Source organism: Nannobrachium achirus, assembly GCF_963921795.1.
Source record: "Nannobrachium achirus genome assembly, chromosome: 14".
Taxonomy (NCBI): Eukaryota; Metazoa; Chordata; class Actinopteri; order Myctophiformes; family Myctophidae; genus Nannobrachium; species Nannobrachium achirus.
The window spans coordinates 14,825,940-14,898,028 of record NC_137821.1 but is presented as its reverse complement, the minus strand read 5'-3'; the positions used below and the strand labels follow the sequence as shown (position 1 = coordinate 14,898,028).

General features: G+C 43.5%; 1 protein-coding gene across 2 annotated transcripts; it reads right to left on the bottom strand.

Annotated features, from left to right (window-relative positions):
• Positions 1-19,545: 19,545 nt before the first annotated feature.
• Positions 19,546-64,296, bottom strand: tmem102 (transmembrane protein 102). Of its 2 annotated transcripts, none has more exons than XM_080741947.1 (6): positions 64,176-64,296; positions 61,012-61,230; positions 32,323-32,670; positions 25,671-25,867; positions 23,570-23,782; positions 19,546-22,284 (listed from the first exon to the last, which is right to left on the bottom strand). In XM_080741947.1, exons 2-6 carry the CDS (start codon positions 61,211-61,213, stop codon positions 21,679-21,681), a joined length of 1,566 nt encoding a protein of 521 aa, XP_080598073.1. In that variant the 5' UTR covers positions 61,214-61,230; positions 64,176-64,296; the 3' UTR covers positions 19,546-21,678. The 2 variants fall into 2 exon arrangements, with proteins under 2 accessions (XP_080598073.1, XP_080598074.1); XM_080741948.1 differs by having other exon boundaries at positions 63,985-64,247.
• Between the last annotated feature and the right edge of the window lie 7,793 nt (positions 64,297-72,089).

Sequence of the window (72,089 nt, the reverse complement as noted above, 5' to 3'; positions counted from 1 at the left end):
GGCGTCGATCCCCAGGGGCCACAGCCCACCCATCCCCACACTGACACCCCACCCTCCACTGTTTCTTTTTCTCCTAGGATGTGGATTGCGTGGAAGCAGTGGAGGCAGGGTTTGGAAAAAAGCAGGAAACTCTGAATTTCTTACTTAATAAAGCAATAAGCCACAAGAGGCGAGTGGTTACCGGGCGCCTCGTGTTTCCCAACGCCTCTCAGCCGGTGTATACTACCCCGGTAACCACAAGCCTCGCTTGGCTTATTGCTTTTCTAAAACGGTCACAATATTGCAACATGAAAATCATAGACATGTACCAATTAAAACTGTTCTATTTCACTAATAATACACAATAAGGTCTGCTCTGCAAGAAAGTAGTTCCCGGCCAGGCTGCAGATACAACACAGGTGCAGATAATTGGTGCACTGTGAAACACTGTGGAAAGAAATAACGCACCTGGGTTTGATATAAACTGATTCAAGGTGTGGGTTATAGTCTCATATACCACAGCAACCAGCCAATCAGAATCAAGGAATGGAACTAGCCGTTTTAGAATGTAAGTTATAATCTAAATGTACAAAGTAACTTGTATCTAAAGCTGTCCAATTATAGTAGTGGAGTAAAAAGCACAACATTTGCCTCTGAGGTGAAGTGGAGTAGAAGTATTGACATTTTTACATACTGTACTGTACTCCAGAAGTAAAAGTACCTCAAAAAGTGCAGTGCTTGAGTAAATGTACTTAGTTACTTTCCTCCAACGGAAAGAAGAAAAGAAAACATGAGGCAGAAAGACAAGCGCTCAGCGCTGCATCAGCACCAGGCCTCCCCCTCCTGAGGATAATAGAACAGCGGGAGACTCCACCGTGCAGCAACCAGCGGCTAATGGAAGCTACCAGAGACAAGGGCTTGAGAGAGAGGGAGGGCCGAGACATTGCAGGTGGTCTGTCATTACGGGGAGAGACCTCCATGGTTTTCAACATTACCTATTGTTGGGGATTTTATATTTCAGAAAGATACAGTGAACCAGGGACTTGCAGAGAATGTTAGAGAGGCATGGGATGACATTTCTAAAAGGGTATTTTGGTGGAAAATATCGAAGAGACCTCCAAGCTCACAATGCGTCACAGCGCGACACGTTGTGAGCGTTGGGAGGTCGGCTATTTTCGGTACTTGATTTACTACACAGAGAGGGCAATTCTTTCAACATAAGATGCTGCATTCAAGTTCAGGTGAGTTTGGACATGGCAATTCCCTTTTATGCCGCCTTCAGGTATGGCATGGAAAGAGGGAATTTGCATTTCTTTCACCATAGTAAAAACTGCATTTATGAACTAGAAAGGGCACTATTTACAGACGGATGATAGGGCAGGGGCTCAAGCCCCCTTTGATGTCTATGTGTGCACGTGCCTGAAGTGAACAGAGAGACAGGAAAGGCAGGAGAGAGGGGGGGCGAGGGTAAAATGCAGTATAATGTGCCTTAGGTGGGATTCAAACCAGGGTCAGCTGCGAAGGACTATTGCCTTGCCTCCATGAGTGGGGTGACACATGCAGATTTAGGACAGTCCACTCCCAAAATACAAACACAAGTAGTTAACCAGAAACCACGAATCCTGTCCCTGTCATGACATACTTTAAAGCAGTGGTTCTCAAACTTTCTAATGTCAAGGTCGGACCCCCACTCTGAGCATGTAGAAACGGGTCTCTAGTCTATACACTCTCAGAGTGGAAACCCCTCAAGGAACCCTGTGGATCCCTAGACCCCAATTCGAGAACCATTCCTCTAGCACAGGGTTCTCCAATAGGCGGCCCGCAGGCCATTTGCGGCCCGCGGGGGGGCTACTGTCAGGCCCCCACCAACCCCAGTAATAATGGTGGTATAAGAGCAGCTAGTATATCGTCATTGTTGGGTGGAAAACCTGTATCTCAAAATGTATACGTTCTTTCGCAAAGTAAAGCTCTGCTTCATCATACAAGGCCGTCGCACAAAAGTAGTGAAAACAGCAGATCTACAAGCACACAACGCCTCGCACCGCGAGGCGTTGTGTGCTTGTAGATTGTTTGTAGATCGCTTGTAGATCGTGCTTGTAGATCGGCTGTTTTCACTAGTTTAAATAATTTTTAAAATGATAAATGCAAAACGAACGGTTTTGGTCATAAAAGATTTTCACCCGACAACGACGATATCTGAACTGTCGTCGGCTTGGTACCCTTAGACATAATTTGGCCCTTGGGGAAAACTAATTGGGGAACCCTGCTCTTAGTGCTCTAGCACATTGGGCTGGTGCCAACTTCTTCAAGACAAGAAAAAATCCCCTGCAATTGATGAAAGGAAAAAAAAAAACATTATAATAATAATTCTCAGAGACATCAGAGGTAGTTTGTCTTAGAACCCCAGCCTCGCCTTTAGCTAAAGCCAACATGATATATCAACTAATTACGGTGAGAAATAAAAGCTGTCATGCTGGATACACAATGATGATGAATCCTTACATCCATAAATAACCTGCACCTTTTTCAACAAAATTAGCTTTGTGTCAGCACCATTTCCTGCAGTGTCATGCATCTCTCAACAGGTGCACCTCTCTCTCTCTCACACACACACACACACACACACACACACACACACACACACACACACACACACACACACACACACACACACACACACACACACACACACACACACACACACACACACACACACACACACACACACACACACACACACACACACACACACACACAAACACACACCAAGGTGGAGGATGGTCCCTTGAGCACAGCCAATCAAATCATGACTTTGAGCACAACCATCACAAGCCATCAAGAATTCAAACATTCAGAAGACCATCTTGTACAGAAATCCAATCACCAGGTTGGCGGCTCAGCCAGTCAGTCCAATCTTATATTCCATTTGTTAGACACGACATGTGGACCCAAGTGTCATACTTATAGCGATTATTCTATCAATTAACAATTACTTTTTTAAATGAATCGAATAATCCAGAAGCATTTTTTTTAATCATACTGTATATCTACGAATCCATCCATCCATGATTCATCCATCCGAATCGCCCTCCCAAAATATTTGAATATAATTATTGTTCTTTTTTTTTTCTTGTTGTACAACAGTGTCATGCGAAAGTTGCAAAAATCAATTTAAGTGTTGCACCCCTAGCCTCAACGTTTCTGAACAATGCAGACCAGGTCGACAAAAAAAAAAAACTAATGTTTTGAGAACAAGGGAGGAATGCCACAGACACACAAACAGAATAAGCCAGATAATGATGCTTACACAACATAATAAAAGAACATGACTTGACAATGATTCATATCTCGCTAGTCTATACTGTATCTCTCTCTCATAAAAAGATATAGGCTACTGAATGAGTGCACAATACATGCACGTATGGTATAGCGCAGGGGTCTTCAACAGGGGGTCCGCGACCCCTAGGGGGTCCGCGGAGGTACTGCAGGGGGTCCGCGAAATTATTGGTAAAAAAAAAAAAAAAAAGTTTTCAAAAAATGTTTTTTTTTTCTTCTTTTTTTTGCCTTTTTACACATTTATGTTAAAAAAAAATCATGATTCTATCCATTTTGAATAGCTTGAATACATGATTACTATGCAATTGACAGATTGTTGATATTATTGACATTTGTTCTCAGTTAATAAGTAGTATGTTTAGAAATGGTAGTGGTACGGCCCACCCTGCTCGCTGTAACTTGTACTTGTTTAAAATAAAAAATATGTCGTAGCCCCGACCCCCCCACCCTACGAGGTGGTAGGGGGTCCCTGCTCCATCTCCCCATCAGTTTGGGGGTCCCCGGCCTGAAAACGTTGAAGACCCCTGGTATAGCACACTCACCACACACATCAACATGCAGATGTGCCATTTCAAAACTTCACTTGTCCTGCCATTGGCAAGACAGTAGAGCTATTTTTGCTATTCTTATGACTTTGTCTGACTTCGAACTTTAAATCTACCTGGATTCTGCTTTTCAATGGGAATGGATTGGTTTCTTGACATTTGCAGGTCTGAAAAAATACGCTCCATTCACCATAAAAAATTGAAAGTCAAAACAGGAAAAGAAAGGTGGAAGAAATGCATTTACAGGAAATTATCAGGAAAAAGAGAGAAAAAGAGAGAAAAAGCTTGAAGACTTGAAGCGCCACATCTGTACTGTATAGATCTCCATTGCCCTTCCTCCTACACAACATAACACACGCAGTTTCATCTACAAGCTCAAAACGCGTCGCAGGGCGACGCGTTTTGAGCTTGTAGATCTGCTATTTTTGAATTGGAATCCCGAAAAGTAACTTTATTTTGTCTTTTTTTGTTTTAAAATTTCAAATGCATTTATATTTTCTTATGTTAACTTTATGAACTTAAATACAAAAACAATAGACATAAAAATATACATTTTAATACTAGTCATTTAGCTACTAATACAGACTGAAGTAATTAAAGCTGGTAATTTTTTCCATGTTTGGAATTGTAATCAATAATATATCAGTATTCCAGTATTAACCTGCGGGCCGCATTAAGTGAAGGTGGAGGCCGCATGTGGCCCCCGGGCCGCCAGTTGCCCATGTATGTACTAAATCATTGGGTGTCAAACAAAATAGATAGCGACAATAGATGATCTGCAAGCTCACAACGAGTCCAAAGAAACTGTTCTGGCCATGCAAGGTTTCCACCTGACAGCGACAATAATGCAGTGAACCAGTAGAGCAAGCAACCTCACAGCGGATTCTCAGCGAATGTGATGACAGGTCTAATAAACTAATCACACCAACAACCACCACAACAGAAAAAGTGCTAGTGTCAAGAGGAGCAAGCAGCACAGGGAACCTCTGACCAGCGGGGAAAGACATTGTTTGCAGGACACTCCAGGGGTGTTTCCCTAGAGTTCACAGAATAGCACTGGGCCATGCCCCAAAGTCAAAGAAACCAAAAGCTACTTTACTGCTATGTTTGAAAAATAAAAGTCCAGATCCAGTGTTTTTGTTGTGTATTTATACAGGCTTACTATAGTAGTACAAAATATGTTGCGGTGGTGTCTGAGTGCAAGTGGTCCCCCGAATAATGATGTAAATAAAAATTACCAGATTTTTCCCCCTTTAAAATCTCAAAAAATAACAGAAAAATGGGAACTTAAAGTAGCTAGTATACTAATATGTTCACTAAAGTAAATCAAACAAACTTGCTCTGAAAATGAACGTGTCCTCCTCCAACCCATCTGAGCACTTCAACCAGAAAAGGTTGGGAACCGCTAGGCCTACTCTACGTCACCGGGATGCCCCGTGTCACAAGAATTTTGCTACGGTTTGCTTAAAGTAAACAACAAAATGTGCACAGAATTGCGTTTGGGTTTGTTTTGTTTTTTGTGACGGAGGTACAGAACACCCTGTTATTTGTGGATTCTCGGGTAAAAGGTTACAGTATGGCGGTTTCTGCCTGACTGGGCAGTAGCAGTCAAAACACAGAGGAAACAGTACAAGGGTAAAGTGTGTGTGTGTGTGTGTGTGTGTGTGTGTGTGTGTGTGTGTGTGTGTGTGTGTGTGTGTGTGTGTGTGTGTGTGTGTGTGTGTGTGTGTGTGTGTGTGTGTGTGTGCATATACTGTATTTTTCTATCTGGCCCACTTCTCTTACAATCCCTCGTTCTCTCTCTGCCCATTCTCTTACTATCCCTATCCTTTCTCCTCCTCTCTCTGTCTCTCTCATCCTCTATCTAGTATCTATCTCTCCCTCCCTCCTCTTTCCCCATTCCCTCTCCTGTCCTGTCCCAGAAACTGCTAAATGCAAATGTGATGCAGCAATGGAGATACACAGGCATGTGTGACCAAGTTATCACTAAAAGAGACAGAGGGAGAAAGTAACTATAACAGTGTTTGTTTGTACAGTTTGTATGTGAGTGCAGGACCAAAGTCCAGTAGCCTACTGTATATAAAAAGTAGGAATTGAACAAAATCCCTAAATGGTAGCATCCAAAAAATAAAAAAGCTTTTATACAGTGTACACTTTGTCCCCTGAAGTGCCCCAACCTGTACTCAACGGCGGTTTCGGTCAAAGTATGGAACGGCCTTTAGGCTAAATCAAAACAACACACAGCTGACACAGACACAAACGAGTACAACACAGACACAAGTTCACACAACAGACATGTAGCCTGCAGCGCCACAGTGTGTTCAGCTAAAACATAGCATGTTGCCAATTTTAGCCCCACAGGAGCCCCTTTTTTATTATTTTGTCACACCTATTCAAACTTTTACATTCTGTGCGTGGCAGCACAAAAGTAGCATAAGTACTACGTAGCCTAGACTAGAACAGTGGTTCTTTGCAAAGTGTTCCATGAGGGGGTTACAAATGGACCCTGTGAACTACAGAGTGTAGATTGATTGATTGGTTGAAGACTTTATTAGAAGTTTGCATAGGAAAAGGTACAGTTTCATGACGGTACAGTTCACTGGTACAAGGTCTACTAAAAGGAGATCCATGAAAAGACTAAGCTTATTTCCACAGGAAACCATTTATCTCATATAACATTGAATGACAGACTAGCCTGCAGGACCATTTAGAGTAGACACTGAGAGTTATGGGGTAGTAGTAGTTGAAATCAGAGTCGTCTAAATTAAAAAAGTGATACTAACCACTGTGTGAACTGTACAGTACCCAGTGGTTCTAAAACTGTCTTGAGGACCACCAAATTGACACTTACTAGCCTGCAGACCCTCATTTGAAAAGATATGCCGCCAGGGACCCGCCCCCATGAGAGAAGATTATGGCTCTAGCAGTGATTCTCAACCATTTTAATTTCAAGGACCCCCAGTTTGTACAAAATATTATCAATTCAAAACCAGCAAAGAAAGGCAAAAGTTAAATCATGTCTTACCTTTGCTTGGTGTGTCTTCCAAATACGTCAGAGAGCAGCTGCTGTTTCGTCGTGTCTGAACTCTGAAGCCCAATGTAGTGTAGCCTCGGCTCAACCATACAATAATTAGACGTTGCTGCTCGCCGAAAATAACCAACAAATCCCCCCCATCCATGACCATGATATCCAACATCCATGTTGAAGTGAAAACAAACTGCGTCACACGTTTCTTCTACATCAAACAACAACATGTCTGGACTGAAGCCAAGTCGTCGCGAGCTGAAATCAGCAGATCTACAAGCCCACAGGAATCTACAGGATACACGCGCTGTAGGCTTGTAGGTCTGATGTTTTCGGCGCACATCCTTTGAACGTGACCCGCCACAAACGGCCAGCTGCAGTACACTACAATCTGATTGGACAAACCACACGTGACGCCTCAGGTTATAATGTAGAGCAGAGTCGTCTAATCAGAGAGTCCTGCCACTGATTAGACGACAAGACGAGGGTAGAAGGCTCTGATGTAGAGTAGACACAATAAAAAAAAGAAGCCTAAATAATAAATTGCTGACGAAGTTTTTGTAGTATAAGTGCTCAAACGTTTCTGATAATAATAATTTATCAATTAAGCCTACAATTAAGCCCACATTCATTATTAAAACATAATAATTAAGCAGCAGTAGTAGTGGGCAATAAAGAGTAGGCCTAGGGCTAGGCTACATTTTGAGTAGCCAACTGCAGACCTACATTTTGGGTATCTCTACTTTAAAGGCTATTTGTTTTGGATACAAAATCGGCTACTCAAATACTGAACGAATAACTTCTGAACAATGTTGCCTATAGGCAACCACATCACTGATAAATTGTGGGAAATTATTATAAGTTACTTTTATTTGCAAGTAGGCCTATTTTGATGCCAATACTTTTGTAAGTAAAAAAACATATAGCACTTGGCTATTTGAAAATAGATTATCTACAACCTCACATCGCTGCAACGCGTTGTAGGCCTACTTTTACTTTTGGTACTTTCATCAAGTACATTTTGATTTCCGGGCTTTTACTTGTAACAGAGTAGGCCTATGTCTAAATTGCAGTATTGATACAGTTTTTACTTAGAGAGTTGGAATGACTCTTTTCAGAGTGTTTGGAGAAAGACCACGTGACCTACTGTAGCATAAAGTAATATTTCGGGGCGTAACATAACCCCTTTAAATAAAATATGTGACTACTTTTTCCACCACCGAATGTGAATGTGAATGAGGCCAGGCTGTAACTCCATAGCCTTCGGCTGGCTGTCAATGAGAAAAGGGGGCTGAATGGGGACATGCCATGTGTTCACCTGGCCTGCTATGCACACACACACACACACACACACACACACACACGCACACGCACACACACACACACACACACACACACACACACACACACACACGAAAATACATGCACGCAGACATCCTTCCTGAGGGTTGAGGTTACAGTGGCCCATTTACATGGTAGATTAGGTCACAATTATTGGCAGGGGATGGTGGTGAGGAGAGGTCGAGTCGAGCGCATGCACCTTCCTTGCTTCCCTGAATCACTGGTACACAGAGAGAACACATGTTCGTGTGTCTGCTTTGGAACTCTACTTCACTGCTTCTCCCATTTCATTATGGACTATAAGGACTATAAGGCTATGTGTCCAGTGTCCACCAATCAAACAAAGTGCTGTTGAGGGCACAAAGTACTGAGGGCACACACCGATATTGGTAGATCTGCTATTTGCACAATGGAACCATGTTATACAAAATGTAATGCCTCAACTCTTAGTGCTCTTCAGGGTGGGGGGTCCCCAGTTCAAATATGATTATTTTGGGGGTCACAGCCTGAAAAGGATGAGAACCACTGCTCTACACCAGCGGTTCCCAACCTTTTGAAAACCTTGAAAGAGTTCATGGCCATGAACCCATCTGACCTTTTAAAACAGCAACCAGCCAGGTCAGATTGGTGGGCCGCGTGCATTTTCAGAGCATGTCGATTGTGACCTTATAAGGAAGTACTGTATATGAAGGAGAAGAAAAGGCTGCACACTCGTAGCCACAATGCAATATTTATGAGAAGAAACCCAATGTTTTGACCCATGGCAAGGTCCTCTTCAGGGGAAGAAGACCCTGAAGAAGACCACTGACCATGAAGACTGTCCACAAAGGATTTTCTTCCCAACCGAAAACGCAAGGCACTGTTTAAAAAAGCTGTTTAAAAAGTGTCGCAGGTTCAAAATGTATGTTGCAATATAGGCTACTGTACATAGCAACAACTAACCTACTCCAAAAGGGGTTTCCGGATTGAGAGGTAAAAACTCCAAAAGAGGTTCCCGTCCTTGTGTCTCAATATTATGGATTCCATTCCTTTATGTTCATCACATGCAGCAATCTTATAACCAATTTGTTGTTTTAGTTTTAGTTTTTACCTCTGAAGGCAAGCTTAACTTATTTCAATGACTGAATAACAGGCAATCAGGCTTGGCTTCGCCACCTTTATGCAAATCCATGCATGCTCAAGGGCCAGCCCCCTAGGAGAGCACCTATTCAACTGAACAGCAATCCTGCTGACAGATTTTCATAGCAAATTGAAAATGTGTCTTGAGAGATTACATAGTGTGGTCACAATGGACCCACATTTCAGCATCGGTTCATTCATTAACTGGGTTAACAGATCCTCTCTAATGCACAGCTGTAATACAGTCCACATGGTTGTTGTCAAAATCAAGTAGTAATCCCACATCTATGAATTCATTGAATAGACTATTGTTAGGGCTGCCCACAGAAATAGCTGGACCCTGAAAAGGCCCAGTGAAAGGGCCCTCTCCACCAGCTATACTGTAATAATAAAAATGGTGTCTCCTTTAGTTGCTGTTGGGGTGTTTGCCAAGTACATTTGCACATAGCTGGCATGAGCTCTGCATTACCCATCCTAACTCACTAACTCAGCCATCTTCCTTGTCTTCCTAGATGCAAACTTGCAGTTTTTCTTTCTTTTCCTTCCTTTACTGAAGGAGCTCTTCTCTTGTCAGGAAACAAGGTCAATTTCTCAGCACAAATAAAATGATCAGGCCCGGGCCACCGGCGTGGTGTTCCGGGCACCATAGGCTGCAATGCCAGCTAGACAGCATGTTGCACTGCAGGTTCGAATCCCGTTCCCAACAACCTTTGCTGTGTGCCACTCCCCATTTCCTGTCTACTGTCCTGTCAATAAAGGCATTAAAAGTTCTAAAATAAATCTTTGGTGGACCGCATCGAACACCCTCAAGGACCCCTGGTGGTCCTCGGACCCCAATTTGATAACCACTGGTTTAGATATCACTCTTTTCAGGTCATGTGGCTCAAGTGCTGTGTTACACCATGGTTGTTAACCCACCAGATTGTGTAACCTGCCCTCACCGGCCTCCTGTGGCACACTTTTGACATTGCATAAAAGATTCACAGGAACAATAAATAAAACATTTATTTTGTTCTAAAGGAGCTGTAAGTGAGAGGAAGCTAGATAGAGAATAGGCGGTGTGTGTGTGTGTGTGTGTGTGTGTGTGTGTGTGTGTGTGTGTGTGAGTGAGTGTGTGTGTGTGTGTGTGTGTGTGTGTGTGTGTGTGTGTGTGTGTGTGTGTGTGTGTGTGTGTGTGTGTGTGTGTGTGTGTGTGTGCGCGTGCGCGCGCGTGTGTGTGTATGTGTGTGTGCGTGCGTGGCTGCGTGCGTGTTGTGTGTGAGAGAGGGAGAGAGACAGAGCATTACATTAACCATAACTTTTGAAAATAATTGTTTTTATATAATGACATCAAAACAAATGAAAAATGCAAAAACATAATGACCTTGGAGAGAACCTTGTAGATTCACAGAGATACCAGCCTCTCCCATGGATGCTGCACTGCTGCCCATGCAGCGTTGAAGGATGATGCTGACCTTGACAGCCTCATCACCAACTCCTTCACCCAGGAGGCCAGTGACAGTGACTACTGTAGGGCCTTCCTCTCCATGACAGATGCACTAATGCAGAAAGTGCACGCAGTCCATATCCCTTTCTTGATCTTTTCTTCTTCTTTTTATACTGCAACTGGGACAAGTATACAGTGTTGTAAGGTGACTACTCAAGTACTGTACTTTATTATTTTACTTTACTGGAATGTTTCCAATTTGTAGTACTTTTGCTTCTACTCTACTACTGTCCATGTCAGAGGCAAATTACTTTTACTCCACTACGATTATTTGCAAAATGTATCTACAAGTTACTTTGTAGATTTAGATTATTATTAGAAAACATACACTTCAGCCCTATACATTGCGGCCATTTGAAAATAGCCGATCTACAAGCTCATAATGTGCACTGTGAGCTTGTGGATCTGCTATTTTCAAAAGATATCTATACATTTGAAAACTTGAAATTGGGAGAACTTTTACTTTTGGTACTTTAAGTACATTTTGATGCGTTTGTACTTTTATTCAAGCACATTTTGAATACCAGACTTTTACTTGTATGTCTACATTGCAGTATTGATACTTTTACTTAAGTAACACATGTGAATACTTCTTCCACCACTGCAAGTAGGCTATAATATTTTGTCAGGTCTCTGCCATGCTGCCATGTAGGGGCGTCACAAGGGATAGGAAAGTGGCACTGAGTTACTAGGGCCCAAGGTGGTGGAGGTGCCTTAATTATTTTATACTTTAGCTATTGAAAAATAGCAGATATACAAGCTCAAGCTTGTAGATCTGCTATTTTTGAAAAGTCGTGTGCAAATCTTTGAATATATGTATTTGTTAAGTGAACATTTGTAACAAAAATTTTGCTTCTGGGGGGTCCCTGGAACTCAATATTTTGAGATGGGGTTCCGTGGCCAAATACATACCATTTTGGGGGTCCTTCACATGAAAAGGTTTGAGCTCCACTGACATAGAAACATAGGTTTTTCAAAAAACCTCAGAAGGATTTGAAATATTCAAAGATTTTCATGATTTTTCAAAGATAGCAGATCTACAAGCTCACAGCGCGGCACTCGGTGCCGCGCTGTGAGCTTGTATATCTGCTATTTTTCAATAGTTAAAGCCCAGTGGCCCCGCAGTGAATCCTTGTACCCAGGGCCCAGAATTTGGTGTGACGCCCCTGCTGCCATGGATGGTAGCGTACGTACTGTACGTACTGTACGTACTGTACGTACTGTACGACCACAGCGGTATTGGGAGGTGGCTGCCTGACTTCTGGGCAACAACATGACACGTTATGATGAATAGGTGGCCTTGATGTGGAAAAGGTCGAGAGCACTAACAGTATGCATTCACAGCACATTCCATGCAGCACAACTAACAGTACAATAATTAATCTGAGTTTCCAGAAGTTCTCGCATTAAAATGGGAGGGAGGGCAATAGGCATAGTTCATACAGGAATAATAATTGACAGAAATAACCTTTTTGCTAAAATAATGTCAATTTCAACAATACGCAACGGCACAATCAGTCAGTCTCAACATTCAACAGGCCTAACAGCACAGCAGCCGTGTCATTTTTCACAGTAATATCTGGAGTGTTAATTTAACTCTCATACAGCATGTGTCCATTTTCCCCACACATAATTAAATGAACACTCTAGAATAGAATTAGCTGTGTAAGTGAACAAGAAGCCATGTCACCATTTTGATCGTTTTACACATCCATACACGTACAATATACTGTCAAATGTCAATGTCTAACACCGCACAGCAGCAAATTAATTACACTCCATCCATTTTCTTTGTGTTTGTTTTTGGATCTAAGCGTGTAGTTCAACAACACACAGTCACACGGATACACACACGGACGGACAGACGGACGGACGGACGGACGGACAGACGGACAGGGTGCAAAACAGTCTCGGCCATGCCTTTCGGCCTGGCGGAGACAAAAGGTTAGAATATGGAGATAGGAGGTTTCTGCCCGACCGCAACGATGTGCATCATCTGTAATGAAGTTTTCCAATCTCCCACCACTGGGCACAGAGGCATCAGGTGCCATTAAACTACGCCTCATAGATTTTGTACTTCTTCTCCCAACAGCCCGGTGAGCTCTAAATGACCTATAGATCTGAAAACTAATACTTTTCAGTTGACGTCACGATGAGTATAAGCTTATAACATATTGATGATGTATCTATAGTGGTCAAATGTGAAATAGAACAGAATGTGTGCCTGTATGTAACAGGGCAACAGCCACACATAACTCGGGCATCTCTGATTGTGATTGAGTATTGTAACTTGAGAACATTTTCAGTAAATAAGTAGCTTTTGGGAAACAACATAGTGTACAGCATATCAGAAGCCCATCTCTCTATCTTTGGTTTCCAGGGTGAGGCATGTGCAAGTAGACATGATGCTGTCACAGGGACTTATAGGCCTAGTACCCCCAAACCAACCATGGATGCTGAGTGCTAAGCTATTGGGAACCATTTTTTTATAGTCATTGGTATGGGAGGAAGATTGAACTCCTTTTCAGGGTGGACGCTCTAATTCACAAGGCCACTGAGCTAGTAAGCAAACACTGTAGGAGTGTTTGCTCGATATGTATACAGGCTACATCAGGTCAACTTCTGTATATGCTGATGCCAAGAATTTCCATGTGAAGTGCATTATAAAGTTCAAAAGCCCACTGTGATCGGCTGATCACGTGAACGGAGCACTGATTTTTATTCACGTGATAAACTTTTCTCTACACCAGTGGTTCCCACCATTTACTGAATGAGAGGCCATTTGAAAATCACTCATCTGACCATTTAACACAGCAGCCACGTGCTCAGATGGGTGGGCCCTGTGCATTTTCAGAGCTTGTTGATTTTGCTCCCGGCTTCGATCAATAAATGCAACATATAAGTTAATTTGTTTCTATATCAATACGAAAAAGAATGAAGGATATTTTCAACATTCTTTTTTAAATATTATCATTAGTGTTTGCCAATTATTTGGGGGCCCACTTGTAGTATCCTCATGACCCAGCACCCTGACCTATGTAAACAAGACCGTAAAAGGACTTATGCTCCTTTTAGGCATGGTTTTTAACTGTACTTGTACTGTACTATATATATATATATATATATATTTTTTTTTATTGTATTGACTATACGTGTACTGTTCTCCATTTTTGTCTAATAAAATATTCAATCAATTCAATTCACCATGACTTGCACATGAGGCCATGGGCTGCCTGGCAGCTGGCTCATGGCGCCAGTGACTCTGCCTTGGTTTTGAATCTCAAGTGATTTTAAAGTGACGTGCATTTGTTGCGATATCTTGTATATTATGCAGGAGGGGTTGTATGATCCAAAACAAGTGCTACCCCTCAAAAAATGTGGCTTCAGCATTGGTATTGGTATACGTCACACACTTTGAAAAGGTATTCAGTCAATGCAGTGCTCTTTACAACGTTGGACAGCAGTGTTGGAAAAAGTGCTCACGTTTTACTTATACTGTAATGTAGAAGTACTCTGTTAGGGTGCCCTCACACCAAAATACCTATGAGAGTGGAATCCGCGTTCTGCCAATGCATTTCAATGAGTGGAGCGGTTTTTGCAGAAATCCTCTGCTGGCATGAAACCGCTCCATTCTCATTGAAATGCATTGGCAGAACGTGGATTCCACTCTCATAGGTATTTTGGTGTGTGGGCACCCTTACAAGTAAAGTCTGTATTTAAAAATGTACTTGAGTAAAACAACAAATGTATCGGTATCAAGTAAAAGTATTATATGTGCCTCCGAGATGTAGTAGAGTAGAAGTAAAAGTACAGAAATACTTGGAAATACTCCAGTAAAGTACAAATACCTCAAAATATACATAGTTACTTTACACCACTGGATAGTGCAAATTACTCATTACCATCCTAATCATGATTGCAACTGACTTTTCATAAAATGTACTCATATTGCACTGTTAAAATAGATATTCTACAAGCTCACAAGGCAACCGCTGTGAGCTTGTAGAGCAGCTGTTTTCACTGACTTGGAAAAAGTGTGAAAATGAAAGTGGGTATTAAAGTGTCTGTCTGTGAGTTTTATAAATATTTAACCAAAGAAAACTATTAACAAGAGCTTGTGAATAAATAATAAAAGCACCGGATCCATTGGAAAAACACAGGTTGAGGTTTTCTTTCCTGAAATTTCCTGAAAAGAATTAGTATCGGACATAAAAGGTTTCCACCCGACAGCAACGATGAATAATGCAGAGTTGGAGCATCTGATCTGCAAGAGAAACGCACTTTATCCTGGTCTAGACTAGGCCTGTGGAACCCTACGCAAACAAAGCCTGTGTTGGAGCACCCTCTGTTGGCCACAGCCGGTATTGCGAGTCAACCCAACCTTGTCGGGAGGCCATTATAAAACCATAAACATGATTTACTGAGGGGGAGAAAGCTTTGGCATATTTCCTTTTAATGATTCAATTTGCTAATATTTCATGGTACTGTACAAAAACAAACAATCTATTGAAAATTATGTTTTCACAATGATACAGAATACAGGCCATTTGGATTTGAAATGTAGTGATTTATTTCATGCTACTGCAGTACCTTTTTGAGATCAATATCAACTTAGCAAATAATGATAAATACAGCAAAATCAACAATGAAATAATAATTATAATAATAATGCACTTGTCGAAAAAAGTAAGAACTCAAGTTAGAAAAGAGATATTAAAAGACAGTGTTCCATATTAGAGCAGAACGACTAATAGGTCGTTAGCAACCTCAGCACTTGGATAAGACTAAGTCATTCTGTCGAGATAGTGTGACGTTGATTCAGCTGTGTTTCAACCGGGTCAAATGGCCTGGAGGAGGCAAAACCAGACTTACATTCATTGTATTTGTTTGGTTGTGGTTGTGATGATGGGTAACAGGAAAAGCCGACCTAAAACAAAGTCGACCCAAACTTGTTTCCCAACGGATCTGTGGCCTTAAGCTAGATGCAGAATAGACAAAAAAAATCTAATCTTTGCTTCTGGGGGTCCCTGGAACAAAATATTTTGCGATGGGGGTCCGTGGCCAAATACGTATCATTATATCATTATGGGGGTCCTTGACATGACAAAGTTTGAGAAACAATGATCGCAACATAAGTTTTTTCAGGAAAACTGTTAGGATTTAGAAGACATTTTTTAGAATGTGCCTATCAGTGGTTAAGGACCCCCAAAATCTGTTTTTGGCCGCAGACCCCGCATCTCAAAATATTTTGTTCCACGGATGGACCCCTATCGCAAAATATTTTGTTCCAGGGACCCCCAAAAGCAAAGATTAGATTTCGGTCTATTCTGCATCTAGCTTAAGGCCACAGACCCGTTGGGAAACGAGTTTGGGTCGACTTTGTTTTAGGTCGACCTTTCATGTATTCGTGGCGATGATATATGATATGATATGTTCTTTAGGTAGTACAGCAGGACCATCATCAGTAGTTTTAAGCACAAACATGTATAAAGATATCATTAGCAGTAGGCGTGGATCAATTTTGACCGTCCCTTGACATGAAACAATAGCATTAATGACGTTGGTACTCCATGCAACCCCCTGGGCAGCATGTTCTTGATTCCCCCTCCCACCTTTTCACAACATAAACAAATTATTATAACCATATATTGACTATAGTATAAATATGACAATACTGTAAATTCCATAGGATTTTCCATAGTTATTCTTTTGTTGTTGTTGATTGCATACATGTCTAAAATTCAGTCACCGTGATATACAAGACTAGATAATCTTTCACTAAAGATCTGGTGTGTACGTTTTGATTTTTCCCCCAGACAAACTGATTGTTCTGGGTTGTTTGGTTATTAATCTCCAACAAGGCCCGTTAAGGTACAAAGTGAACACGCACGTCGTCCCGAGACATTTAAGGTCTTTGCACACTGCTGCGTTATTCGTTGCGAAATGCATTTTTCAGGGCAAGGAGAGAGAGAGAGATAGTCAGAGAGAGCAAGGGACCGAGTGGTGCGCGAAACGGGCGGCAGTGTGCAAACGTGACTGACATAACGTGAGGTTGATTTTTTTATTTGCGCGCTCCGAAATTCACCCCGATATTCGTCCGGAAAAACGCAGCAGTGTGCAAAGACCTTCAGGACTTCATATGAGTCTCTGTTGAAAAGGGGCAGTGGTCCAGAAAATTCGCATTTAGGTCAAATAGCCTCACCTTAAAAAAAAAACAAAAGAAAAAAACACTTAAACCCTGTATCGTCGCTGTCGGGTGTAAACCTCCTAATATCCACCTCCTAATATCCAAAACGTACCGTTCAGGATTCAAATTAACAGTAAAAAAAAAGAAAGTAGCAGATCTACAAGCTCAAAACATGTCACATTTAGAGCTTGTGGATCTGCTACTTTCGGCTTTTTTGTGTGACGCTGTAGTATGATCAAGAATGGCGTTAATTTACCAAAAAAGAAAACTGAAAAAGTTCAGAATATGGAGATAGGAGGTTTCTGCAACGACAGCAACGATATACCAGGTTGGCCAGGGGTCTATACCAGTGGTTCTCAGCCTTTTCAGGCCGCGACCCCCAAAATAATCATCTTTTAACAGGGGACCCCCCCACCCTGACAAGCACTTGGAATTGTAGGAGTTGGCATTGCATTTAGTTTGACTCGATCTGTTCCATTGTTCCAATTTCTTCCTCTAATATTTGACAGTTTGACCAATGTGTGACCAGAGGTACTAAAAAGGTCTTTAATGTCCTTAAATTGTCACTTTAGAAATGTGCAGATACCCTGTATACGCTTACAATATACTGTATGTTGGTCTGTTTACTGTTGAGTGAATAATGTTAACATTTAGCTAAATATCTGAGGACAAAATAATTATAATATAATAATCCCGACCCACAGGTTGAGAACCACTGGTCAATACGACACCAAATCTCTTGACCGAAAACAGCCCATCCACAAGCTAGCTCACGACGCGATCACGCGATGTGAGCTCGTAGATTGGCTATTTTCGCCAAATGCTCGCCTGTTATAATGACAAGCCCAGTTCGAGTGGTTACAACATGCTGGAAAAAAGGAAAAGAAAAGACTGAGACTTGAACAGATACCTAAACTTCCCTCCTGAAGAGGCTTTATCATTCTGCACCGACTTTGCACATCATGCTTTGGTTTTTCAAAAATTTTAACTTTGAACACACACACACACACACACACACACACACACACACACACACACACACACACACACACACACACACACACACACACACACACACACACACACACACACACACACACACACACACACACACACACACACACACACACACAGATTCTGAATTCGGTAGTAAGCACCCTTAGCTTTTTAGAACCATAATCAAAGTGCCAGTAGTGACCTACATACAGCCACCCCATTGGCTAAGCTGCATTCATACACGTAGGGATAATAAATTCTATACACAGTAAACCTGTGGCCCTGTTACCAGGCAGCCGTACACAGACAACTTCAGTCGGCGGTCATGGTGCAATCCATCCATTTTCCACTGGTAATGCTTCAGTTTAACATGGGACATTTAGAGTGTGATGCTACCAGCTGTTCCGGGGGCTGGCCCTGGTGGTCTTTCTAATCAAGGACCCAAAGTGTGGACAAGCATTTGATGATAGGGGTCCTCTTGTGGGTTCAAGTGGGAGGACGAGAGAGAGGACGAGAGAGAGGACGAGAGAGAGAGAGCGAGAGAGAGAGAGAGAGAGAGAGAGAGAGAGAGAGAGAGAGTAGGGATGGGACGATAAAGTATGAAAATTTCATTTCAAGAAATCGCGATATAATCAAAATCCATTATCCTGGGGTGGAACATTTGCCAAAAAATAGCAGATCTACAAGCTCACCACGTGTCGCGAGCATGTAGATCTGCTAATTTTGGGCAAAGACATTTGATAGAGTGAAAAAAAAAGACTATCAAGTACGTTTATTATACCTATCAAGTACCTTTTACCAATTATACTGTAGAGGGTTTAAGTGTTACCGCATATGCAGCTCGGCAAATAGAAGGTGAATTGATCCCAGTGCATGACGGAGGACGATATCACGATAAATTAAATCTCCACGATGCGATCATCGTGAGTGTTTTTTAATCACGATAAACGATAATATCGCTTATCGTCCCATCCCAAAGAGAGAGAGAGAAGAGAACATGGAGCCAGGAATCACGGATGGGAAGACAAGTAGGAGAGAAAGACAAGGAGAGATAAAAACAGAGATCAACAGAGACAGATCAACGGAGCGAGAGAGAGAGATCAACAGCGAGGAGAGAGGCAGATGTCCAATGCCACAGGAGGCCCATCTTCTTCTCCTTACTGAAAATCACTTCAAAGAGGCTGGCCTGTCTCCCCATCTATCTGATGTGTACATTCTGATTCTCCATCCATCCGTCTCTCTCTCCATATGCCGTATATCCATCCATGTACCCATCCCTCACTCCATATACATCGATCCATCCATCGTACATCTCTCCATACAGTATATCGTCGTTGTCGGGTGGAAACCTCGTATCTCCAAGTTTCAAATTTGTATGTTCTTTCACAAAGTAAAGCCCTGCTTCATTGTACAAGGCCATCGCACAAAAGTAGTGAAAACAGCAGATCTACAAGCACACAACGCCTCGCACCGCGAGGCGTTGTGTGCTTGTAGATCTGCTGTTTTCACTAGTTTAAATAATTTTTAAAATGAAAAATGCGAAATGAACGGTTTGGGACATACAAGGTTTTCACCCGACAACGACGATATATATATATCCATCCACCCATCTACCTTTCTCCATAAATATCAATCCATCCATCTATCTATCACTATCCATCTATCCACCCCCCTCACAGTACCAATCCATACACCCCATCCCTTTCACTCCTTCCATCCGTCCATCCCTCCGTCCCCCTGTGAATACCTCACATCTGGCGAGACCAGATAGGGCCCAGCAACAGCCTGACACGCACCACGGGCATGATTCACCGGGCAGTCTGCATCCTGCACACGTACTGCACACATGTCCACAAGCACAGAAGCACACACGTCACACACACACACACACACACAGATGCTCATTAAAACGGACCAACCAAGCACAGGAGAGGGTGGACAATTATCGGAAGCCAGTCGAGTCTCTCGCAAATCCAATTTGGGTGATGCGAATGAGCCTTTCAACACAAACACAGTTAAGCGTTTCGATTTTCCACACACTAGCCTGTGCAGTGTGCACGTCACCTCCACAGTCAAGTACAGTACCATGGCATCAAAAACGCACCCTCGACAGTTGCTAAACGACGATGCCATTGAGCAACGGCCCCACCGCTTGAGCCAATTAACCACTTAAGCCCCATAAAAGCAAGCTGATCTACAAGCATCACGATGTGTCATGATGCAACACGTGAACTTGTAGATCTATGTTGAGAATCTATAACCTATAACATGTCCAAAATGTGGACACCGGGGTGGAGTGGTTAAAAAGCTTATAGAGTTCTACTCTCTCTGCTATTCCAACACACACATTGTCTATTTGACATCTCCTAAAAAAGATGTACAGTAAGCTGTTGCATAACAGCTTTGTTTCTCCACATAGTCAAAAAGAAAAGAAAATCTGGTCTTCAGATTGTTTGTACAGTAGGTGAATGTATTTCTGAATGGCTTTCGAGGGCTGCCTAATGTCAAGATCTCTCTAGATGCAAAGGAGCTGACTTTTAGTTCAAGTACCCCCAAAAACGGCAGAAACAAAATGTAAAAGACAAAAAACAATAATAATTCATGACAGCAGTTCCAACTCTTTCAGTAGAACATTTTTTCTGCTTAAATGACTGGTTTAAATTAGGACATTGACACACCTTACAAATGGTCTTCAAGATTTTGAAGGGATAAAAAACTGAAAATCAATTATGCTGACCACCCATCGGTTCGATGATCGAGAGAGATTAAGACTGGAACTTTAGGGTTGCGACACCGATTCCAAATGCGGGGGGGCTCTTTCTTTCAAACCCTCGCGCGTAGCTCTTTGGTACATTTCGCCAACGCGACGAAATGCTGAAATGCAGGACCGATCGGGGCGGCGCCATCGAGATACGGGGAACGCCTCAACCCTTAGCAAAAATATGAAGTCATTTACATAGAAAAGAAACGACATTACAAATACCTGAGAAAGAGAATGAAAGAAAAGGAGGACGTACAGTCAGGAGGACAGGGCCAAAATATAAAAAGGGAGGAACTCTGCATTCCAGTTGTTTTTCTTTAAATGGTTATGTTTAAAGACCCTTAGGGATGAGTCTACACCAAAACATCAACCCACACTCCTTACCATGTCCTCTGAGGGCCTTGTGTCTAACATTTCCATGTTCTTGTTTTTGCAGTGCCTGCTGAAAAGTCTGGTTTAAAAAACAACTTTGTCCTCACGGCAACAGCTCACCGGCTTGCATTTTCTGAGGTACAACGATTGGTGGGTGGTTGTTATGTCGTGCCATACGTGATTGTTGTTCCTTCCTTTGCGGGCAGATAGTCACCCTGTCATTAGTAGGATAACATGTGTAGTTCTTTTGTGTTTTGGTTTGAAGAGTCTGTGCAGCAGCATAGCTCCGTAGAATTAACATTGTTAGCGTTTAGTCCTCTAGAAGGAAAGATCAAGGAAGAGTGTCAGTGCTTGGCCTGCAGTGTTCAGCGAACACGTACCTGTTAAGTCTTTAAGCCTCCGTCTCTCTGTCGTGGTCTCTCAAGTACAGTGTTTTAGAAGGCATATTAAGTATATAAAACGATCACACACACACACACACACACACAAGCAAGCAAGCACACAAACGCACACTTCAAAGTATGCGGCACATCAGTAGAACTTGTCGTCGATGCGGAAGTGAGGCCTGGTCACGTCGTCGGGGTTGAGGAAGACGGAGATGGACTTCCCCGGGTTCTCCGTGACCAGCTGCTGCAGCCGCTGCGCCAGCTTGTCCTCGGACGGCGAGATGATGCCGTTGGCCGGGTGGTGGCCGGGCGAGCCGTGGCCGTTGGTGCTCGCGCCCGCCGCCGCCTCCTTCTTCAGCTGGCCGGCCTGCCGCGCCTGGTCCACGGCGGCGCGCAGGTGCTCGGCCGGGTCGGAGCGCACGTGCGCCAGCTTCCGGGCGACCAGCAGCGCCTGGCTGTCCGTCAGGTGCTCCAGCATGTTGCACTGGGGCAGGAAGTAGTTGGGGCAGTTCTTGCCCAGGATGCAGTGGGCCAGGTCGTCCAGGAGGCCCAGGAGAAGGCGGCCCGGGGTGTCCGAGTCGGGCGACGACAGGTAGGCGGAGGGCAGGCGGTCGCAGGCCCAGAAGAGCAGCGTGCGGAGGTGGTAGGGGCTCAGGCCGGTCCGCGGACGCGCCAGGATCCGGGACAGCACGGCCTTGGCAGCCTGGAAGGCCTGGGCCATGGGGTAGGGGATGCACTTCTTCAGCTGGACCTGAGGTTGGACAAGAGAAAGATGAACACCCTCACTGTTGGATTACAAGAGGAACAACTGAGGGAAGACGGGAGGTGCACAGAAAGGGGGCAAAGGACGGGAAAATGGATTCAATAATTCAATTAAGAGAATTAACAGTCAGATACACCTGGGGGTGCAAACCCTGCTCGCACCAATATGTCTCGTCTCATTCTCTTGATGGTGAGAAGAGATAGTGAAAAACTGAGGCACAAAGAAGAAGACCAATGGAACAGAGAAAAGTAGTTTTGTTTAAATAGTTTTAGTTTATTTGGTTTATGAAGGACAGTGTGCCAATGTGTATCTGTTAGTAATAAAAAGATGGGTGCAACATGTTAAGCTGTAAGGTGATTTCCATCTCTAGTCCTCGAGTGGTTCTCAACCTTTTCAGAACGCGACCCCACAAATAAATCATATTTGAACTGAGGACCCCCCAACCTGACGAGCACTATGAGTTGAGGCAGTACATTTTGTATAACACACTTCTATTGTGAAAATAGCACATCTACATGCTCACATTGCGAGGCGTTGTGAGCATGTAGATCGGCTATTTTCACAATTTCTGCCTCTAACATTTGTGTTTAATTTGTCATTTTAGAGGTATTAAATAGTCCTTAAATTGTCACTTTAGAAATGTCTAGATACCCTCCATACCAGGGGTCTTCAACAGGGGGTCCGGGACCCTTAGGGGGTCCTCAGATTTACTACAGGGGGTCCTCCAAATCTTCCAATACTTTTTATATTAACAACTTGAACCCTAGTGTCCATATTCTGAGAACTGTAGCCAAAAATAGCAGATCTACAAGCTACAACGCCTCGTGCTGCGAGGCGTTGTGAGCTTGTAGATCGGCTATTTTCGGCAAAGAGGTTTGGTGTAGAGGGGAAAAGAGCCGACTAAGTACAGAGTAAAAGGTCAAGTTTATTAGGTAGTGACGGCTCAAGTGGTTACATATTTAAAAACACAAATGGACATGAATCCAAAATACACTGATGATTGTGCTGTCAAACGATGAAACTATATGGAATGAAAAGGCTGTGGGGGTCCCTGCTTCATCTCTCTCTCAGCTAAGGGGTCCTGGGCCTGAAAACGTTGAAGACCCCTGCTCTATACACTTAAATGTTATGTTGGTTTGTTTACTGTTGAGTGAGAAAACAACATTGCACATTAAGCTAATCATCTGGGGACCCCCCTCTTGGGGGTCCCGACCCACAGGTTGAGAACCACTGCACTAAAAGACCAAGAAGTAGTACAACACTGTGGCCTTACCTCGCTGCGTGAGAAGGCCAGCCTCCACTCCCTGTCGGGGCGTCCTCCCAGCGGGGAGCAGCAGGGCAGCAGGTAGAAGCCAGAGATGGCCTCCTCCTCTGTGATCTTGCCGTCCCAGAAGTGGTTCGCAGTGAGCCAGCCCTGGGCCACGGCCGGCCAGCCCCGGAAGGACACCACCGGCAGCAGGTCATACAGCACCCTGCTGGAGCCAGCCTAGGGGGTACACCATGGGAAGACATCAGCACATCTCAAAAGAGCACAATCTTTCTTTTTTTATTAAAAGATTTATCCCACGGTTTTGTAATACATTTTTCACCCAGTGCCAATTGCCTAACCTGTAATCCTGAGCGCTACTCTCCCTCTGCTAACCTGGGGAGAGCTCCAAATAGAGCTTGTGTTTCCTTCAGTGCATGTGGAGTGAGTAGGCCGCTTCTTATCACCGGACAAGGGGGAGTTTCCCCCAGGACGTAGCTCATGGAAGGAACATGCTATTCCAACCAGTTCTTTTCCTATCCATCAGGCAGGGGAAGGCAGTGTGAGGGTACCTGGCCTAGGCCCTAGGGGACATGGGAAGAACATGCACACTCCATACAGAAAGGCCCTTTTGCCAACCCCACCTAGGGTGTGGGCACTGATAACGCGGAGGAGAGAACACGCCTCCAGCGCACACAGTGTCCCCAGCGGGAATCACATTTGGGTTAAAACTAGAGGAGCTAGAGGAACAATTACAGGAGCCTACATAAAATGTATACTTTCTCTCTTTTTTCCTTTCCTTTTTTTGGGGGTTGGGAATGTGGGTCATCATAACATCATAACAGCCTTACATACATTTCATTTTTATTTTCTTTAGAGTAGGCAATTCATTTTATTTTTTATTCCCAGTGTCATTCTTTATGACAATTAAAGTTATACCATGTAACTTTTTTTATAAAACAAATCTTAAAATTGTCCTAACTGTTAAATCGCTAAAGTTTTAGAACCCCCACTCTGTTAATTTCAGCTTCTAAAGCCTTCTCTTTATATGTTTTCTATGAGCCGTGAGGGGGGGAGAATTTCGCGGCAAAATGACGTCATCTGCATCATGTGTATACGTTGGCCAATCATATCGCCGATCATAAACACATGGTACACTACCGCCCAATCACAGGCGCATCTTGCTGACTTCTCAGGAAGTAGCTTGCCTCAACATAACAACAACATACTCGGGTGAAGGAGTGTGTTTCTCCGGAATGCCTGAACGCACAGGAACCAGGGACCCCTCTAAAGATAGATCTCGGCGAGGTGGAGGCAGACGCGGTGGCGAGAGGCCCGGTCCGCGGCGAAAAACGTCCGAAAGACGCGGACGCGACCGCGGTTTGCTATACAGCTCTGACCACTAGTTGAGCAACTTACACAGTATAGCTTTAATCCTCCCTATTATCCAGTAGTGGCTCACCTGTCAGTGAGGAGTCCCCACCAGTAGAACGTCGTGCCTCCCACTCAACAAACCCTTGCCTGACGACGTAATGTTATTTCCACTCCGAAAGGATCAGAAACCCCAAAACGGGATTGATCCCAGGCTACTTTCACCCCCTGCGCCCACCGAGTGCCCTCTACAACAGGGGTTCCCAAACCTTTCTGTCTCAGGGCACCCCATAAATATTTTTTTAATCCGAGGCACCCCTACATTATAATTTTCACTCACAGTACCTTATATTTATAGCATATCATCGTTGTCGGGTGGAAACCTTGTATCTCCAAAACCGTTTGTTTTGTATTTATCATCTATAAAATTTACTAAACTAGTGAAAACAGCAGATCTACAAGCACACAACGCCTCACATTGTGAGGCGTTGTGTAGTGATTATGTTGCGGGGAAAATGTTGAGATAATGACCATTTTGGTTAGAACTGACTGAAAATAACTTTGAACTTCAAGTTTAAAATGATACTAAATATTTTTTCAAGTGTCCAAATGAATTCCAAATATTATCAAATTATCTCGCGGCACCCCTGGACTGCCGTCGCGGCACCCCAGGGTGCCCCGTCACCCACTTTTTAAAACCACTGCTCTACAACACCTTTAATTTAAGGACAACTAGAAGCATGGTCTCCGTGCCTACCTGGAGGATGATGGTGGTGAGGGGTCCGTTCCTCTCCAGTCTCTCCGGGACAGGGATGCCTCTCTGGGGGCAGCGCCGCAGCTCCTCCACCGCCTCGCTCACCACGCCCCAGAACCAGTCGGCCACCAGCGACGGGGAGAAGTAGCAGCCGTCCAGAGACTGAGGGGAGCCCAGGGAGCCCGGGAAGGAGCCTTTACCTGGTGGACCACAGGAACACATAGCAATGTCACGACGTGTGTTGTTTCTCTTGACCAATACTGTGCTAACCAATCTCTTTCCCTGCGAACCCAAAATATGGATGTGCGCTAATACTGCCAGGAATTTCATTAATTTTCAGTTCAACATTACAGCATTAATGAGGCTTTGAATGGCTAGAGGCTGTGTTGGATTTAATATATTACTAGAGAGCACCAACGATTAGCTTTTCAAGTTTTGATCTAGGCCTCATGATCACGTGGCCATAGTTGGCCTGTTGCGTCCGTTTATATTGGCCTGGGAGCTAACCATTAGCGTGGAATAGCGTGGGACCCTGTGCGCCACACGCGTGCTTGATGGTGTAATTATTATGATGGCCCATCGCCTGGGACATGTATCCACGCCACAGACACTTCAAACCGGGTCAAAATCCGACGGAATGACGCGGCGTTATGGATTGTAGTGTGTATTGAAAATAACGGCTAGCAGGGGCCATTTCACACAGAGGAGACCTGAAAAAACGGTGACGTCAAGACGTCATTATCCTTAGTTTTCACGGTCACTCGTTACAATGCCATTATAAAAAAGTAGCGAAAAGTCGCTCTGCAGAGAGTCTCCTAGTTAGAATGTCGATCTGGGAGTCGACGGGCAGGGACTGTGTTAAGCCCCATTTTATGCTCAGGCCCAAAATAGACACCAGGTTTAATGCATGTGGTTAAGATATATAAATGAACCATTTGATGATTATTTTTAGTAGCCCAACAGTAACGTAGTGATCATTTCCAGATTCTGACACAAAGGTGAGCAGGACTTTGCCATCCAGTGTCCTTGGGTTTGGCAAACACTGCACCTCATGAGCTTTGCTTTGGCTGGCAGTCTTTTTTTATTTTTCTAAAATATAGCCTTAGTATAAACATTGATAAACACAGACTGGTTAAAGAAATATGGTTTAATTAGCATTCATGGAATTATTTAGACCCAACTCATCAATGTCTTGTGCATACAAAAGTCAGAGTGGACTTTTAAGGGCGGTTGTAGCTTAGGGTAGAGAGGCCGTCTGGAAAACTGAAGGTCACAGGTTTGCCTCCCAGTCCAGTGTACACGTCTAGTACGTCTAGTACAGTCCAGTGTACACGTCTAGTACGTCTAGTACAGTCCAGTGTACACGTCTAGTACGTCTAGTACAGTCCAGTGTACACGTCTAGTACGTCTAGTACAGTCCAGTGTACACGTCTAGTACGTCTAGTACAGTCCAGTGTACACGTCTAGTACAGTCCAGTGTACACGTCTAGTACAGTCCAGTGTACACGTCTAGTAAGTCTAGTACAGTCCAGTGTACACGTCTAGTATGTCTAGTACAGTCCAGTGTACACGTCTAGTACAGTCCAGTGTACACGTCTATTACGTCTAGTACAGTCCAGTGTACACGTCTAGTACGTGTCCCTGAGTAACACACTTAGAATTAAGTCATTCACTTAACCCCCACACACAGGGGCGTCACACGGGGGGGGGGGGGGGGGGGTGGGACTTATTACTACTAGGGCCCAAGGTGGAGGGGCCTTAATTATTTTATACTTTGGCTATTGAAAAATAGCAGATCTACAAGCTCAAAGCGCTGCGAGTTTGTAGATCTGCTATTTTTGAAAAGTCGTGAAAATTATGTGCAAATCTTTGAATATATATATTTTTTTAAGCGAACATTTGTAGCTCAAATTTTGCTTCTAGGGGGTCCCTGGAACTAAATATTTTGAGATGGGGGTCCGTGGCCAAATACATATAATTTTGGGAGTCCTTCACATGAAAAGGTTTGAGCACCACTGACATAGAAACATGTTTTTTTGGAGCGGTGAAAGCGCTCCCAATAGACAGGTATGTCCGTGGGTATGTATGTATGTATGTGGCTGGCTGGCTGGCCGTGTCTGTAGCCTGGCAATATCTTGAGTGGCCACACACAACACACAAGTTAAAGGAGGGGCGCTGTTCTGCAGCACACGCACACACACACACACACACACACACACACACACACACACGGTATAGCTGCTCAGATTCAACGCTCCACTTCGAACCGAGGTTTGATTTTTCCTTCAAAAAACCTTAGAAAAAAGACCTTAGAATGATTTGAAATATTCATGTTCACGATTTTTCAAAAATCACAGATCTACAAGCTCACAGTGCGGCACGAGTGCCGCGCTGTGAGCTTGTATATCTGCTATTTTTCAATAGTTAAAGCACAAAATAACGCATAATAATGCGTTCCCTGTCTAAATGGGTTAAACCTCCCCCCTATGAAGAATAGGAAGAATATTCATCGGGGGCCTGCAGTGAATCCTTGTACCCAGGGCCCAGAATTTGATGCGAAACCCCTGCCCACGGGATTAATAAAAGGTTCTACCTTCCACTCTCCCTGCCTTCCCAGCCAGCTTCTACAAGGCTGCCAGCAATACAAACAGTCCAACAGGGAATCCACCAGCACTACTCAAGTACATAAACTGCCAGGAAACTAAATTGGAGATAAGGTAAGAATATAGTGAATATAGAGTATATAAAGAGATAAATGTCATCACTTCCTTTTAGGTGGAAAAGTTACTTGGAGAGCGCATGTCGCTGATTGATTTCGCGGTGGGAAGGTGAACTTTATTGTTTGGAAAGTCACACTCAATAAATGTTTCCAGTGCTTATTTCCAGGGGAAGCGTTCCTCATTTGATGTAAAGCAAGAGATTACAGGGGCGGGCTGGGGACAGAAATGTAACTGCAACACCATTCATCACAGTAACCCAGTGAAGCCTAAAACAAACTCAATCTACCCTGGCTGTCGCTGCCGATGTCTTTGTCATTTTCCTCCTGTAGTACTCATCCTCCACTACCAGGCATCTCATTCATGCTCCTCTCTCTCTCTTTCATTGTTTACCCATCTAGGGATTGGACGATATGCCATATTATCGTGATAAAAAACCCTCACGATAATCGTATCGTGGAGATTTAATTTATCGTGATATCGCCCTCCATCATGCACTGGGTTCAATTCACCTTTTATTTATTATTTCCGCGAGTGGCTCTTCTATTGAGAGGGTCTCAGAGTACAAATACCTGGGGATCTGGCTCGATGAGAAATTATCGTTCAAATTTCATATTGAAAATCTTATTACTAAACTGAGACAAAAGATCGGATTTCTTTATAGAAACAAAGCATGCTTTCCTGCATCCTGTAAAAAGTCTATTATTGAAGCTACTTTTCTCTCCGTTTTAGATTATGGAGACATTATATATAGGATTGCTTCTCCTTCAATTTTAAAGCGCCTTGACACTGTGTACCACTCAGCACTAAGATGGATCACTTTGTACACTATATGGGAACTCAGGTTTATCCTCCTTATCTGAGAGGCGTGATAAACACTGGTATCTTTTTATTTTTAAAGCTCTCTCAGGATTGCTCCCCCCTTATATTTGTTCAATGCTGAATCTGGACCCTAGTCCCTATCAGACGCGCTCAAGCGACATTTTGACGCTCAAGGTTCCATTTGCTCATACAGAGCTTGGCAAGGCAGCATTTTCTATCAGTGCTCCACTTGCATGTAACAAGCTCCAAAAATCATTAAAAATAAAATATCTGCCGGCCATAGGCCAATTTAGGATGATGGTTTCTAATACCTTTGTTCTAAACTGTATATGTTTTAATTAATTTAGCTTTTAGTTTCTTGAACTTTCTACAGTTTTCAAGTATTCTCTTTTTGATTATTTCAAATGATGTCTGTAAATGTATATATGTATATACTTTATGTTGTTGTTCATTGTTGTATCTCGGTTGCATTGTAAATGAGTGCTTGCTCTCAACTGTATTTCCGAGTATAAATAAAGGTAACAAACAAACAAACAATTTGCCGAGCTGCAAATCTGGTACCACTTAAATCCTCTATAATTGGTGAAAGGTACTTAATAATATACGTACTTGATAGTCTTTGTCTAAATCTCTATCAAATGTCTTTGCCAAAAAATAGCCGATCTAACGCGACGCATTGTGAGCTTGTAGATTGGCTATTTTTTGGCAAATGTTCCGACCCAGGATAATGGTTTTTGATTATCGTGATAATATCGCAAATCGCGATTTCTTTTGTCACAATAATCGTGATATGAAATTTTCGTATCGTCCCCCTTTCCATTTTCCAGGACATTTCTTATTTCTCACTGATCTCTGCCCTACTGTCCTATTTATTTATTTAGCCGTTCTTTCGCATGAACATCAAGATCTCTCTAAACCCTGGCACATTCTGTGCCAGCTTTTCACCACTAGGGGCGCCCAATGGCCACAGAAATCACCATAGATATACGCTGGTACATGCACAAGCCGTGCGCAGCCATGACGCACCTGAACACTTTCCTTTGTGCATGACCTGGAACAGAATGAAGTTAGCTTGAAGTTAGCTATTGGCTACCAAGCATTTTAGAAGCCCTATTTTCTGCGATTTAGCCATCATTAAACCTTGCACACCTCATGGATATGCTTGGAACAGAGAAAATGAGCTCTAAAGATCCTGGATTGCATTGGAGTGGATGGGAAATATCGGCGGCGCAACGCTCTCGCGGGCCGTGTAAACAGATGACGGCCGGCGGCCCGGCTCGAAAATTTAGCCCGGTGCTTCGGTAAGGCCTCTGAAAAAAAAAAAATAATGTTTTAAAAAGCCGGACTAGTTCGGGATCGGCACCCCCCGAACGTTAATAAGGTCCAAATAAAGCCGAACTAGTTCGGGATCGGCACAATAAGAGTTAAGAAGGGGCTAATGAGGCCAGATTCAAGCAGTCAAATATGCCACGTGTCTCTGCAGTTTATGCAGTGCCACAATCAGTGTATTATGCTTCCTACCAATCAAACAAACCTGAGACCACTAAGAGCAGTCATGTTTATATCAAAGTGCGATTTTGATTTATTTTTATGACTGGAATCTGGATCAATGAACCGAATGTCATCTGCATGAAGTCAAATCGTTTCACAGTCAAAACTTTAGAAGGCTTTTTTGGGTGTGTTTTTGTTTCGTTTCCTTTGGTTTTGTATTTTTTCATGTGTGATTTCTGTTGTAAAAGCAATAAATACTTTAATGACAAAAAAAAAGAAGGCTTTGGCAGTCATTCTTGTCAGTTCGGCAGCTCAAGCCATCACCACACACAATTTATGGCCCGTCGTACAGTAGTGCTGTGCGTGAATATGGCCGAACTGTAAGGTCTCGAAGCATCACACCTGCGACGCGTTGTGAACTATTAGATGGGCTATTCTGGGCACACAACACCTTCACACGACAAAGAATATATTTTAGGGCTTAACCCAGCACATAGTACAATAAACGCTAGCAAAAAACCAAAACGCTAATAAGCAAACAACTTGCTCCCGATTCCTAAGAAGAACCTATGGACCAGAGGTTTTCAAAGTGGGTGACGGGGCACCCTGGGGTGCCGCGACGGCAGTCCAGGGGTGCCGCGAGATCATTTGATAATATTTGGAATTTGTTTGGACACTTGAAGAAATATTTAGTCATCATTTTAAACTTGAAGTACAAAGTTATTTTCAGTCAGTTCTAACCAAAATGGCTATTATCTCGGGGAGCCCGCTGGCCTAGTGGTCAAGGCGCATACCATATACTAGGCTCTGATGCCTGCTGGCGTCGCCGGTTCGATTCTCGATCCAGACGACCTTTGCCACATGTCATTCCCCATCTCTCTCCCCATTTCCTGTCAGTCTACTATCCTATCAAATAAAGGCATAAAAAGCCCAAAAACAAATCTTAACAAAATGGCTATTATCTCAACGTTTTCCTCACAACATAATCACTAAAAGGCAGAAACCTCTGTCGCACAAAACTAGTGAAAACAGCCGATCTACAAGCACACAGATTTATGCTATAAATTTAAGGTGCTGGGAGTGAAAATTATAATGTAGCCTCGGATTAAAAAAATATTTATGGGGTGCCCTGAGACGAAAAAGGTTTGGGAACCCCTGCTATGGACGATATACCCAACCCATACCTCCCCCTGTCACCTGCCCTCCCCTCCCCTCCTACCCATGTCTCCCCTGTCACCTGCCCTCCCCTCCCCTCCTACCCATGTCTCCCCCTGTCACCTGCCCTCCCCTCCCCTCCTACCCATGTCTCCCCCTGTCACCTGCCCTCCCCTCCCCTCCTACCCATGTCTCCCCCTGTCACCTGCCCTCCCCTCTCCTCCCCCCTGTCACCTGCCCTCCCCTCCCCTCCTACCCATGTCTCCCCCTGTCACCTGCCCTCCCCTCCCCTCCTACCCATGTCTCCCCCTGTCACCTGCCCTCCCCTCTCCTCCCCCCTGTCACCTGCCCTCCCCTCCCCTCCTACCCATGTCTCCCCCTGTCACCTGCCCTCCCCTCCCCTCCTACCCATGTCTCCCCCTGTCACCTGCCCTCCCCTCCCCTCCTACCCATGTCTCCTCCCCTCCTACCCATGTCTCCTCCGCCCTCGTCCTCCTCCTCGTCCTCCTCAGGCGGCGTGCCGCTCTCCTCCTGGCAGCAGATGCCCCAGCGGGCCAGCGTGTGCGAGTCGCACAGCCGCAGGCTGAGCCACGAGTGGCAGGGCGCCGAGCGCCGCATGTCCAGCGTCACGGGCTGGTTGCGGTCGTGCAGCTTGAGCGCCGGCACCAGCAGCGTGAAGTCCAGGTCGAAGTCGGCGCCGCGGGCGTAGTCGCCCAGCTCCTCGGGGTTGAGGTCCAGCACGCCCTCGCGTGCCCCGCCCGACAGCAGCAGGTACTCGTTGGCCACCGGGAGGCGCTGGTCCACCTTCTGCACCAGGCCTGGTACGGAGAGGGAGAGATAAAAGACAAGACAATCCGTCACCGCCAACAGGAATGTAAAAAAAGTTCAAATATGATTGTTTTGGGGGTCGCGGCCTGAACATGTTGAGAACCACTGCGCTAGGCGGTGAGGAGGTACTATGTGTGTTACGTTTTTCCAAAGACAAGCGAGAGAGAAGTTGTGAGACAGAGAGAGAGAGAGAGATTTAGAGAGGGAACAGCCGTTCTCCGTGAGGAATGGGGGACAACACGTGGCGTATAGTTAGTTAGTTTGTTTGGAAAGGTACTGCATATATTTATGAGCTCACAGCGGCAGTAATATTGACTGAAGAGCGCGCCTGTGAAGTTTAACTGCTCCCTCAGTGACCAGCGGGGCGAACTTCTACGCCAGCTGTGCGGTTAAAAACAAGTCCCCCCCCCCCCCCCCCCGGTAGCAACTTCTTCCTCCTTGCCCCCCTCAAACGCTGCTGGCTGAACAACACAGAGAGAGTCACCGCATCACTGGCTGACAGAAGAAACCCAGGGCAAAAAGCTTGTGAGGGAATAAAGAACACACAACACACAGGCAGGAGAATGTATATATAGACGACGGGCGAGAAGAGTGAGACAGAGTCACTTGTCAACACCGGTAACATTTCATCGATTCCCCTTGCTTCCCCGGCCCCTGCCAGGCGTTTTTCTTAGCAGAGGCACCAACAAAACTCTCTAAAAAACGGTTTATATGAGAAAAAGTCTCAGCTGCCAAATCCCTTTATGGGCACTTGACAGTGTTGTAAAATTTCCCGGGGCTTTGGACCCCGGGGGAATGGCGCCTATTGCGGCCAAAGTAAATTATGTTGTTTTAGAAGAGCCAATAAGAGGCGGCCTTGGTGCGGGAGAAGAGGCAGCTCTGGTCCCTTAACTACTGTACCTGCTGGAACAAAGGCTAAGGGGGGGCTGAGGCATGGAGCTTATGACTTGCGACACCAATATATGCCCTCCAGTATGGAAGAGCTATGTGTTGTGCGTGCATTTCGTCACCGTCGGGGCAGAAACCTCGTATCTCCCAATTTCAAATGTGTATGTTTTTTTCGTAAAGTAAAGCCCTGCTTCATCATATAAGGCTGTCGCACAAGACTAGTGAAAACAGCCGACCTACAAGCACACAATGCCTCGCGGTGTAAGGCGTTGTGTGCTTGTAGATCAGCTGTTTTCACTAGTTTAAATGCTTTTTTGAAAATGATAAATACAAAACGAACGGTTTTGGACATACAAGGTTACCACGCGACAACGACGATTTGTTTGGTCCCAGTGGGCAGAGTGTGGACGCCCGGTCCACCAGCCCTCTGTGGCCAGGGGGCCAGAAAGCTCCTAACAGGATTTCTCTCATCCAATTAAGAGGGCACGCAACGCAACGCACTACACTGCCCTGCGCGCACACGCAGTCCATGAGGTTTTAATGTCTGTGAGTTATGTACAGTGTTTATGTTCCTGTGTCTCCTTAAAGAGAGAGACAACCTGAGAGAGAGAGAGAGATTGAGAGAGACAGACAGACAGACAGACAGACACACACACTGCACACAGAGAGAGGCAGAAAGAAAGTATTTTCAGGGGTGTGTGTGTGTGTGTGTGTGTGTGTGTGTGTGTGTGTGTGTGTGTGTGTGTGCCTGTGTGCGACGTGCATGCGTGTGTGTGTGTGTGTGTGTGTGTGTGTGTGTGTGTGTGTGTGTGTGTGCGTGTGTGTTATTGAGAGAGAAAGAGGGATAGGAAACAGGTTTGAACACATCTTGTCGGAGACTATTTGGGGTGAGGAGGCAGATGCGTGCGTGTACTGCTACCTGTGAATTGTAAACTAGTTTAGTATTTAGTTCTTAGGTATCTGTTTGTGTATCATGGATGTTCTATTTTTTGTTGTGATGTCTTGTATGTAAGCAAGGATTGTGTAATTTTTTATTTCTGCCTCTTGGCCAGGTCACACTCGAAAAAGAGATCATGTCTCAATGTGTTTTTATCTGGTTAAATAAAGGTTAAATAAATAAATAAATAATAATAATAAAAATGAAAACAAAAGCTGATGCTTCACAAAATACCCAACTAATAAGCCATAAATGCCATCCGGCCTCGTTGGTAAAGTGAGCGAGGGTGCAGAGAAATAGGTCACAGCGGGGAGGATTTGGGGATAAAAGCAGCGCATGTGTGTTTCGTGTGCATTCATGGCCTTTTGAGAAAAGACCAGGAAGCGTGCGTCGCTCGCAGGGAGAGAAAAATTAACTGATCGATCACTGGAAGTTCCATTATGTACTCTGGTACCTCTAACTTTCACCTAAACAAATAGATTTGAATCTATTATATAAATGTTGTGATCTTGTAATGAGATTTTTTTTTTTTTACTATTTTTGACACCGCTGTACGACAAAGGAATCGGACAAATCAATTGATTAGCAATCAACAATTCGATTTCTTTCCCCATGCGTATGATTTGTCAATTATGTTCATAAAAAATGCCGGAGAGGAGGACCATTATTTTAGACTTTGGCTATTCAAAAACAGCAGGTATACTCATTATTATTTGATTAAATCGACATAGTAATCGACAGATTAATCGCAGAAGAGTTGATCAGCTGCAGCCCTGCACCACTTGTATGTATGTTGTGTACCCATTCATTCCCCAAATGCCTGGTTCTCTGCACAACGTGCTGGGTTTAACCCAATTAGACCAGGTACGCACTTTAAACATTATTTCATGCTTAAACTATTAAAAAATAGCAGATATACAAGCTCACAGCGCGGCACCGAGTGCCGCGCTGCGAACTTGTAGATCTGTTATTTTTGAGAAATCTTGAAAAATGTGTGCAAATCCTTCTTTCTCTTGGTCCCTGGAACTAAATATTTTCAGATGGGGGTCCGTGGTCAAATACTTATTATAATTCCAGGGGGGTCCTTGATATGAAAAGGTTTGAGAACCACTGACATAGAAACATAGGTTTTTTCAAAATAACTGTTAGGATCTAGAAGACCTTTTTTCAGGTCTAAATTTAAACACTCTGCAGTAAGAAGAGAGACGGTGCTGCTGGCACCTGCTGCACTACAAAGCAAGGGGAAGTCTCAGCTCCCTCTGCCCCCGATAATTACTGCTCCCTGTGCCTGTAATGTTCTGTTCTGTTCCGTTCCCCTTTGAGCTCAGCTCCTGTGACAAAATGTGACTAATCAATTATCAGGATTTCGAAACGTGGCAGACTTTGAGGGAGGAAGAGAGAAGGAGGTTATAGGGCTGAAAGGGAAAGAGAGATAGCAAGGGGAGAGGGGGAGAGGGAAAAAAAGTAAGTTCAAGCAGGGCTACGGCTAAAAGATCCTGGGCCCCCCGACACCTGGGCACCGGTATACAGTGGTTCTCAAACATTTTTGGTGTCAAGGATTTGATATGTATTTTGGCCGGCGGATCCCCATCTGAAAATACTTTGCTCCAGTGACTCCCTAAAAGAGAACATTTTATATATTCTTTTGAAAAAAAGCAGACGCTTGAGGTTGTACATCTGCTATCTGAGAAAGAGAGAGAGAGAGAGAGTCTTTGTTTAACTTATGGACAGGAACCACTTTTTGTGTACAGTATGTCATTTCTGAATAATATTTTACATTTTTCAAACTTAGATCAGGCGCTAGAAGGCGCTTTTTAGAATCGGCCTCAGACCTAAATGGGTTACTTTTGACTTGCAAGCGGGCACATTTGGGGTCGCCAAGACTTTCCCTCATAATATGGGGTTGTGGTATAACAACGTTTGAGAAACCCTGGGTTAAAGGAATGACGTCAGTTAATATGGACACAGCTCTTCGCAACTTGTATTTACTGGTGACAAGCAGCAACATGCCACCCTTTAAATAGAGAAAGATAACCTACATTTTGGACAAAGGTAAATGGATGAAGGCACACGTTCAAGAAAAAGCATTGGCAAGCTTAAGTTAACAGATGGCAGTTATTTAGCCTGGTTTCTAAAACCGCTAGTGCCATTCCTTGATTCTGATTGGCTGGTTTCCCTTTAATTTCTGTGGTATATGAGACTATAACACACACCTCTAATCAGTTTATATCAAACCCAGGTGCGTTATTTCTTTCCACAATGTTGTGAAGCTGGACTAGAGAACTTGATTGCAAGTAACAGGTGTGTTGTTTCTGCAGCCTGAACGGGAACTACTTTCTTGTAGCTGGGGACTACTTTCTTGTAGACCTTATAGTGAATTATTAGTGATAGAACAGTTTTAATTGGTACATGTCTATTATTTGTCATGTTGCCATATTAAGCAATAAGCCACGCTAGGCTTGTGGTTACTTGTATTTTACACTGGCTGAGAGGGTTGGAGACACTTGGCTGTGCTTCGTGTCTCCCTATGCCTCTCAGCCGGTGTAAAATACCAGGTAACCACTCGCCTCTTGTGGCTTATTGCTTCAATATCTGGTGTGTTCCAGGGTCCATGTCTAGGTCTTGGCCCTCTCAATGATTCAGGGTTAGGTAACAATTAACAACTCTCCTCTGCTTGTTTGAGGGTACTCCAAAGAACATCATAATCAGCTTTAGAATCCTGACTATGCCAGTGTGTCACCCACTACTACACACACACACACACACACACACACACACACACACACACACACACACACACACACACACACACACACACACACACACACACACACACACACACACACACACACACACACACACACACACACACACACACACACACACACACACACACACAGTCAACTACCAAATAGCACGTGTGTGCACGTGCAGTCCACACAGATATCAAGCATAATATTGTTGGCATGGGAACATAGGAATAGGGCTGGTTTCACAGACACGGATTACCGGTATATAATCCCATAAGGAAATCACTTTTGAAATGATTTCCATTGGAGAGAAATTGAGCATTTGATCAGGCATGATACCGTGTGTGTAGATCTAAGAAGTAATACCTAAAGTTTCCTGACGGTATTACAAAGTCATTTCAAAGTACATGAATGAGAATGTATAGGCCTACTTAAAACATTTCAAATCTACAAGTTTACGTGGGCTATTTTTAATTTTTCTCATGAGTTTTATATTATTCAAGACGTACTTCCCCCTTCAAGGGCGAAAAAAAAAATGGAAACATAAAGCCATCAACAGAATTACACAGGTTGTGGAAGGTTTCAGTTCATGGAAGCTTCTGGGTTGTCCTATACATGAGTGGTTCTCAACCTTTTCAGGCCGTGCCCCCAAAATATTAAAAAAATATTTGAACTGGGGCCGGGGACCCCCACCCTGATAAGCAATTGGAATTCTAGGTGTTGAGACATTTCATTTAGTTTGACTCGGTTCCACAGACACTGTAAATATTGTGAAAATAGCAGTTCTACAAGCTCACAACGCAAGCTTGTAGATCAGCTATTTTCACAATTTTACCTCTAATATTATTTGGCCAATATTTGACCAGTTTTTATAGTATAGTTTTTATTACTTTTGGTTTCAGGAGAGCTGAAAGCCTCCGAGTCAAAAGGCCAAACTGAGTTAATGACATCATATAATCATCCCCTCCCCTTTTACCATTCACCCAACACTGTGGGTGTGGCTAACTTCAGCTGGGTCACCACCCACACCTAACAACCATGCATACCTTATGAACTGGCCACATAAAAACCTTATTTTAACACTTTCTCATCATGCCTCGAATCATGACTAGAGCCCGACCGATGCCATATTTTTTGACCGATGCCGATGTTTGCCAATGTTGAGTGCTACACCACCGATTGCCGATGTTTAACCGATGTTTTGTAATAATATAAAATAATAAATAGCCTAAATTTCAAAAACTTAACCTTCAAAATCCTTTTTTTTTCTCAATGTTTTACCAATGGTCAGGGGGCCACCAGTGGTCCTTGAGGGGTTTCCAGGTGGTCCCCAGCTAAATGATGGAGATTTGGTAACCAAATGGACCCTTTATAAGATTTTTTAACTGAGTGTAACATGAAACCCAATGGATCCTTACGGGCAACGACAATATATCCTAAGTTTTGGGTCTGAGTGGCTAAATGTCATGAAATGGTGGTCTAATATTACTTATAAAAACGACCCGATATATCGGAGAGATAATGACCCATGTGCGATACCGACATCGGGGTCCAAAAACTACCGATATATTGGTCTGGCTCTAATCATGGCACCCCATGTTTAAATTGTCACTTCACTGTCACCTGGGGGGACATCTCCCAAAAAATCATGTGTGGACCCCCCCTGGGGGTCCCGACCCACAGGTTGAGAACCACTGCTTGTACGTAGTCAAAAAGAGAGCCTGTACATTTCCACTGTGGACACAGGTGTGTTGAAATGAAAACAGCCTGTGACATCCACTATACACATGAGACATGTAATGCTGCTACCGTTCCCCTGGCAACAGACATCTGTGGGCCTATACAGTATGTGTGTTTGATTTAGCATGTTGAGACCGGAAAAATACCTAATTACGTCTTCTAAATCCTAACGGTTTTCTGAAAGTCTTATGTTTCTTTATCTGTGGTGCTCAAAGTTTTTTAATGTCAAGGACCCCTAGAATTATGTGTATTTGACCAGGGACCTCCCATCTCAAAATGTTGTTCCAGGGACCACCTCAGAAGCAAAGATCTTAGTTAAAAAAAATGTTTGCTTTAAAATAATGTATATTCAAAGATTTGCACACGTTTTCACAGGTTTTTCAAAAATAGCAGATCTACAAGCTCATCATGAGCTTGTATATCTGCTATTTTTGAATAGTCAAAGTATAAAAATAAAAAAGTAAAGTAGTAAGTAAAGTATAAAAAATGACACAGACGCGTTCCCGATCATAACGGGTTAACGTGTGCTGCTATTTCAAGACACTTCACCCTGGGTACATACAATACACGATACGTGCAGTCAAATTTCATATTTTACTTGCTTGGATTTCACTCCGTCAGATTGCACTCTTGAGACGCGTGTATGCGTGCGGTGCTGCTGAAACTAGGCCGCACGCAATTACATTTTGTTACAAACATTACATACATAAAAGAATAAAAGGAAAAACAACGTTAGGAACCATTGCAGAGGGAGATGATATAAAAGCAACGGTGTGTGTTTCCATTCCAAAGGCGTTTACACGCTCTATATAATTAACCAATTTCTATCTGGTGTCCCCGTTTTGGATCCAACCAAATGGACCCTTACATTTCTGTAAATATGAGAGTGTACAAATGGACCCTTGCGGCTTATTACGGGTCCATTTGGTTCCATTTGCACATTCCCAGTTATGGGGGTCTTTGAAATTAAATAGTTTGATGCACCACTGCCAACATTTATGACAGTCTTTAGCCTATGGCAGTGTTTTTCAAAGTGGATTCCAGGGACTTTGTGGGTTCCTTTATGGGGGTCTAAATTGACCCATACAAGTCTGTAACTCTAACAGCATACAAATGGAACCAAATGGACCCGTAAAGGGTCCATTTGGTTCCATTTGTACACTGTCAGAGTTAAGGGATGACCTCGAAATGTAAAAGTTTGAGAAGTTTCAGTGGCCTATGGCATAGTACATTTGTGATTCATTGCACACACAAAACAACTGAGTTACTCAGTCGTGTGCTGCCACCTAGGGTTTCTCTGCCGACTATGAATGTTAGACAAGTTTTAGTCAAGTTTTATGGACAGTGTGACAGCACAGAGGGTGACTTTACAGGGATTACAAGTGCATTTTACAGCCACAAAGATTCATAAACCCATTCAGAACAGGTTTTTCAAAAAAAAAAAGATATACAAGCTCACAGCGCGGCATCGAGTGCCGCGCTGCGAGCTTGTAGATCTGCTATTTTTGAAAAATCTTGAAAATTCGAATTTTGACCCGATTCTATAAGTGACTTTTGAATCCTTCTAAGATTTTTTGAAAAACCTATGTTTCTACGTCAGCAATCTGGCCAGCCATCGTCAAAGAAAAGGTCCTTTTCACTTAAATGTAGCTCAGTTAGCCTGTTCTTGAGAGACTACTATGTCAGTGGTTCTCAAACTTTTTCATATGAAGGACCCCCAAAATGATATGTATTTGGCCACGGACCCCCATTACAAAATATTTAGTTCCAGGGACCACCCAGAAGCAAAATTTGAGTTACAAACGTTCGCTTTGAAAATACATATATTCAAAGATTTGCACACACTTTCACGACTTTTTAAAAAATAGCAGATCTACAAGCTCGCAGCGCGGCACTCGGTGCCAAGTCAAGTCAGGGTGCCAAGTCAGGGTGCTGCCAAGCGCCTAGTAGCCAGTTTAAGAAACGTCTCACCTCACGTTGCGGTAGTAGAAACGGTCTGCTTAATGTCGCTAGTGTAGTGCCTACTACGGCAATACTGCTGCTAACTGTCTGTCACTGACTGCACTCAACAACCTTGGGTTTAACTGTAAAGAACACATGCACACTCACACTCACACACTACACCCCATAACCCCACTGACTGCACTCAACAACCTCATGTGTAAAGAAAACACACACACTCACACATACACACACACACACACACACACACACACCCATGACATTCACACGCCGCAAAGCCTCCTGTGTGTTCATCATATAAGCATGCACGACGAACATGCATGTGCGTCAGTCAGCGCAGCAACACAGAACTAAAGGTGTACGCATGTTCTGTACACACACACACACACATTGGGATGGTATGAAAATGTCATATCACGATTATTGTAACAAAAGAAATCGCGATTTACGATATTATCGCGATAATCAAAATCCATTATCCTGGGGCGGAACATTTGCCAAAAAATAGCTGATCTACAAGCTCACAACGCGTCGCAGCGCGACGCGTTGTGAGCTTGTAGATCTGCTATTTTTTGGCAAAGAGATTTGTTAGAGAGCGAAAAAAAAGACTGTATCAAGTATGTATATTATACAGTACCTTTTACCAATTATAGAAGGTTTAAATGGTACCGGATATGCAGCTCGGCAAATAAAAGGTGAATTGATCCCAGTGCATGACGGAGGACGATATCACGATTATTGAAATCTCCACGATACGATTATCGTGAGTGTTTTTTATTGCAATAAACGATAATATTGCGCATCGTCCCATCCCCACACACACACACACACACACACACACACACACACACACACACACACACACACACACACACACACACACACACACACACACACACACACACACACACACACACACACACACACACACACACACACACACACACACACACACACACACACACACACACACACAGCCTCACAGGATGAGGCTTCAATGTGACACAGCCGACACGGCGCCCCCAAAGCAGGAACAGGAGCAGCGGGGAAGAGAAGAGAGGTCCCTTTTCATCACTACCGGAGGAGGAGGAAGAAGAAGAGAGAGGGAGGAAGAGGAGGAGGAGGAGGAGAGTGGGAGGGGGGCTGTGAATATTCAGCCACACGCTTCTAGTTTGATAACAGTCTAAATATAGTGTCGTAAATCTTCTGTAAAATGGGATTCCAACCGAATAAGGTGAGGCGTAGCGCGGGGTTTGGAACGGCAGGGGGTAGAGCAGTTCTGCCGGGAGAGGGTGGGAAGTGGGAACGGCAAACGCTCTGGTGAAATAAAGTTGTGGGGCTGCTTAAGCCATTTGGACTGGGGAACTCATCGGCGTCGCGTTAGATTTTAACCACTTGGATCGTTATTTTGTAATTTAGCAATTCAAAAATAGCAGATATACAAGCTCACAGTGCGGCACCGAGTGCCGCGCTTCGAGCTTGTAGATCTGCTATTGTTTTTAAATCATGACAATTTGTCCAAGTCTGAATATATTGACCCCATATCTATAAATGTTTCATGATTCTATCATCAGTGGTTCTCAAACTTTTTCGTGTCATGGAGCCCCAAAATTATGGACCCCCAAAATGATGAAGTATTTGGCCGCAGACCCCCCCATCTCAAAGTATGTTGTTCCAGCCAGGGACCCCCAGAAGCCAAGATACGAGTTAGAAATGTTCACTTTAAAATAACACATATTCAAAGATTTGCATAAATATTCACGATTTTTCTAAAATAGCAGATCTACAGCTTGCAGCGTGGCACTCGGTGCCACGCTGCAAGCTTGTATATCTGCTATTTTTGAAGTATAAAACATAATGGTTAACGTGGTTAAGTGACACAGATGTGTTCCCGATCTTGATGCGCTAACGACTGAAATGTAGGGCAAGCTGCTGTGGCTGCTGCTTTAACAGCATGGGGCCCCGTTAGGGCTGGGGAATTAGACACAAGTAAGTACTCTATAACGAAACCGATAACCCACTTAATCACGCTCATGTAGGTTTAATCGAATAATCAAGAAGCCAGAATGGGCTTTTAAAAATGTAATTTCTCTGGCAATAGATGAGTTAATATGTATCAGAGCCATCTGAATTTCTACGTACACTTGTCTTGTACAGTATACCTGCATATCATCACTGTCGTGTGGACATTTTTGTATGTCCAAAAGCGTTCCTTTTTATTATTATTTTAAAAACGAGTAGTGAAAATAGCCGATCTACAAGCACACAACACCTCGCGGTTTAAGGCGATGTGTGATTAATGATTACACAATAAAGCAACCAACCGACCATCGTTGCATTTCAAAGCACAAACTGATCTTAACAATAACATTCTAGCGGAAAACAGTCCCTTGAGAGAAGAGATTTACTAATGAATTCCAAATGTCAATGACGTATTAACTGTGTGCATGGAGACTTGGCCAACACTGAATCAATTATCAAGTTATATTCTAATGACTTTGGAGAAAATGCTAAATAATATGAATATAACGCCGTTAATGGGACAATTATAGAGTTTAAGTGTGAATAGATAATGAGGTAAAATTAAGGTAAAAGTATTAGTCAGCAGCAACTCAGCATTAAATGAAAAATTAATTTGTTCGTTCCATTGTATCCAGTAACATTATAAGGCGAAACAATTGAACTCCTCTTCTCTCTGTTCCTTCCCCTTTAGCCTTATTCAGAGATCTAACGTCACTAAATAAAATAAATCACGTCGCTAAATAGTGCAAATTAGGATTTTGAATGAAACAAACAATACAGAAGGAGTTTAAGTATCTCGGGGTCTTGATCACGAATGAGAGAAAGGGGAAGACGGAGAAGGAGATCATCCGGAGAATCGGAGCAGCAGGAGCTGTTTTACAGTCGCTAAACAGCACTGTGGTGAAGCAAAAAAGAGTTGAGCTGGAAGGCAAAGCTCTCTGTCTACCGAGCAATCTTCGTTCCTACTCTCACCTATGGTCATGAAGTGTGGGTCATGACCGAAAGTATAAGGTCACGTGTGCAAGCGGCCGAAATGGGTTTCCTCAGACGGGTGGCTGGTATCTCCCTTAGAGATAGGGTGAGAAGTTCAGTCACCCGAGAGAGACTTGGAGTAGAACCGCTGCTCCTACACTTGGAAAGGAGTCAGCTTAGGTGGTTCGGGCATCTAGTACGGATCCCCCCCGAGCGCCTTCCTAGGAAGGTCCTCGATGCGCGTCCCACTGGGAGGAGACCCCGTGGCAGACCAAAGACCAGATGGAGTGATTATATCTCCAAACTGGCTTGGGAACGCCTCGGTATACTCCCTGAGGGAGTGGAGGAAGTTGCTCTGGATAAGGAAATCTGGAGGTCTCAGTTGGAACTGTTACCCCCGCGACCCGATTCCGGATAAGCGGTTGAAGATGGATGGATGGATGGACAAGTACAAAAGTATTGGCAATAAAAAGGGACTTAAAGTACCAAAAGGAATCATTAAGCACAATGTCCTGTTTTACAAGATATAGAGCGCAGGAAGAATGACGTAGCCAGTTCAGGGGGGAGATCTCAGAGGTTGGCGGCGCGCCCCAGGTGGGCGGAGTTTTATATTCCGCCCCCCCTACTCAGAATATATCAAGGGTACTAACCTGTTCAGTGTTCAGTTGCCAAACTCAGCGCCCCACCTCCGTCCCCAACTTCCACCTCAGGATTAGGCTTTCCCTTGCGCGGGGTCTCGGATCATGTGACCGCGGAGAGCTTCAGTCACGATAATACGATAATAGCTTTATCATTTATCGTGGACGCGGCACTATGATCCGAAGGTCGAATCCATGGCCATCTTAATGTTCCGCATGTAGTCTAGTTTATGCTATATCCATTGCTGCTGCTTAGGCTATAGGATGCTCATTGTATGGCTCATCTATATTGCTTATATCTCTGCTGCTGTTATATTGTATGCTTCCATTCTTGTCAATAAAGTCTATTCAACCTTAATGATTTGCCCCCTGAAATGTAAAAAAATGTATTAAAAATCTTTTGAAAATAGCAGATCTACAAGCTCACAACGTGTCATGTTGTGACGTGGTGTGAGCTTGTAGATCGGCTATTTTCAAATGGGCAACGTTTAAATACGGCTGAATTGGTTAATGTATGTTTGTTTTGTAATAATAATCATAATCTGCAAAGTCACTTGTAATTAATAATTGTTCAAATAATTGTAGTTGCAGTAAAAAGTACACAGTAAGTGCAGTAAAGTAAAAGTACCTCAACATTGTACTAGTGCACTACTTGAGTACATGTACTTAGTTACTTTAGAGGCAGCAGTGGCTCAGGAGGTAGAGCGTTCGATCCCGGGCTCCCCCAGAGTTAGTGTCGAAGTGTCCTTGAGCAAGACTCTGAACCCCTAGTTCAGGGGTTTTCAAAGTGGGTGACGGGGCACCCTGGGGTGCCGTGACGGCAGTCCAGGGGTGCCGCGAGATCATTTGATAATATTTTGAATTTATTTGGACACTTGAAAAAATATTTAGTATCATTTTAAACTTTTAAACGAAGTACAAAGTTTCAGTCAGTTCTAACCAAAATGGCTATCATCTCAACGTTTTCCTCGCAACATAATCACTAAAATATCGTCACTGTCGGGCAGAAACCTTGTATCTCCAAGTTTCAAATGTGTACGTCTTTTGGTAAAGCAAAGCCCCGCTTCATCATACAAGACTGTCGCACAAAACTAGTGAAAACAGCCGATCTACAAGCACAACGCCTCGCGATGTGAGGCGTTGTGCTTATCGCGAGGCGTTGTGCTTGTAGATCTGCTGTTTTCACTAGTTTAGTACATTTTATAGATGATAAATACAAAACGAACGGTTTTGGACATACAAGGTTTCCACCCGACAACGACGATATGCTATACATTTAAGGTGCTGGGAGTGAAAATTATAATGTAGGGGTGCCTCGGATTAAAAAAATATTTATGGGGTGCCCTTAGACAAAAAGGTTTGGGAACCCCTGTCCTAGTTGCTCCCGATGAGCAGGTTGGTGCCTTGCATGGTTTCCTCCACCGTCGGTGTATGAATGTGTTTGTGAATGTAATGTAATGCACAGTGATTGTAAAGCACCTTGGATAAAGCGCTATATAAATACACCATTTACTTTCCACCACTGGTGACACACAGGAAAACAACATTAAAACAACCATAAGTCTTGACCTGGAAGCTTCGATTCCATTCCTTGCAAATGGGCCTTCTTGACTAATACCGTTTGAACCAGATGGTATCAGTTCTCGTTTCAAACAGCATGTTTCACAGCCTCCTCTGGGCTCCAGATAATACCAAGGATTAGCCCCACACAACCCCTGTGCAGAAAGGTGAGATCCTCTAACTTCTTGCCGAATATGAGCCTGCATCCAGACGAGAGATTAAAATTCAAAACGGGGGCTTTTTAACAGACAGGATGGATGTGCTCCCATTTAATCCCATCCACTGGATTTCACAGATCAATGAGACACAGAAGCGTGAGAGAGAGAGAGAGAGAGAGAGACAGAGAGAGACAGACAGAGAGAGACAGACAGAGAGAGAGAGACAGAGAGAAATAAAGAGATTGTGAAAGATTGATGCTCCATTTCAAAACTGTTATGCCTGATTTATATATCATGTTCAAGTATCATGTGCAGAAAAATCTACCAGCACACTACAATGTAAGGCGGGGCGATATGATTCATGTTCCTATCATTTAACTTTGTTATGTTATGTGGTATGTTTTATTTATTTGTCATGGACATCACAATTGCATTGGACGAACCAGATGCATTGATATAAGTGATTATAGCACACGTGCTAATTCTCATCACATATCCACCGAAGGCTTTTCTATTTTACAAAAATCTAATCTAACACCCAATCAAGTACAATAAACATTGATACTAATCTAAAACCCAATCAAGTACAAAAACAATAATACTAATCTAAAACACAGTCAGGTACAAACAATTATAATATGTGCTTACTAATAAGAACTAACAACAACAAACCACAATCTGACCCATCAGCTTGTGGGACATACAACATCATAAATAGCCATAATCAATCAATTCACACAGCAGGTAGATAACAGACACTAAACTACAGTTGATTTGATTTTAACCATAACTTGAGTCCTCTGTAAAAGACATTAGCATCCGTCTCTAGTTTTAAAACGGTAGGCAAGGAGTTCCAAAGGTCTACCCCCTTAACTGAGAATGCAGACTGTCCAAATGAGTTACTGCAGGTGGGAACAATACAGTCACCATTTGTTGAAGGGTTAATGTCTCAGCTTCATTCACTCCCCCTGAACCTCTGTCAGTGTTTTTTTTTTCATATTGAATTTTTATCAGCACCTCGAAGAGCGATAAAGCTGTGTTCCGCTGACATTGATCTCTTATTAGAGCTACACAACGACATAATGTCCAAAAAAAAGAAAGAAATCCTTTGGCATGCCCTGGGCTGAACAATGCAGTTACAATTTGCAATGGGCCTGGTGTACAAGATACACTACACCACTAAGATACCCATGTACCTGTCAAAATACTTTATAAACGTTAAGGATGTTCACAATTCAAACACCAGAGGCAGCGCCACAGATCACGTTCAACCCAGAGTCAAAACCAACAAAGGGTCAAACTCGTTCTTCTGCTATACCGCCAATATGTGGAACGCCTTACCGGAGGCCATAAAGGAGTGTGGATCCATAGCATCCTTTAAAATCGCCCTGAAAAACCACTTACAGGCGGCAGCCGTTCGCAACTGGTAAAAACAAACCCAGCCCTACCCTTCCCTGACCCCTCTTTGTATATACCTACTGTTTTTTGTTTATTCTTTCTTTTTTTTCCTGACTATATCTACTGCATAGTACTGTGTTCTATCCGCCTGTCATTCAATGTTATATGAGATACTTCAATGGTTTCCTGTGGAAATGAGCTTAGTCTTTACTAGGATCTCCTTTTAGTAGACCTTGTACCAGTGAACTGTACCGTCATGAAACTGTACCTTTCCATGCTGTCGTTTACATGACCAAAGGATTCATTCGGAATAGAACTTTGGGCATGCGCAAAGTAGGCCTACTTCAGGTCGGAGAAGGGGGGGGGGGGCAGTTCAGACAGCAGTTCATTCCAAATGGAGCGTTTATATGACAAATGTATCCCGATTGAAACGGCATAAACCACCTCTTCAGACCAGAATGAAAATTCATTCGGGTCAGACCGGAATTCCTAAACGTTTATATGAGCATTTCTATTCTGAATGAGCAGTCATTCCGAATATAAGTGGAATACATCTGTGCATATAAACGCACCCATTGACTCGTGTAATGTATAGCAATCTGTTACAGTGGTCAATTTAAAACTCTGAGTGTCTTAAACTGAGGCATTACTTATTTAAAAAGGAACGGAAACATCAACCACGGTCTTTGTTGTGATAAAGGGCTGCTTCTGGGCACCGGTCAATGAACGTTATGTCACACTAATGGTGTTAATGTTGCTAACAATTCAATTGGCTTTCATACCAGATAGCCGGTGTGCATGTCTGAGTGCACAAGCCATGCCTGACTTGCTTATGCATATTGATCAATGCTTTATTAGCTCCTTTTACACTACAGCGTGTTTGGAGGGATGGATAGATGTATGGTCTATTGCTACCCTTAAGACTAGTTCTTCTCTGTTGGGGGGAAACCTCATTTGTACCTCAAAACTCGAGCTTGTGGATCTGCTACTTTTGCTACTTTTATGTGATGCTGTAGTGCAATGGTTTTCCGGGGGTCCTTGAGAGGGTTCCAGGTGGTCCCCAGCTAAATGATGGAGAGTTAGTAACCAAATGGATCCTTATAGATCATACATGGGCAACTGGCGGCACGGGGGCCACATTCCGGCCCCCACCTTCGCTTAATGCGGCCCACAGGTTAATACCGGAATACTGATATATTATTGATTTCAGCTGTTACAAACATAACCTGCTTCAATTCCTTCAGTCTATATAGTATAGTAGTATTAATGTTTTTAACATGAGTATTATAACTAAATGTGTTTGAAATTATATCAAAATGTTACATTTCAGGATTCCAATTAACTCATTCCCTGCCAGGCCCGATAGTCCCGAGATTATTCCAATGTCTTTCCCCGCCAGGCCCGATAGTCCCGAGAATAAAAAAAAAAAAAAAACGAGAATAAAAAAAAAAAAAAAAAAAAAATCAAACATTTTTTTTTTCAAAAAATGTTTTTGACCCCCAAAAATGGAGTAGGCATGATAGCAATCGCGAAATTGCATGTTTAACCCCCATAGCAACCCCATCTTTCAAGCATGGCAGCCATTTTGGCAGCCATCTTTGTTAAACATAGGGGCTGTTATCTCATGAATGCCTGAACGGATTTCCATTCGGATTTTTTTGTTTGAAAGCTGTGAGCAATGTGGACACACGTGGTGCATTATCTAGGCATGGGTGTGCATGATCCGTGCACACCCAATTACATGGAAGTCTATGGAGACGAATGGCAGGTGGGAGTACGGAGGTATGTTAAAATGGCGGTCAATGTGTTAATAAATAACCAAAAAAAAAAAAAGAAATTAGGATTCCAATTCAAAAGAAGCAAAAATAGCCGATCTACAAGCTCAGTAGATTTGCTATTTTTGCTTCTTTTGTATGAGATACTAGAATGACAAAGTAGAACGTAGCAATATGAAATGTGGCCCTCTGGAGTGAAGGTGGAAATATAGTGGCCCTCGCCATCATCAAAGTTGCCCACCCCTGTTATAGATCAACACAAGTCTACACAATTAGAGAATGTTTTTGATCAATGGATTTCCTCTCATCTCTCCTTATGGTACCACATCAATACAGCATGGAATTGTGGACACAATCTTATCCAACGACAACCAAATATTCGACACCTCATCAAATGGTGGTCCGTGGCAGGGGCGTCATTTGGGCCTCCAGGGTGTTGCCTTGGCAACACCCTAGCATTTCTGAGCATTTAGGGAAAAAAAGTAAGTCTCTAGCCCATTCCTGTCAAATTGATTGGAATGTCTTGTCTCTATGAATATACCTGTACATACCTGCACTATCCGAACTGTATTCAAAGATTACACATATTAGGCTTGAAAATTAATGAAAATAAATTATTTTTTCTAAATTTTGAAAAATAATAATTAAAAAGGGGTTTAAAATGTAAAAATATAATTTTTAAAGTATTATTATTCACTGATATTCCCTTATTGAAACTGAAATAAAAAACACCCAAAACCTGAAAAAACCCGAAATCTTTCACGCGCATGGATAACTCCATTCCTTGCAACACCCTAGATATTGGTCAAATTACGCCTCTGGTCCGTGGCTCAAATGCTGAATAAATAATGGTCCTTTGATGTGAAAAGCTGCAGTGTGATCAAGTAGGCTGTTAGAATATATGGAGATAAGAGGTTTCTGCCCGACAGCAACGCGTTGTGTTCCTAACGAGCGTGTGTTGTGTGTGAGGTATCGACCGACAGCCTGCGGGTCCAGTTCCATCCAGCACCAGAGTTACACACACAACACTAAAGCAGGGTGGGAATGAGAGGCAGAAGAGAGAGTGCATGTGCATTAATAAAAGAAGGGGGAAAAAACAGAAAACGGGGAGGAGAGAGTAGGCAGCAGCAGCCGCACCAATTCCTCATGCCGCTCCTCGCTTTGCCGCCATCAAACGCAGCCCCCGGTGGACACGCACAGAATAACAATGGCCGTGATGATGGGCCCCTGGGGAGGGTCCGCCACACTCACACGCAAGGCATCTGGATCCAAAGTGGAGGAGATAGGAGCATTTAACACATTTAGGCCTAGAATTATTGAATGCTTTAACCAGTGAAAAATAGCACATATACAAGCTCACAGCACGGCAGCTTGTCGATCTGCTATTTTTGGAAAAGTCGTGAAAATGTGTGCAAATCTTGTATGTATTTTCAAAGCGAACAGTTGTAACTCAAATTTTGCTTCTGGGTGGTCCCTGGAACTAAATATTTTGAGATGGGGTTCCATGGCCAAATACATATCATTTTGGGGTCCTTCACACGAAAAGGTTTGAGAACCACTGACATAGTAGTCCCTCAAGAACAGACTAACTGAGCTCCAGTGAAGTGAAAAGGACCTTTTCTTTGATGATGGCTGGCCAGATTGCTGACATAGAAACATAGGTTTTTCAAAAAACCTTAGAAGGATTCAAAAGACACTTCGAATCGGGTCAAAATTCAAATTTTCACGATTTAAAAAAAATAGCAGATCTACAAGCTCACAGCGCGGCACTTGGTGCCGCGCTGTGAGCTTGTATATCTGCTATTTTTCAATAGTTAAAGCATAAAATAATGATACACAATAATGTGTACCCGCATAAATGGGTTAACACAGCATTAGTCAGCCAGTGTGGGCGTGTGGGGCCCGGGCTCGGGTGGGGGGCCCCCGGCTATGCATGGTAAACAGCAGCGTCCCCAAAGGAGGGCGTCAAAACTAGGGCTTGCTCGCCGTCACAGAAATGGTGGCTGAAAAGAGTCAGGCCACCATGAAGCTGCTGTGTAACCAGGGGTGTGCTGTCTGTTCGGTGGGGTAAAGTGGAGCGCCGCTCCACTAGCGCAGTGGTTCTCAACCTTTTCAGGCCGCGACCCCAAAATAATCATATTTTAACTGGGGACCCGGCCGCCAACCTGACGAGCACTAAGAGTTGAGGCATTACATTTTGGTGGTTCTATTGTGAAAATAGCAGATCTACACGCTCACAACACCTTGCGTTGCGAGGCATTGTGGCTATTTTCACAGCTATTTTCACAATTTCTGCCTCTAATATTTTTGACAATTTGGCCAATGTTTAATTTGTCATTAAAAAGTCCTTAAATTGTCACTTTAGAAATGTGTAGGTAACCTCTATACAATTGAACGTTATGTTGGTTTGTTTACTGTTGAGTGAGAAAACAATGTTGCACATGTGACCTGCTAAGTAGCCTACGGTAGGTGTAGGGAGGCATACGGTCAGATGTTCAGTTAAAAGTGGCTGATGGAGTCATGAACTAATTACATTATAGAGGTGACGTCTGCAAGGTAAATGCATAATGACAACACAAAGTAAATAGATGCAAGTAAATAGATTAAAATGTCATATATAGTATATTGTGAGTTAATTAATAGGCCTGCATATTAAAGAGGTAATTTAAATTGGCAATCGCTCGCGTGTTTGCGTACTGCGTCTCCACTAGCTGAAAAACACACAGTGAGTACACCCCCTGTGTGTAACTACTGTAAGTCACATGAAAAGGTTTGAGAGCCACTGACATGGTAGTCTCTCAAGAACAGACTAACTGAGCTCCAGTTAAGTGAAAAGGACCTTTTCTTTGACGATGGCGAGCCAGATTGCTGACATAGAAACATAGGTTTTTTTTAAAAAAAACCTTAGAAGGATTCAGAAGACACTTATAGAATCGTGTAAAAATTCTAATTTTCTAGATTTTTCAAAAATAGCAGATCTACAAGCTCGCAGCGCGGCACTCGGTGCCGCGCTGTGAGCTTGTATATCTGCTATTTTTCAATAGTTAAAGCATAAAATAATGATACACAAAATGTGTACCCGTTCTAAATGGGTTATTAATGCACATGCAAGTAACTGAAGCTGTTGCATGAGCTGAAGGCTTCTCACAGTCTAGCCAGCAGATACAGTATAGGGTGTGTCGGCGAGCACGTCGCTCCATTAAGCGAAGAGCTTCAAAGTTCCCAAACTGACCTCTCAATTACAGTCATCACGCTTGGCTCAGCAAGGGGGCGCGGGTGAAACTAAATAAAACAGGGGGGAGGGACAGTGAAGTTGCCAGTGTACTAGGGATGTTAATCGACGCATTATTTGCGAATCGACGCATCGCGGCCGAAAATCGACGCGTCGATCGCCTTTTTTCACTTTTTTTTTCTTCCCCGCTATACTAATACTAAGCTGCAGCTGAGAGGAGACCACAACGGCGCATTACTTTAAGCAACACAACTTGCAGCAGCACCCACCAGAACTTGCATCAAAGCCCTAATAATAATTATAATAAACAATTGCTCTTCCTTGCGTTAGCATGGAGTCTGTTCTCTATAGACTAGAAGCGGAGTGACAAAGTCCATGGAACCGTTCCGTTGTGGGAGCGCTCAGGCTATCAAATGTGGAGCTTTGTTTGGTCTGCCTCGCTGGCTCGCACTCCCTTCCCGACCGTGTTCACGGGTGTGTCGCATTAACGGCGAGACGCGAGTAGTGTATTTATTTTGTGTTGTGTTTTATTGTCAATCTTGACAAAATCACTGCACACGAGGCGACGTTGCCATTAAATAAGCGAGCTTTCGTGTCAAGCATGCATGCAAAGGCAGGAGGTAAACAACACATCCAGTCAGCGCGCACTGCTATGATGCGGCACACGAACAGACCAGCTAGTGTTTCTCAACCAGTAGTCCGCGGACCTGACCAGCGCCGCATGCATGCGAATCTGCGATCCATGCATGCAACACAGACATTCACTCGTCCCCGACACAGACACACACACACACACCGGTCCTCTCACATTTGGAAAACATTGACGCTTATAGCGAACAAGCGATTAAAACATTTTTGGGGGAAAAACTTTTGGGGAAAAAAATAATAAAAAAAATAAAAATAAAAATAAACTTTTTTCGATTTTTCGACTCATACTTTTTGAGTCGCTGTGAGCATGAGTCGATTTTCGAGTCGATTTTCTTTCTAACCGGGGCGTTATTTTGAAGAAGGTCAGCCAAACGGGAAGGTAGCGACCTCGGCTGGCAGGCAGACAGAACACCAAAGCGCCAAGGATGCATATAAACAAACACCCAGGGTGCCATAACAACACACATGCACGCGCAGACAGGCGAGAGAGACGAGGCGGGCGTTTGTTTTGCTGCCGTTATTCATCTGGATTTTTTGTTTTTCTTCCCGTCTCATCTCAAGGTGAACTCTTGACTCGTACGCCCGGCGCTTAGCCCTCCCTGGAGATTGGCCCCCAGCCGCCCGCGTTACAATCCAATGCTGATGTAATGTAAGGAGAAGGGTCGGACAGGGGGTCGCTGAAGTAGAACTGATGCACTCGCGGAGATGTGGAAAACGGCACGCAAGCCTTCCAGAGTGGGGTTGAAGCTTGGGCCAGCGTGTAACAAATCTGTATTCTGTTTCTGGCACGGCCATAGTTCTGATAGCTCTATCTGAGGAACTGGGCTGTGTGCCTGGCATTTCAAAATAAAAAGCGTCCTTTTCTTACCTGACGCTTTCACAGAGATCTCACAAAGTACTAGCATTGGCGTACTACTGTACAGTATGTGTGTGGGCTTGGCACATCATTTCAATGAGTGTATTTCGTTCTGTATCCGTCTCCAGATACTTCTGCCTTCATCATTGCTTTATGTACAAGTCCTACACGTCTATAGATACAGTTTCAGTATACAGCAGAGTATACGGTTCCCCCGACCACACTTCCCTGCGGGCAGAGCCGTACACTGTTTACTCACCGAGCACACAGTGTAAATAACAGTTGCTTCTTGGATCTGTATAGCTGGGGAAGGTGCTGCACTCTGCGGGTGAGAGAGAGTGTGCTTTTAATCTCTTTACCTCTCCTCCCCTCAGAGTGCAAAGCCCGGTGGGGATCCTATCGCAGCCCAAACTTTATAAAAGCCTCTGCAAGTAATGTAACAAACTGGTGTGTGTGTGTGTGTGTGTGTGTGTGTGTGTGTGTGTGTGTGTGTGTGTGTGTGTGTGTGTGTGTGTGTGTGTGTGAGAGAGAGCAGTGGCGTCACACCCACACAAGCACACCTACTGTACGTATATTCAAGAGCATTTATTTGTCGCTCACTCACAAAGTACGCATACAATATGCACGATGAGGCAGGCTGTGCCTTTGTTTGCGGGGAGCTGTGGACGTGATTTGCTTGGTCCCAGTGGTGCCTTGCGTCCTTGAACGCTACGCCGCCGCTGCTGCTGCTGCATACACAGCCACCACGGCGTACAGTACTCCACTCTGCACACTCTATAGCCTCCAATCACAAACACAAGGCGTCTCCCGCTCCGCTCCGTTGGAGAGCTAACACACAAGTTGTTGTTTTTTTTCGGATTGTTTGTTTTGGAGTTTTTTAGTTTTTCATTTCGCAAAACAAGAGGCTGAGACGTCCCAGTGGGAGGTACCGGAACAAGGGGACACAAAAATACCAGACAACCCCTTCTGTGATCGCTCCAGCAAGCCGCGGCAGCCCCGGGGAAGAAACAACAACTGGAAAACTTCCCTTTGTCTTGAACCGGGGTTGCAAACAAGCAGCGAAAAAACATGACGGGGACCGCACACTGTGAGAGCCAATATCTGAAATCAGTTTAGGATAGATAAGAATATAGCTGAAGGAGCTGCACGATACTGTCCACAATAGGTATGGAGAGAGGGAAAGTGATGCAATTTTTGTATTTCGTGTGATATTTGTTTATCTCGCTAGGCGAGGCAGCCTACCCGTTTTTTTAACAACTTAAACCAGGGGTCTTCAACGTTTTCAGGCCAAGGACCCCTTAGTTGAGGGAGAGATGAAGCAGGGACCCCCACAACCTTATCATAGATTCCAATCGTCAGTGTATTTTGGATTCATGCCAATATGTGTTTTCAGATATTTAACCACTTGAACCATCAATACTTAATAAACTTGACCTTCTTTCACTCTGTACTTAGTCTGCCCTTTTTCCCCTCTACACCAAAGCTCTTTGCCACAAATAGCCGATCTACAAGCTCACAACTCCTCGCGTTGCAAGGCGTTGTGAGCTTGTAGATCTGCTATTTTTGGTTCTCAGAATATGGACACTAGGGTTCAAGTAGTTAATATAAAAAAGGAGAAAGAAACTTTCTATAACACAAAGATTTGGAGGACCCCCTGTAGTAACTCTGAGGACCCCCTGTTGAAGACCCCTGACTTAAACCCTGTATACTTCGTCGACCGGGGTCCCCAGGGGTTCTGTACCTGGCCCAATCCTTTCTCCTCACTACAACAAATGTCTTTGCTGAAAATGGCAGAACTACAAGCTATCGGTATCCCTATTTTTCCACAGGATGTTCACCATTTCCAGAAGAGGGTTGATTCACGCTGTTACACTATTTTAGCTGCCAGAGAAGATGAGGAGCGTGAGAAGACAAGAAGGAGACACACAGAGATCCACAGGGGCGGGCTGGCAGCTAATCCAATATTTGATTAGATTAGCAACAAAAAAAAAAGCGTCCCTTGTGATATTTTTTGCATCAAACAATAGGGGGTTAAGGGGGCTGTACCGCTCCGCTGCTATTATCCCGGGGATGATATGTTGAAATGGAGAGGGGACTTTTAGATGTACTGAGGCTTTCTGGCACAGACGAATGGAGGAGAGCCCCACCGTCGGGAGAGCAGCAGGCTAAGGAAAGGAAATGCTGATGGGAGAGCCAAAAGCACAGCGGGGAGATGACAGGAACCAAGTAAAAGAGATCGACGAGAGGGCAGCTGAAAAGAAAAGACCCCTGGAATTCATCAGGACGGTGGCCAAATGACCCTTTGTCGCCAGTGGCCTTGTTACAGACAGACAGATATGAGGAAAGCATTGACAGGGGAAAGCTGGAAGGGGAGAGAGTGCCACTGCCACCTATTGGACAAACACACACACTTCATTTATTACTGCCTCCTACTGAAAAAATGACCATCAAAAGTAAATCATCTTAATTACTTTGGACTGTGTGACTGTGAGTTTCATATTTTTGCTTTAGCTCATTTCATTAATAACGGCAAATTGATAAACATATCAGTTTGGATGTGGGATATTTGGCTACACGCGACTGTAAACTATAATAGTACAAGAAGTCTGCACTACAGCACTAAAGTAATTGCAACCCTCAGGTCGCAAGTTACTATGGAAACCTCCACCGACTGTCTGTCAGTCAGTCCGTCAGTCAGTCAGGCCCTACTCTTATCTCCGGCACCGTTGCCCCTATCCATGCCAAACTTTGCACACACACTCCTTGGCCGGCAAACAACAACCATTGCCCCTGATTTCTCACATGCCCCTCTTCTAGCGCCACCATGAGGCTGCGTGTATACATGCGACCTCTTCAAGCTCATTCTAGATGCTCTTGTAGATGTGCTATTTTCACTATTGAAGACAATGTTTAATTATGTTGGCATTCATTTATCCAGGGAAGCAATAATCAGTTTCATGCATGCATGCACGTACACACACACACACACACACACACACACACACACACACACACACACACACACACACACACACACACACACACACACACACACACACACACACACACACACACACACACACACACACACACACACACACACACACTTAAAGTCTTAAATGTAGCAACAGACTGACGTTGGGTTGTGTTCTTAACTCCATCCACTGTTATCTCCACAAACAATCCTGTTTCTGTAATGTCAAGGCTTGGTGCCATACTCAAATTGAACACGCACCTCCGTTTGTTACATTACTTGCAGAGGCTATTCATTCTTTTCAATAACAACTCTATTGTTATATGCTGGAAGGCAGTGTGTGCGACCATGGCTTGCGGCTCCAAAGTGCATACAACTGAATAGGGAAAGTACTGTACATTTCTATATGGTTGTCGAATGCCATATTCACAGTAGCAGTGCCAAAACAACATGTTAAAAGTAATTTTAACGACATGCGACAGCGACATGAAGCTCCAAACTTTCTTGCTTTCTTGGGTTTAAAATCATCTTAGCAGGCCTCGTATTGAACTGTACTTTCCTGTGCTTTACTGCTTTTGTTCTCAAACTGCTAATAAAGTATTCAATCAATGCCTGACTCACAACAACAAAAAGATGAGCTGGCTTCAACATTTCGCAGCGCTCCGATGACGCAGTGAAACGTCAAGAACGTTTTTTGTTTACAGATTTCCACTCCCCATCTCTATCATCCCACAATTCCTGCTCTATTCTGTAAAAGGGAAGTAAAACTAATTATATCGGTTAGCCCTGCGCTATTTAAGTAAAGGCAGTGTGGCTTTGAAGCAACACTTCAACAGGGACTCAGTCAGCAGGAATGTAGCTGGCAATGTTGGACGTTGCCCATCTTAGGCTGGTGGCTTGTACTGCATGTGAGGTACTACAGACTTTGCATCCCATTCTGTATGCGTGTACTTTGAATCTCAGTAAAGTGGTCACTAAAGCCCCTTTTCGACTGCAGGTTTAGCACCACAGTTTGTTTACGGTTTACAGTTTAGGCATTTAGCAGACGCTTTTAATCCAAAGCGACTTACAATAAGCAGATAAAATATCACAATAATAAACTAGATTAAATGTCAGTACATCAACAGCAATATAACAAATGCAAATGAATATCTATCTAGAAAAACAATATAATCTCTATCTATCTAGAAAAATAAAATAATAAAAAAAGGTTTCTAAAAAACCTAAAAAAAAACAAATGCTAACTAGCTTCATGTATGGACATTGATTTTCCAGTAGTGCTAAAGGTTTTGGTAGAGTCTGAAAAGGTGAGTCTTCAGTCCACGGCGAAAGCTAGCGAGTGAGTCCGTTGTTCTAAGTGCGACAGGGAGTTTATTCCACAGCTTGGGGGCCTGGAGGGCAAACTGTCTCGGACGAGTGGATTTTTGCCCTGGGGTTTTTAGCGAGGGTTCTGTCAGCATCCGCACCACACTGCAAGACACTAGACCACACCACACCACATAAAAATATCTACATTTTCCATTACACAAAACAAGTACCCCTATCGGTAAGAAACAAATTGACCCTTTTAACTGTGATTATAATACAATATAAATTTGTATTACAACTATCCTAATTATAATACACTATAATGGATTATAACTGTGATTATAATACACTATAAAGTATTAATGTATTACTATGATAACTATAATTAACAGATTAATAGATTATAATAGTGGTTATAACACAATAGAATCAATTATCTTGTATTACAACTATATCCTGGTGGTCTAAATGAATAGACAGTGAGTGATCAGTCATTATGAAGTGTTTGGCCCTGGTTGGCCTAGCTCAGACCTACACTAGATTAGATACTTTTTGGTACCACGTTTAGTAACATTTTACACCACTCTACCCTGGTCCTTGTAGTGGAAAACCTAAGTGGGCGGTGTGGAGTGGTGTGGTGTTGGGCCATATCAGTGGAAAGAGGGCTATTATGTCTCTTCGAGTCTCTGCTACACAGTAACTAGTCTGGCGTGGCCAGACTGTTGCCTCCGTGATTTGCAAATGCTCCCGGCATACAGTCTGGGGCACGGAAACAGAAACAACTAGAAGCAGTGCTCTTCCGAGCACAGGTCTCCACCAGGCTGTGCGTCCTGGTGGTGCAATCCTGCAAACTTTGGAAGCTAATATTAGCCAATCAGGATGGCATATGAAATATCAGACGGATCGGACTTGATCACATGACTATAGAGATACTGTGTACCGATTTGCGTGATTTTTGGATAAAATCTCAAGGAGTAATATCCAAAAATGTGTTTTACATAAGTCGGCCCAAAGGTGGCGCTATAAAAGGCTTATGTGAAAAATGCAGGGCAAAGGTTTATCGTTAGCTTCTAGGGAGTGCGCTTGCAAAGTTTGAAATTGATCGGTGGAGTTATAGGTAAAACCACAAATCGGCCTGTTATAGCGCCACCATGAGGCTGATTTCAAAAATTTTAAGTGGCATTTCTTCTTCGACCTAGTGGGAACGTGTGTGCGCGATTTCATGATGATTGCACTTTGCGTTTGGGATTTGAGGCATTTTGTTCCAAACGGCTCAATCCTACAAACTTTGGAAGCCAATCTTAGCCAATCAGGATGGAATATGCAAAATCGGACAGATCCGTGTCGATCACATGACTGTGGAGATACTGCCTACCGATTTGTAGGATTTTTGGCCAAAATCTGTAAGACTAGTGCACCAAAATGTGTTTTGCGAACATCGGCCACTAGGTGGCGCTAGAAAAGGCCCATTTGAAAAATTTAGGGCAGAGGTTCTAGATTGGCATCCAGGGAGTGTGTGTGCTCACTTTGGCAGCGTCCGGGCCAACGGCGACTGAGATTAGGTGCTCACAAACTGCGAGGACGCACGGACGGACAGACGGACGCACGCACGGACGGACGGACGGAGGGGAAAACATACTCTCCCTCAGCCTTCGGCTGGTGGAGACAATGAGTGCGAGATAAAGCGGATGTGATGCAACCGCTCCCTTGGTGCAGTAGCAATAACAAGTCCTACTGGAAGCGTGTCTCCTTTCAATATTTTTTGGAGCGTCATTTCGTCTTTCTCTGGTGTTGTTGGTGTTACTTCCATGATGTTTTCAAATGTTTTCTTAAACTATACACCCATAACAAGAATATGCCGCTCGAATGACTGCCTGTGCGAGTGTGCTTCTGTTATGTTTCCAGTGGGACAACAGTTCAGTGCAGCAGTGGCTACTTCCGATACTCGCCGTTCGGGAGCTGCCGTTCCAGACTCTATATAGCATTCGGAGACTGTGGAATAGTTGTCTGGCTACGCGACACTACACAGTCACCGACACCAAGCCCATTCACTGTACATCACACCTAGGGCTGTCACGATTATGACATTTTACGTGACGATTAATTGTCACTCAAATAATTGCGATTAACGATTTAATTGTGTTTTTGTTGTTGACAATTACATTTCTGTTTGGCTTGTAGGCTTTGAAGTTGCACATGGTAGATATGACACACAACCTAAACATACAAAGAAATTACGGACATATTTGACAACGTTATACTTAAAGAACATTGATAGTGGAAATAGCCGATCTACAAGCTCACAATGCGTTGTGAGCTTGTAGATCTGCTATTTCCACTATTTTTGAAAATGTTTGAAAATATGAACATTTTTCAACACGTAAACGATTATGACGATTATGACAAAATAATCACGATTATGTCAAATAATGGCGATTTAGACGATTATGTAATAATAATTGTGACTGCCCTAATCACACCCCCTTTTTCCCAACATCATGAAGTCATCATACCTAGCATGTTGAATATGAAGTCCTTGGCCGTGTGGACCTCCAGAGCGGTCTGGTCTCCGAACTCGCCCTGCTCCAGGACCACCAGCTCCGACACGTGGGCCGACAGCTGCTCCAGGGTGGCCCCCGAGCGGAAGTCCACCTCCGACGGCTTCTTGGCCACGGCTGGGGAGCGCGGTGCCACCGCGCTCATCAGGGACTCCATCGCTCCTCGCGACGACCCTGCATGGAGCGCAGCAGAGCAGACGTTAACACACAGATAGGCCCCTGTCACATTTATTACATAATCGTCTAATCGCAATTGTTTGACATAATCGCAATTATTTTTTTCATAATCGTCATCATAATCGTTTACTTGTTGAACAATTTGCATAACATTCAAACATTTTCAAAAATAGTGGAAATAGCAGATCTACAAGCTCACAATGCGTCGCAATGCATGAATGCCATGGCTTCACGGCCACCACAAAAGCACACAGAAATATCAACGACTTGACAAGCTCACCTGATGCAGTCACAGTGTGACATGTGCATGTAGATCTGCAATTGAGGACATTTCCAGCTATAATGACATGCCCCAAACAGGGAGAAAGAGGTTAAAGGAGTAGTTCACCCCCAAAATTTCTATTGATTATTCACGCCATGGAGACTTGAGTTCAATAATGTGTTTTTGTTTTTTGTCGCATTCCTAAGAAAGAAATGTTTATAGGGTTATTATAGTAACCCTATATTCAAGGTACCCTGATGGTTTCCCCATCCAGGGCCATGCATTGGGTCTCCATCCGGAATCAATGGGATACATTTACTGTAATCCTTTACAGTAATCCAAATATTGTCTTAGGAATGCGACAAATACAAAAAAGTATTATTGAACTCAAGTCTCCAACTCTCCATGGCATGAGTAATCAATAGAAAAAAAGTCATTTTGGGGGTGAACTACTCCTTTAAAGTAATAACACATTTGCTCTAGATTTTTTTAGCACACTATTAACTAAACGCCAACTTCATTTTGACTCTCGTGGGTGTACTACTTGTTTGCATTTAATTTGATCTGCTCTTCCTCGAGCCATTTTTGCAGCGTTATGTAATACTCTTGCTTTGTGTAGTTATTTGTGCTTCCAGAGGCTTTGTGGGGCACCTCGGGAGGCCCAGAATGCCATTAAATGACAGTATCTCCTGGATAATGTAATTCACTTTTACAGATGAACAGCTTGATGTCCCAGACATCACTGCGAGCACTTAGTCTCCAGAGACAGACAGACAGTTGGCTCCAACCACATTCTCCTAACAGCCTGTACATCGGAAGTGCTGGAAAGCCGGGAATAAAGCGGATGTTCCGGGCTCCTGCTTCCACCCCACCTATGTTTCACCTTTGCAGCAGCGTAAGAATAAGTTCTACTGTACATCAAATTAGTCTACAACAGGGGTCTTCAACAGGGGGTCCGGGAGACCGGGACCCCTATGGGGTAGGGATATCACAATTATTACCTAATCACAATTATTTGACATATTCGCAATTATTTTGTCATAATCGTCATAATCGTTGTTGTTAAAAAATGTAAAAAAAAAAACATATTTTCAAACATTTTCAAAAATAGTGGAAATAGCCGATCTACAAGCTTACAACGCGTTGGATCTATCAATGTAGTTTTTCAAGTATAAAGTTGTAAAATATGTCAGTCATTTCTTGGTATATTTAGGTTAAGCGTCATATTTGCCATGTGCAACTTCAAAGCCTACAAGCCAAACAGGAATGTAATTGTCAACGACAAAAACACAATTAAATCGTTAATCGCAATTATTTGAGTGACAATTAATCGTCATGTAAAATGACATAATCGTGACAGCCCTACTACGGGGTCCTCAGAGTTACTACAGGGGGGCCGCCAAATCTTTGTGATAGGATCATTCTTTTAAATTAACAACTTGAACCCTGAACTTTGGCCAAAAATAGCAGATCTACAAGCTCTCAACGCCTCGCAGAGCTTGTAGATCGGCTATTTTCTGCAAAAAGGTTGAGGTAAAATAGAGCAGACCAAGTACAGAGTAAAAGGTGCAAGTTAACTAAAAACACGAATCCAACATAGACTGATGACAGTGCTGTCAAACAAGTCTATGAATCTATCTATGAAATCGATGAAAATCTGCATCACACATTTATACAATATGTAGATCCCTGCTTCATCTCTCTCAGCTACCTTGGCCTGAAAATGTTGAAGACCCCTTTTCTAGTGTACATCAAATTAGTGACAGGTTCCTGTGCAGAACTTTTAGAGGGTGTAATTACAGGCATTTGAGGACTGGATGAGTTGTCTCTCCCAGTGGACTGGCTTGATAGACTATAGTAGTAAGCACTTCATAACTATGGAAAGACAATGTGAGGAACAACTGAGAATTTGACAAAATGTGTTCACCCTAAAAAATCAGCCAGGTCTGGGACAGTATTTGGGTCAGTATGATGATGTCACATTGCACCTCTGCATGTCATGTCACTCAGTCACACACACCCTCCAAACATGCCTGACCCCTGTCCAAGAAGTCCAACCATGCAGACCTTAATGCAAACAACGCTCAACAAAAACAACAACAACAAACGTGGATCCTGTATAATTCCCCCACACTTAAATCTGGGTCAATTAGCCAGCTTGGCTAGCAACGCCAGTGCCACTGACTTTAGCAGCAGCTAAGCTAATATAGGCAGGCTAATTAGCCAACTGTTATCTGATGTTACGGGCTGTGATAGTTCGCACTAAAAGCTAACGGATGAAGTGTCACTGATGAGGCTTGCATGCAGGCCGTTTTTGCACCTCGCCCACAAATATCACGTCTTGTGATTAGCTTTATATATGTGTGTTTTTTAGCCACCCAGCCTCTACATCAAAATTAGCCTGGCTGGCAGGCTAACTTTGACAGGTGGGGAGGAGACGTGCAGCAGTGGCACACGCATAACACATGCACAAACACTCACACACTCACTAACGGCTCAGCTGCAGCTCAGCGGGGCTCAGCTCAGTTTAGCCCTGGTTGAAATAGAAGGCTTGGGAATCACCACGATGAAAAGCACCACACTATAATAGCTCTCATGCTACACCCCGGCTCCAGCAGACAGACAGTAGTGCTGCTGCTGACACAGTCACAGATCAACGCTCCACACAACAACAACACACCCAGTCCGTGGTGCTGCCTGCCTGATCCGAACAGCGTTGTCTCCGTTATCTCTTGTTGTTATTATGGGCTCTGCTGCCGTGATGAAATCCGATTGCCTCAGCTGTCATTTCTTCCCAACCACCAACAACAGGTCCCTGGCGCCACCTTCCCCCTGGCAACACCGGCCCACAAATCATATGGTCCTATCGGAGAGGATCCTGGGATTAGTAGTACTGCACTAAGTTACTCCCTCCCGATCCAAAACTACAAAAGCAGATTGTTATAATTTGTTCCAAAAAGCGTTATTACGGTATAACAAGCTAGTTATGCTCCCCCTAGTCTCGCGTAGCCAGACAACTATTCCACAATCTCTGTATGCTGGGAGCATTTGCAAATTGCGGAGGCAACAGTCTGGCCACGCGAGACTATGCTCCCCCTGACCCCCTTTTTTTTTTTTTTTTTACTGTAAATACCATTATTTATTTATTGTCTCCACCAGCCGAAGGCTGAGGGAGAGTATGTTTTCCCCTCCGTCCGTGTGTCCGTCCGTGCGTCCGTCCGTGCGTCCGTGCGTCCTCGCAGTTTGTGAGCGCCAAATCTCAGTCGCCGTTGGCCCGGTCGCTGCCAAAGTGAGCACACACATTCCCTGGATGCCAATCTAGAACCTCTGCCCTAAATTTTTCAAATGGGCCTTTTCTAGCGCCAACTAGTGGCCGATGTTTGCTAAACACATTTCTGTGCACTACTCTTACAGATTTTGTCCAAAAATCCTACAAATCGGTAGGCAATATCTCGACAGTCATGTGATCGACACGGATCTGTCCGATTTTGCATATTACATCCTGATTGGCTAAGATTGGCTTCCAAAGTTTGTGGGATTGAGCCGTTTTGAACAAAATGCCTCAAATCACAAACGCAAAGTGCAATTATCATGAAATCGCGCACACACGTTCCCACTAAGAAATGCCACTTAATTTTTTTTTTATCAGCCTCATGGTGGTGCTATAACAGCCCGATTTGTGGTTTTACCTATAACTCCACCGATCAGTTTCAAACTTTGTAAGCGCACTCCCTAGAGGCTAAGGATAAACCTTTGCCCTGCATTTTTCACATCAGCCTTTTATAGCGCCACCTTTGGGCCGACTTATGTAAAACACATTTTTGGATATTACTCCTTGAGATTTTATCCAAAAATCATGCAAATCGGTACACAGTATCTCTATAGTCATGTGATCAAGTCCGATCCGTCTGATATTTCACATTCCATCCTGATTGGCTAATATTAGCTTCCAAAGTTTGCAGGATTGCTCCGTTTTTGAACAAAATGCCTCAAATCATCAACGCAGCTTGCGATTACCGTGACATTTGCCACACATATTCCCACTAGGTCAAGGAACAAATGCTACCTTTTTAACATTGTCCTGTTATAGCAGCCACCAGCAGGTAGACTTTAGCAAAACACATTTTTGGAACACAATGCTTGAAATCATGCATGCAGCGTCCGATTGCCATGAAAGATCTAAGGTGAAGAACATATGCCACCCTTTTTACATTGGCCTATTATACAGTAGCACCACCAGGACGCACAGCCTGGTGGAGACCTGTGCTCGGAAGAGCACTGCTTCTAGTTTTTACTGTGTTTATTTGTCATTTAATGTTTATATGAAATGAGTACATACTACATAAGGACCCCAATGCAAACAAACCTAAAAGCTTTCTTGTGGTCTTTATCCTTTTAGTTGACATTGTATCAGTGAACTGTTCTGCCTGCTATTCAATAATACATCAATCATTCCAAGTAGTATATAACAGCAAAACAATTCAGCTGTTTACATCTATTCCCAGTTATTTGTTATTCTCTTTTTACATACATTCACTATAGTCCGTAGTCCTGATTTGGTTTATTTAAAGGTTTGTGTTGGCAATGTAAATGTATGGTTTCTCATGTCACATCAACTGTCGAGACAATGGCTTTGACTGTAATATGCTGCTGTATATCTGTCCTCCAAGCCAAGAGAATAAATGAGTATACTATTTAGCAGCAGTATGGCCTACTGCAGGGAGTCATCATTTGGATGTGTGAGCAGTGGCCCATAGGTAATAACTTTAATTAAGTGGTGTGTCTACTACTTGCTAGTATACTGCGCTGAAGCATGCTGCTAGAGAAGTGGTTCTCAACCTGTGAGATGGACCCCCAGGGTGGTCCCCAAAAGGGGAGGGGGGTTGCTTAATGTGCAATATTGTTTTCTCACTCAACAGTGAACAAACTAGAAGAAGTGCTCTTCCGAGCACAGGTCTCCACCAGCCACGCGTCCTCTCCTGGTGGTGGTATAATAGGCCAATGTAAAAAGGGTGGCATGTGTTCTTCACCAATCTTAGGCCTTTCATGGCGCCACCATGAGGCTGATTTGAACATTTTGTAGTGTAATTTCTTCCTTGGCCTTTTGCGAATGTGCGCGCACAATTTCATTACAATTGCACGCTGTGTTTGATTTGAGGCATTTTGTTTGAAACGGATCAATCCTGCATAGTTTGGAGGCCAATCTTAGCCCATCAGGATGGAATATTTAATACAGGACAGATCCGTCTTGATCATATGACTGTAGAGATACTGTGTACTGATTTGTGTTCATTTTGGGTAAAATCTGAAGGAGTAATATCCAAAAATGTGTCTTACATAAGTCGGCCTCCAGGTGGCGCTATAAAAGGCTGATGTGAAAACTGCAAGGAAAGGGTTTTTCCTTGGCCTATAGGGAGTGCGCTTACAAAGTTTGAAACTGATCAGTGGAGTTATAGGTAAAACCACGAATTGGCCTGTTATAATAGCGCCACCATGAGGCTGATTTCAAAAATTTGAAGTGGCATTTCTTCTTCATCCTAGTGGGAACGTGTGTGCGCGATTTCATGTTAATTTCACTCTGCGTTTGTGATTTGACGCATTTTGTCCAAAACGGACCATACCAATCTTACAAACTTTGAAAGCCAATCTCAGCCAATCAGGATGGATTATGGACAATCAGAGAGATCCATGTCGATCACATGACTGTAGAGATACTGTCTACCGACTTGCGTGATTTTTGGACAAAATCTGTAGGAGTACTGGCCAAAAGGTAGTTTTGCACAAATTGGCCTCCTGGTGGCGATAGAACAGAATCATGTGAAAAATGTGGGGCAGAGGTTCTGAATTGGCATCCAGGGAGTGCGCTTACAAAGTTAGAAACTGATCGGTGGAATTATAGGTAAAACCACGAATCGGCCTGTTATAGCGCCACCATGAGGCTGATTCTAAAAATTTGAAGTGGCATTTCTTCCTCGGCCTAGTGGGAACCTGTGTGCGCGATTTCATGTTAATTGCACTCTGCATTTGTGATTTGAGGCATTTTGTCCAAAATGGACCAATCTTACAAACTTTGAAAGCCAATATCAGCCAATCAGGATGGAATATGGACAATCAGACAGATCCGTGTCGATCACATGACTGTAGAGATGCTGTCTAGCTACCGATTTGCGTGATTTTTGGACAAAATCTGTAGGAGTAGTGTACAGAAATGTGTTTTGCAAACATCGGCCTCATGGTGGCGCTAGAACAGGGCCATTTGAAAAATGTGGGGCAGAGGTTCTGAATTGGCATCCAGGGAGTGTGTGTGCTCATTTTGGCAGCGTCCGGGCCAACGGCGCCAGAGATTAGCTGTACACAAACTCGGAGGACGGACGGACGGACAGGGGCGAAAACATACTCTCCCCCTGCCTTCGGCTGGTGGAGACAACAATTAACAAACCAACTAAAGTGACAATTTAAGGACTTTTAAGACCTTTTTAATACTGCAAAAAATATATATATGAAATTATGAATATTACTGTGTCAAAAGTAATCAACAAACTATGGCCTGCTAAAAACAATGTAAAGCATTGGCCAAATTGTGAAATATTACCTGAGAAAGAGGCAAATATTGTGAAAATAGCTGATCTACATGCTATCAGCTATTTTCACAATACTTATCTGCAGAGTCAAACAAAACCTTGCTATTGTAAACCTTGCTCTGGATTAAGAGTGTCTGCTAAATGCCTAAATTGTAAAATGTAATGCAAAATGTAAAGTGTTCAGTTCAATATGTTTTTTGAGGGTGGGTCACTCACTGCCTAGCCTCGGAAACCTGCAGGCTTATTATGGCGATCAGAAGAAAAATAAAGCCTGGGCAAGCCCCCCTATAACTATGCTGCTTCATGAAATTTTAATTGTATATCCACAAGTTTCCGCGGGAGTTTACTGGAGACTATCGGGACCAAACTTCCGGGTTTAACAGCAGACATACAAGCTCACGTCGCGTCGCAGATGCAACCCGTTGTGAGCTTGTAAATCGGCGCCGGAAGCTCGGTACAGACGTCTGCGCAATGCACTATGGGGCGTTGTAAACTCGTGGATAAAATAAATGTAGCCATCGCGGCAAGGTTGAGAACCACGGCTTCAGAGAGTGTGCATATTGGTCCCAAAGTCCCTAGTGGTTCTCAGCATGAGGTCCAGCAGGGATCCTGAAACCACCGATTAACTTTTCCATTATCACATTCATAACCAAGTACAATAAATTATGGAAAGTACAACAATGGCTATTTTGATCAGAGATGAACTGTTATCTCTATCTAGATGTGTTTATGGAATATTGAACCAAATCATAATCTAATATGAATCTAATGTTCTCAGATTTGGGTCCCGGAGATAAAATCTTATTGTCTGTCTGTGGCCTAATCCTCATATCAAATAGGGCTTTGTGAAATGAAATGAAAACGGAATCAATCATCAATCAATCACTGCTGCATAGTCTATATTATCATTGAAAATTATAAGGAAGAGGTGTTACTTACTGGATCTCATCTCTCCCAGTGTTCAGTTTTCAATGTAGAGTGTCTGATTGAGACCGTCAGGTTGCACGGTTGCTATGGAAACCTCCACCGGCTGTCTGTCAGTCAGTCAGTCTGTCCGTCACGCCACATCACGTCACACTTTTGGCCCTACTCTTATCTCCGGCAACGTTGCCAAACTTTGCACACACACTCCTTGGCTGGCAAACCACAACCTCTGCCCCTGATTTCTCACATGCCCCTCTTACTGCTTTTTGCAGTAATTCACAGTTTATCAATCTAATTTAAATCTGTTAACCAACCCTGGCGTCCCTATTTTGGGCAAATGATCAAACATTTAAAAACTAATTTGAAATGTCAACATTTAAATTATTATCATTATTATTATTTAAAAAGCAGATCTATAACTTCATAATTTGTAGCATCATGAAAGCTTAAGTGGTTGAGAAACATGCCCCCTGTCTGTTTTTGTACAAATGGCACACTGATTGCTCCCACTTGATGCCACTGTAGGAGTTCATTTACATGCATCTTTGCTGTGACTTCTGTTCTGTGTAGAGAACTAGGCTATCAGCTCTCTCACTCTGTCTATTTATGGATCATTGACACCCTGTGGATTGCAATCACATAGATTGCAAGGGAAGAGCCTTCTCTGTATACTGTCACTCAGATCATGAGTCATCTGCCTGTTTCAGAGGCTGCCAGTGGAATATAGATCAAGATAATAGTGCACCAAACAGCATTTAATGAGCAAGTTGAGAGAGTGACACTCCTTGTCTGCCAAATGAGAATGGAAGCCAGCCCTGGCTTTCAGAAGACAAAGTCACCAAAGGCCCTTCAGAAAATGAGCATTCCTGTCTGTACCCTACACTCGCTGATAGCATTTAAACTATTCTCCTCTTCCGGTGACTCCATGTTTTGGAAGGGATTTGGAGTTTAAAAGAGAGTCAGACAATCCATAAAGCTCCACAATACGCCCACCAATTCCTCTCCCGTTTTTCTCTGCGCGCCATTATCACCCTTCTCTCTATGACTGGTATCACCTTGAAAAGCCTCTGCCACTGAACCGTCAGACAGGCTGACAGTGCGGCTAATTTACCATGGGCGCGCGTGGTGGTGATATTTTAGGTCAGGGGGAGGCTCCAGAATCTAAAGATTATGAGTCATGACTCCAGCAGCACTGAACCACAGCATCTCCCTGTCAGCGGAAGTCAGTGAAGCAAAGTGATGTAGAGAAGGGAAAAAGATCTAAACAGTAACAGATATAGAGGTTGAGACAGGGGAGGGGGAAAAGATAGGTAGACTTTTATTGATCCCGTGGGGGGAATTCAGTTTCAGCTTCACCCAGCTAATGGCTGCTGAGGTGATCTTATAGGGGGGCGACTGGGCGAGTCTTGCTCAGGGACACCCACCCAGACGGTCTCTACACCTACTAAGCCAGTGGGTCTCAACATTTTCAGGCCGCGAGCCTCAAAATAATCATATTTGAACTGGAGCCCCCTCACCCTGATGAGCACTAAGAGTTGAGGCATTACATTTTGTAAAACACAGTTTTATTGTGAAAATAGCAGATCTACAGGCTCTCAAAGCCTCGCGTTGCGAGGTGTTGTGAGCATGTAGATCGGCTATTCTAACAATTTCTGCCTCTAATATTTGACAATGTTGCCAATGTTTAATTTGTCATTTTAGAGGTTTTAAAAAGTCCTTAAATTGTCACTTTAGAAATGTGCATATACCCTCTATACACTTAAACTTCATGTTGCCTTGTTTGCTGTTGGGGGGACCCCTGGGGGTCCCGACCCACAGCTTGAGAACCACTGCACTAAGCAACGACTTCCCCAAGTAAAGGCAATGAAAGAAGGAAGGGGGAGGGAAGGAGGACAGAAACATATGGCTGACCCCCAGGAAATGACCAGTAAATGAGTCCAGGGTAAATGTATTGTTCCTGTCATCCAGGCTGCCAAACTGTCACTGCACAACCTCTCAAAAGAGAAGACTGTAATAAATAGATGGAATCTCTTTTGGGTATTTTCCTCCCATCCTCTCTGAAGTCCATATGGTTAGCTGTGCACATAACATTTCACACAAGATTGCATAAACCAGAGATCATACTACACTGAAGTTTCTTTATTTATTTTTTTATGGATCCATTCCATACAGTACCAATGCTCCAGGACCCTGCTGGAAGCATGGAACTACTGTTAGAAAAACTGCAAAAACATGGACTAACGTTAGGGTAAATGTACAGTATTTGTAGTTAATTGCTGCTAAACCGGCTTTTGGCCAAAGAGGAGCAGAGAGAGTGGTGTTTTTTGCACAGGTCTGCATGATTTGCTAGCTGGCTTGTGTGTGTGTGTGTGTGTGTGTGTGTGTGTGTGTGTGTGTGTGTGTGTGTGTGTGTGTGTGTGCGTGCGTGCGTGCGTGCGTGCGTGCGTGCGTGCGTGCGTGCGTGCGTGCGTGCGTGCGTGCGTGCGTGCGTGTGTGCGTGTTCGTGCGTGCGTGCGTGTGTGTCATATTTAGCCGACCAGCAGTCAGCTAATAAATATTAATGACTATAAGCAGTTATGACCCAAAAAGGCCCATATATGAGCTAAAAGAGAAGTGGAATACTGGAAATATAACTTATAAGTACAGATAGAGACTAAGGAATGGTTAAAAAAAGAACTAAAAACGCTTTAAATATGTGTAATCACACTCGCATAGTCACCAATTGAATTCACCATAAACACCTATCATACAACACTCTGAACCTACCCCCACTCTTTAAATTGCACCCACCTATTTTGCAATACTTTTGTGTGTCGGTTTGTCATACTAGATAGGGCAGTCATACTGTAGACCAGTGCTTTTCAACCCTTTTCATATCAAGGTCCATTATTTATTTGGCATTTGAGTCACGGACCACCATTTGATGAGATGTATCCTCTTTATCTACCCAAAACGTCTAATATTTTGTTGTCGTTGGAAAGGATTTTGTCCATAATTCCATGCTGTATTGATGTTGGTACCATATGAGAGATAACAGGCAAATGATCCAAATAACAATTCTTCAACATCTCTAATTGTGTAGACTTCTT

Coding starts and splice junctions, on each gene's coding strand:
- tmem102 (XM_080741947.1), bottom strand. CDS start 61,213: ATGGAGTCCCTGATGAGCGCGGTGGCACCGCGCTCCCCAGCCGTGGCC. Junction 25,868..32,322: donor CGAGGGCGGAGGAGACATGG/GTAGGAGGGGAG, acceptor GTGGTCCACCAG/GTAAAGGCTCCTTCCCGGGC. Junction 23,783..25,670: donor TCACCACCATCATCCTCCAG/GTAGGCACGGAG, acceptor TGTACCCCCTAG/GCTGGCTCCAGCAGGGTGCT.